The sequence below is a fragment of the Lytechinus pictus genome, chromosome 2 (assembly GCF_037042905.1).
Source record: "Lytechinus pictus isolate F3 Inbred chromosome 2, Lp3.0, whole genome shotgun sequence".
Classification (NCBI taxonomy): Eukaryota; Metazoa; Echinodermata; class Echinoidea; order Temnopleuroida; family Toxopneustidae; genus Lytechinus; species Lytechinus pictus.
This window is the reverse complement of record NC_087246.1, coordinates 7022747-7094835: the sequence shown is the minus strand read 5'-3', so window position 1 is coordinate 7094835 and position 72089 is coordinate 7022747. Positions and strand designations below refer to the sequence as shown.

Sequence of the window (72089 nt, the reverse complement as noted above, 5' to 3'; positions counted from 1 at the left end):
CTATTTCTGTCAATTGTTTGTTCATTTAAGTGTAACAACACTCTCAGTTCTTAGAAATTGCGGGAATGATTTTTAACCTAAAAAATTTCAAATTTCAATAACAAACTTGAGAAGTAAAAGAAATGCTGCACTTTATTCAAAACCCATGTCATTTACACCAAACTTTGCAAATTTGTAGAGGAAGGTATAACTAAGAGGTGCAAACATTAAAAATTATGGGTTCATGTGCTTGTTTTCAAACTATCAGCACTCTATTACATGTATGAGAGCAAAGTGTTAGTACGTCCAAAGTTGGAGTACTGTGCTTCTGTGTGTGACCCATACACGAAAGACCAGATCAGTAGATTAGAAGCAGTTCAACGAAGAGCCGCTAGATTCGTCTGTAAAGATCACAGGAGAACCAGTAGTGTTTCCCAGATGCTGAAGTCACTTGAATGGAAATCTCTCGAAGATACAAGAGCTATCTCAAGACTTACACTTTTATATAAATCTGTAAATCACAGTGCTTCAATCAACGTAGGTCGATACTTAACAACTCCCTCTCAAAATTCTGTCAGGACACGGAAATCATCGTCAATCTCTTTCTCCCGACCAACAACAAAAAAAGATTGCTTCAAGTACTCCTTCCTTCCAAGGACTATGACAGAATGGAATCTGCTACCAGTAGACATACGTGAAGCTAAATCGGTCGATGGTTTTAAGACAAGGCTAAACAAAATTCAAATGTCTACTTTCATCCGGGGAGCACACCATTAATTCAAATTCATCACTAGCCACACACGCCTGCAGCAATTATATCCCGATTGAGGAGTTTGCCTGCAGTAACAGGAAGAAGAAGAAGAAATTTGCTTTTCTTAAAACACCCGAAAACGCGCCAAAAGCAGTATCTATGTGAGGAAAAATTCCGAACCACTTTTCCATTTATTCAAACTCGGGGTCATATTCATCATACTTTGCAGCACTACAGAGAAACTATTTTGAAATTGTAGAGGAATAAAAAAAAATGGTCCATGGAATAATTCTAGTTTATTAGCTTCATAAAATAACATCAGATCTACAGTTAGTGCAGATAAGGAGAAAAATCAGCTCACATTACCTACAACTGATTAAATCACCAGTTCATTGTAAAATGTGCGCAGATCATGATGCGCACAAACATGGCGGGCCGATGGTGCCATTATACAGCCTTCGAGAAGATGTATAGTTGTACAGTTTTGACCAATCAAAACAAAGGAAACTTTACAACTATATATGCAACTGAACAACTTTACAGCCATGCCTGTATTAGTTGCCACGTTTGCGGGCCAAATTGTCATAAAATGACATCTAAACAACTTTGCAGCTGTGGATGACAGCTGCGTAGTTAGTTAACCAATTAGAACGCGAGAAACCATACAGCCATGGCCGTTAACAGATTTCGCCATAGCAGTATAGTTGTACGGTTGCATAGTTGTATAGTTGTATAGTTTTAACCAAGCTGTTCAGTCCACGTTAGAAGTTTTAACCAATCATACTGTAAGAAACTTTCTCTACGCTACAGCTACAGCTATGAACTCCATGGAGTTCATAGTGCTTCTCTTTTGTTTGCTTTTGGTTATTACAGAGATATATATATAGATATAATTATTACAGAGATCGACGTTCAAAATGTTACAATTTCAATTTCATTCACTGAGAAGTTGCTGGCCTTCTCGTGCATGGAAGTAGCTCAAGTCAAGTTCTTCCATTGAATTTATTTTATTACCGTAATAGACTATTTGGCTTGCCATTTTTGCCAAATGATTCGTTTGTGTGTGCTCTAAGTTAGCACTAGCACTGTGTTACCGGCCATTACCCAGATGAGCTGCCTTCCGCCGCCTTTCGACGGCGGATGGCAGAAGGCAGCTCATCTGGGTAATGGCCGGTAACACAGTGCTAGTGCTAACTTAGAGCACACACAAACGAAGGCTTCGGCGGCGTCAAGACACATCACAGCGAGATACACCGGCCCAGAGAAGCCGACTTGACGCCGCCGAAGCTGGATCCGCCCATGTCTTGTGATTGCTTTTGGTAAATATATTACATAGAGATCGACGGATCGACGTTCAAATGTTACAATTTCATTAGGGGGCCGGGGACGATTTTTTTTTCACCCACATTTTCCCCAATCGGCCGCTCAAAGTTGATTTCTGTTTTTTTTTAAGGGGTAGTCCTGATTGTCATTGTTAATTTATTCTTATAAAACAACATCAAACTTTTGGAAATTTCATGTATTTTGTCCTGAAAATTGAACATCTGGGCAATGTTTGTGATCCTGAACATGATTAGTATGTAACTAGATAATATTACTGCGATTTGCTTAGTTTTGGCATGATCTTAAAAGGGACTTAAGGACTGTTAACAGCTAGCCATGAAGACGATACATCTTCAACAATTAAATGATGCGAGCGCGAAGCGCGAGCCGAACATTTCAAAGTTTTACATTCCGACCTAAAAAAATTAAATTTCTAATTCTAAGCACTTTTTTTAATCATGAACGGGATAGGTATATAACTGGTTTACTGACGGTTAGTCTAACATCACTTGGTCTAATCATCAGATGGGCTAACAACATTCGAACTAAACCCACTTAGTCCAATTCTCTTTTGGTCTAATGACCACTTGGTCTCATAGCCAATTTGTCTAATGGCCACTTGGTCTAATGGCCAATTGGTCTAATGACCACTTGGTCTAATAGCCAATTGGTCTAATGACCACTTGATCTAATAGCCAATTGGTCTAATACCCAGTTCGGCTAATCCTCACTTGGTCCATTACTCAGTTCGTCTAGTGTGCAGTTTGTCTAATTTCCATTTCGGCTAATTTCCACTTGGTCTAACTTCCAGATAGTCTAACATTCATTTCGTCTACATGCCACTTGGTCTAATTTTTTAAGTTTGGTGATTTATTTTCAAAATTCTGGTCAAAATTTGTTAAGTTTGAAGCCGCGCGCCGGCTTCAAATCTTCACACGCACGCCCCTTGATATTGGAGTAGAGTTAGAGTGACGTACGGTATACTTCCATCCTCAAATTTTGAAAATTTAAAGATGTTCAAAAGCCTTTGGGGAAGAAAAAAAACATATTTGGGGATTAAACAAATTTTTGGGATATTTTTTCTATTTAAGGGGACTTTTGAAGGTTTTTGTGAAAAACAAAATTTGCTATTTTCTGTAAAATAACGCTGATAAACGATCATAGAGGTGAAAAAAGTAAGAATTTTATTTATCCACATCTATGTAGGCCTATACGATATACTGTAGATAGTTAATGGCTTGCATAACCCCATCAGGGTTCCCAGTTTTTCAACAAAACAAAAATCCCTGATTTTTCTCTGATGAAGTTTAAAAATTCCCTGATTATTATTTATAGTAGACCGGCCAAAACGATTTTTTATACTTTGGACGGCAAAATTTGTTAATGCTTGCTAATGCTTGGCATCCCAGCTAATTGTCTTGCAAAAATACCCAGGAATAGCGTACGGCCGGATGCCAAGCGCAATTTTGCGTGAAAGTGTCATTTTTAGCGTAAAATCTGAAAGAATGTAAAAAATCACGCATTTTAATATTTTGACGGATTATCATCATATTTTTGATTATCTTTGATATAGTATCATTTTTATTCAGAGTTTCAAGTTATAAGTCTCATAATATGCTTTTCAAATTTGAATATTACACACACACATATTGCACAATGAAACATAAAACCGCGATTTCCTCAAAATAAAAGTTTGTGAAAACTATCAATAGTTTGAAGTTTTTTTACGCAACTTAAATTCTTCGATTAAAATGCGTTTATCCATCGAATGTATAGTAAATGTCCCAATGCCACAAATATTAAAAGAATTTTCAAGTAAGATGGAAGATATCTCATTTTATGTTATCCGAAAGGAGACAATGTGCATTTTACCAGGTGCGCATTTTGAAAGAAAAATTGAAAATACCGTACATTATGTACATAATTACATGTATAAGTACATACTAAAGCGAGTTTTTAATTACATGTATAAGTACATACTAAAGCGAGTTTTTAATTACATGTATAAGTACATACTAAAGCGAGTTTTTAATTGGATAGCACAGTTTGTCAATTCTTTGCATCCCAGCTAAAAGTCTTGCGGAAATACTAAGGAATAACTTACGGGCGGATGCCAAGTGCACTTTTGCGTGAAAGTATCATTTTTAGCGTAAAATCTGAAAGACTGTCGAAAATCACGCATTTTGATATTTTGACGGATCATCATCATATTTTTTATTATCTTTGATATGGAATTATTTTTATTCAGAGTTTCAAAATATAAATCTACTAAATAAGCATTTCAATTTGGAATATTACACACACATATATGGCAATATGACATTAAAATTCGTGATTCACTCAAAATAAAAGTTTGTGAAAACTATCAATAGTTCTAAGTTTTTTTACAACTTAAATTCTTCGATTTTAATTGGTTCATATATTGAATATCGATCGTTTCTAATGTCACAAATATTAAAAGAATTTTCAAGTAAGATGGAATATGTATTTTCCGAAAGGGGACATGCACAATTTATCGGGGGGGGGGGCATTTTGAATGTAAAATTGAAGATACCGTACATTATAAACATAATTCAATGAATAAGTACATACTTAAAACGAGTTACAAAATGTCTGGCCGCAACTGTCTCTGCCCCCCCCCCCTCCCCCCGCTGCCTAAGGTCATGTGTAGTGTCCGAAAGGATAACATAGAGCTGAAAAGTATCCCATTTTCAAGATAATATACCCGAAGTATTCTGCTCGCGATTCGAGTGTATATTTTATTTTGGTTAAGCGAGACAGGCACCCTATACGGGATTACAAAAAGATGACAATTAAATTTTCGACTTGAGCTTCGTGCTGGCATTAATAGATGAGATAAACAACTTGCTATCTGTTTAAAAAAAACATGCTTGAAGTGTCAACTTCTTAGAAAATTGAAAAAATTTAGCTAGCCGTTCGCGCTCACGTTGTTTAGTTAAATACACATCCAGTCAATTATAAAATTATGTCAAATTTTTAGCTCTTAGTCTCTCCCAATTTTAACTCGCGTTTTTGCGCTAACGTTTTTATTTAGTAAGATATTCATCTTTTTCTACATTAAAAACATGTTTAAAATCATTCGTTTAATTCGAAATTTTCAGCTCACGCTTCGCGCTCGCATTGTTCATGAATGCTTCTAAGCAAGCAACCAGAGGACCGATGGCTTAAGGTACTCTCCGAGGGACCTATAATGAGGATTAAAATGCCTTACTTCCATTACTAGTAAGGCATTAAAATGCCTTACTTGGCACTAGCGCACCAAGTGGGAATCGAACCCAGGCCACCGGAATCCGAATCCCCCTCACTACCGATTGAGCTATCGCGCCTTAGAATGTTTCGTTTCTAATTAAAAAAAAGCCAGCTCGGCTTGTACTGGCTTTTTTTTTACAGATACATAACATTCTTTATTTCAAAACGTCATCAAAATGTCCAGTTTACGGATTGGAATATAAAAATCAGATGCGTTTCGCGCTCGCATTAATAGCCTATATATTATTTAAAAAAAATATGTATTAAATGCTCCGTTTTCCTGTCAGAATATAAAAAAATTCTGAAATTTTCACATTACAATTAGATACGAATCATGTTCATGATTACACTTACGAATTGTGTAACTTTCTAACTCTCAGCTCTAAATTTCATGGCATATACAAAAACTGCTTGCGCTTCGCGCTCGCATTATTCAAATATATTTGGCCTTGACGGATACTTAATCGTGCTTGTTAGAATAAAGCTAATATGTACTTAATAATAAATACTTGATAAATGAATCTATTTTGGTACCCCCTGCAAAATACCAAGCCCCGCCCCCGTGCTCCTCTGCTGACAAAATCCTAGCTATAAGCTGCTGGTCAGTGAGCTGACTGACCAAGTCTTTTTAACAAAAGCCTTAATTTAGGGAAGAATTTGTGTTTATTACGAAAAAAAATTTAAAATTACAATATTTACATTCAATTGAGGTCATTATAAATAAATAGATATATAATTATGTATAAACATATGAATAAATAAAAGAATAAATACATAAATGACCCCCTCCCCAACGAGCTTTCCATTATTTTGCTTCTGTTGTTTTATGCTTTTTCTTGATTTTTTTTTTTTTTTTTGGGGGGGGGGCAAATTTCCCCCTCCCTTCACTTCCATGCATCTTCCATCAAAAGGCTTACGTCAGTGTCCGTAGCTCATATTCCCAATTTTAGAATGTAGAAGGCATTGTTTCATGCAACTACGTTATCTTTAATCAGTTAATTGAACAGTTCATTAGACCAGAAATTAAAAAAGATCGGTCAAAAACCATTTGCATGAGCTAAGAGTTTTCATCTGCGGAGAATGATGTTTGAAATACCAAAAGAGTAGGTTCTTCCAAAAGCTCATTTCATCACATGTATTGCCATGTTGGGAAATGCAGTCGTACGACCATTATGACAAACAAATCTAAAGGCTAATGACTAGCGTCCAGCGCAGATATTGTAATATAGATGGTCGTACAACTGCATTTCCCCAAATGGCATTGGCAATACAGTCATTGTATGTCCAGAGCTGCCCAGGGTCGGGCTGTTCGGCCCCCGTCTTAGACTACGATATATAACAGCATGGACCTATGATAATGAAGTAAAATAAACTGAATAAAAATTGTAACTGGCAATGCAAAAGACCAAATAACATTTATTATTCCTATTTTCACATAATAATTATAGCAGCAGAACATTGGAAACAACTGAAACTAATAATTATTCACAAAAGCGCCATTCATGTGATAATAAAATAATAAGCTCATCGAACCTAAATGACGTATGACCTTGATCATGTGACCTGAAATTTGTGCAAAATGATCGATGATACCTTAATACCCTTATGTTCAAGTTTAATCATGAACTGGATCAATAAAATTTAAAAGTTATGATGACATTTCAAAAAATACCCCCATATGGCCAAAGTTCAGTGACTCTATTAAATGACCTTTGACCTTAATCATGTGATCTAAAACTTGTGCAAGACGATCAGTAATACCTGAATACTCTTATAAGTGTCATTAATTTTTTATTTTTTTTCAAAAAACGTAACCTTGGTTAGATTTCATGGTTGATATGACGCTGTTATATCGAAACTACTGTCGCCTCCGCCGGAAAAGTAGCCCCTTTAGTCCTGCTCTGCTATGCAGGCGAGACAAACATTAGGCATTGACGTGGCAACGGCCATATTTTTTTTAGACTTTGATAATCCAATAACTGAAGTAAAATGTAGATTGAAAGAGTAGTTTAAAAAATGCTAATTCAATCGTTTTTTATTCATACATGTATATTTTCTATGTTTTGGGATATAGATATTCCTATAACATTAATGTTACCATGGTAACGGCAAATTAGATATCAGACCTATTTATGAATATCGCCACAGGTAGATTTACGTTCAGCACCAATTCATTCGCGGAAATAGCAAGAGGATCGAACTCTACAAAAGTAAACATAATCCTAATATGACGAGTATCGCACTGATTAATATTAGTATATCATTTATGTGCAATATAGATGTAACATTGTGCGCTGTTTTTTTTTTATCAGAAATGCGCATCCGATAAAATTTACATTGTTATCTTTCGCATATAACATTAAATGATATATTTTGTGTTTTATTTCAATTTTTTCACTATATGTGACATGGCAACAATTATTATGTATTTATTCGGTTAGCGCTAAAATTGACGAAATTGAGATGCGGAGCACAAACATTATACCATTGATAGTTTTCACAAACTTTTATTTTAAATAAATCACGATTTTATATTTCATAGTGCCATATATGTGTGTGTAATATTCCAAATTGAAATGCTTATTTAGTAGACTTATATTTTGAAACTCTGAATAAAAATAATTCCATATCAAAGATAATAAAAAATATGATGATAATCCGTCAAAATATCAAAATGCGTGATTTTCGACAGTCTTTCAGATTTTACGCTAAAAATGATACTTTTACGCAAAAGTGCACTTGGCATCCGCCCGTAAGTTATTCCTTAGTATTTCCGCAAGACTTTTAGCTGGGATGCAAAGAATTGACAAATTGTGCTATCCAATTAAAACTCGCTTTAGTATGTACTTATACATGTAATTAAAAACTCGCTTTAGAATGTATATATACATGTAATTATGTACATAATGTACGGTATTTTCAATTTTTCTTTCAAAATGCACACCTGGTAAAATGCACATTGTCTCCTTTCGGATAACATAACATTAGATATCTTCCATCTTACTTGAAAATTCTTTTAATATTCGTGGCATTGGGATATTTACTATACATTCGATGGATAAACGCATTTTAATCGAAGAATTTAAGTTGCGTAAAAAAACTTCAAACTATTGATAGTTTTCACAAACTTTTATTTTGAGGAAATCGCGGTTTTATGTTTCATTGTGCAATATGTGTGTGTGTAATATTCAAATTTGAAAAGCATATTATGAGACTTATAACTTGAAACTCTGAATAAAAATGATACTATATCAAAGATAATCAAAAATATGATGATAATCCGTCAAAATATAAAAATGCGTGATTTTTGACATTCTTTAAGATTTTACGCTAAAAATGACACTTTCACGCAAAATTGCGCTTGGCATCCGGCCGTACGCTATTCCTGGGTATTTTTGCAAGACTTTTAGCTGGGATGCCAAGCATTAACAAATTTTGCCGTCGAATCCTTATCTAGAGCACTTTTTGACGTTTGGCCGGTCTACTATTAAACCCATTCCCAGTTTGTCATTTTTCTAAGTTGTTGCAGTGAATTACTTGTATTATTTTTTATATACTGTACATGTATGCCTATTATTATTTTTAATTATGTACCAGTAGGCATAGTAAAATAGGCTACACTAAAATACACACCATTAATTAAGGCATTTTCCTCTGATTTGAGGTAATTCCCTGATTTTTCCCTGATGGGCTGGGAACCCTGCCAATCCATTTTAAGGAAGAGGCGAAGAAGTAGAACAAAAAACTGTGGTGATAACTGATAGAGGTCTGCAAGCGTAGATATACTATGTTATTACACGTCAGAATGAGTTATGGCTGCTACTAAGATGGTCGACGTGATGTTGTCGCAGCTAACTCAATAAAGCTGTATAGTGTTATTAAACTGTATCTAACTGGTCTGTTATTTGCCTCCAAACTTACTATTGAAATAACTTAACAAAATATTCATAAAAAATTGATGGGATCTAATGGCTTTGTAACCTTTGGAATCCCCCAAACTGCATAACTATTACTTATTTTCCATCAAGTTCAAGTATTGTCCGTAATGGTGCATAACAATGATTTAAAAGATGCATAAACATGTTTACCAGATAATTACGTATCCACACAATTATAGTTTCGTTCCTGTCTTCATAATGTTATTCTGATGAAACCATGCCATTCGACCATTACAAGCTACAAGGTCCCAACTTATTGTTCTGTAAATGTGATGTAATGATGAGTATGATATAGTTTTCATCATCATCTATATTATCGATAATCATATAGGTCTAATAATAAGAATTATATTTGATTAGAATAATTCATTTGATGAGCAACTATCTCGTCATCGATAGTCCTTCACGGTGAGGTTTTGCGCCCAGCAGCCCTACCCCTCCGGATTCTGGCGACATGTATTAACTGATGCATGATATTATCCATTACGTACCATATTTTGTTAATTCTAGATCAAATAAATAATAATGAATTATGAGAATAAATGGACATTAGACCAAGTGTGAATTAGACCAAATGAAAATTATACCAAATGACGATTCGCCCAACTGGGCATTAGACCAATTGGCGATTGATTTTATTTTATTTTATTTTATTTGTCAGGTAACTATGAACAAGTACAAGAAAATATGAACAGAAGTGTATACCTTGACAGGATTGCCCATGAAAGCCGAGATGGCTTATTTCCAATGTGGTCCTTACATCAGTAATTGAAGACAATGTACATCTATGAAAAAAACACCTATAGAAATCTACAAACTACATCAATTAAGTGTAGACCACTAAATTAACACGATGAATTGTAAAATTTGATATATAAAAAGACAAAAACAAATAATTTTGCCATGAAAAACATTTACGCAGTCGACAAAATATGATTAAAATAAAATTAATGTAAAACATGTTGAGTAAACGATCATTACTTCTAAGTTACATATGAGAATTATAATAATCAGTTTTTAAGTAGCGCTAAATGCATCGTAACTAATACTAATACAAACCTAAGATATGAAAAAGTACAAATAAGTTTGACATCAAACTTTCACGCAAACAACAAAAGATGATGAAACAATGTCAAACAAGTTGATTAAATAAATCATAACTAAATAGTTATATATAAGACTACACGATACACATGAAATTAGAAAGAATATTTAACATTACAGAGTGGGGACATTTTTAAGTGTTGTTTCAATACTCTTTTAGATTGTGTAAAAGTCTTAACCGATTTAACATGATTAGGGAGGGAATTCCAAAAATGTATACCTTTATAATAAAATGTGTTGCCAATTTTACCTTTTCTCGTTTTTACCTATTTTTTGTTTCATGCCCGTGAATATTAGATGACCGTGTAAAATTGTTTGATATTATGTAATAATATTCGTTTGAATAGAAAACTTTATGAACATGGTGAAGTATATAAGATTATACCAAGTGGTCATTAGACCATTTGACTATTAGACCAAGTGGTCATTAGACCAAAGTGGTATTAGACCAAGTGGTCATTAGACCAGCATTTTGCTATTAGACCAAGTGGTCATTAGACGAATTGGATATTAGACCAAGTGGGAATTAGACGAATTGGATATTAGACCAAGTGAGAATTAGCACAACTGGTTATTAGCCCAAATGGAAATTAGACGAATTTGATATTAGACCAAGTGGAAATTAGACAAATTGGATATTAGCCGAACTGGTTGTAGACGAAATGAGTTTAGACTATGTGAAGTTGGACGAAGTGATAAGTAGACCAAGTGGTATTAAACCATATAACTAAACAATATTTGATGCGAGCGTGAAGCGCGAGCGGAAAAGGAGATTTGAAACCTAATAACGGGACACTCTATTCTTGTTATGTGATTTATAAAAAGGATGGGTAATTGGGCATCTTCCTACATGTACATTAATAATGCGAGTGCGAAGCGCGAGCAGAAATCTTGATATTCTAATCTGAAACTGTAAACATGTTTAAGCAAGTTTTAAATAAAGAACAAGGTGCGTATCTCAATAATAATTGCGTGCACGTGTGTTTGATTTAGACCTAGAATCTTGGCATTTTGAATACATTCTTTCATATCATGAAAATTAATAATGCGAGCGGGAGCTGAAAATATTTGATATTCTAATCTAAAAAGGGTCAATTTAAGCATTTTTTTCAAGCACTGTAGGAAAATTGTGAAGTGGCTGTGGATCGCAGTTAATAAAGGATGCGAGCGCGAAGCACGAGCTGATAATTATTTAATCATTATTTTGACCCAGGACCAGGACATTCTTTAGACATTGTGCTATCATATTAGAATAATGATTATCTTCCTATTCCTCTTTCTAAGCGCGAGATGAAACTTGTCCATAATCCATTCTGAAAAAGGGGACAATTCAGTTATAGCATGGTTATAGGAATTCATTAAAATATTATCTTATTTATGAATCTAATGAGCCTGATGAGAGCGCGAAATATATTAAGGCCTGAAAACTTGAAATTTTAAGCACTTTTGTAATTATGAATAGGATGCATATGGGGTAATGAATTTTGAACAATTATTAATGGGAGCGCAAATCGCGAGCTGAAATTTTTGATAAACTGCCATGAAATGGGAATTTTAAGTAGTTTGTTATATATTTATATAGAGGTATACATAACTTACAAAATGCGAGCACGCAGCGCTACACGTTTTGACAATCAGACCTGTAAAGGGATATTTTTGAAACGTTATGGAATACACAAAGACAATACTTGACAATTCAAATGATGCGAGCTATAACTGTTGATTATTCAGACCATAAAACGGACATTTTACAGAGCAGCTTTTTAAAATCAATTTGCAAACAAACAAAATTATGAGAGCTCGATGTCCAAGCTGATAAATGTTTTGTATATTGACTTAAAAACTTGATAATTTAAGCTCCATATCAGCCTACTGAGCAAGATATGTAGCCTATATCCCATCGAACAGGCAATGCGAGGGTGAAGCGCGAGCGAAAGTGTCATAGTGACATTAAAGATTTTGTTTTCTTTTCAGTCTTCCCCTCAACCTTATTTTATTCGCTCGTTTTCCTCTTCTCCCCTTCTTTTTTTCTTTCCCCCTTTTTTTGCTTCGCCAATAGGGGAGGGGGCCTCGCCCCCACTGAACTAGAAATACGTATTTCTAGTTCAGTGCTCGCCCCCCCCCCCCTGGATCTGTCTATGAAAGGGAAGCGCATCATGAACTCCACGGAGACCGCCATAGCTGTAGTGTATAAAGAAAGTTTCTCACAATCTGATTGGTTAAAACTTCTAATGTGCATGGACTGAATATCCATAGCCAGAGGCGTCGATCCTGGGGGGCAGGGGGGCGATCGCCCCACCAATGAATTCCGCATGTGCAAAAAATAAAATAAAATTGTTAAGTTACACAGAAATCAGCAAGCGAGATTGAGATACACAACTCGTTCTTTATCTAAAATCGTGCTCAAAATGTCCGCTTTTCAGATTGGAATATAAATTTTTTTTAGCTCGCGCTCGCATCATTTCTGTAGCAGAAACCCATACTTTTTATGATTAAATAGGTGAATAGAATGTCCCGTTTTCAGTTCTAGACCTCAAAAGAACTCCCACTTCGATTTGCAATAATCTTTTGTTGGATATATATCTTGTTCTTTATTAAAAACGTCCATTAAACTAAATTTTTCGGATCGAAATATCAAAATTTTCAGCTCGCGCTTCGCGCTCGCATCTATTGTTTTTAGATACCCATCTTAATCAGTAGTACCAAAAATGCTAAGAATATTAAGCTTTCAGGTCAGAATATAAAGAAATTTCAGCTCGCGCTTGCATTAATTTGTTGGTGAGATGTGTCTCTATCTCATGAGTCATATAGGCATAATTATGTGTGTGTGAGTTTGTTTGTTCAAGTTGTTTTGTGTGATCGAGTGCCTTTGGAAAGTTGATTCATGATTTTGCCCCCCCGGCCCCATCTGAAAAATGGATCGACGCCCCTGTCCATAGCTGTATGGTTTCTCGCATTCTGCAACTATGCAACCGTACAACTGCGCAACTACTATATGGCAAAATCTGTTCGACGGCCATGGCTGCGTGGTTTCTCGCGTAATGATTGGTTAAAATAATACAACTGCATGTGCCATTATGCAACCGTAGGCCTACAACTATATAACCATAAACTGCTATGGCGAAATCTGTTCGACTGCCATGGCTGTATTTTCTCGCGTTGCCGTTCTGATTGGTTAAAACTATACAACACACTGTGCAACTATATACAGCTATGATCCACAGCTGCAACGTTGTATAGATGTCATTTTGGCCCGCAAACATGGCAACTATACAGGCATGGCTGTAAAGTTGTTTAGTTGTATAGTTGCGTGGTTGTAAAGTTTCCTTTGTTTTGATTGGTCAAAACTGTACAATTACGCAACTATACATCTACTTGAAGGTTGAATAGTAATGTACAATGCACCATCGGCCCGCCATAGACGGCCGACGCGACAACCCGATGCTATGACACATTAATAAAAAAAGAAGGCCAAAAGAAAGAAAATGAAATGAAAAGGTGTTTTCTGAATATCATTTCAAAACCTATCACAAAGTTGGATTTTTCATGAAAGGGCAAATAGTTTGCTTGCTCGCTTCGCTCCCTCTGGACTTTAATTAAGAAACTTTTGCTGTGCCCCCTCATTTTTGACTCCTCATGCTATTGCCAAATATAGTTTCGCGCTAAATGCTCGCGTACCATCATTGAAGGTCAAGTCCACCTCAGAAAAATGTCGATTTGAATAAATAGAGAAAAATCAAACTTGCATATAACGCTGAAATTTCATCCGATAATCGGATGTAGAATAAGAAAACTTGACATTTTAAAGCTTTGCTTAATTTTCACAAAACAGTGACATGCAAATGAGACAGTCGGTGATGTCCCTCACTATTTTCTTTTGTTTTTTGTTATTGATTGAATTATGCAACATTTCACTTTTTACAGATTTGACAACTGGACCAACTTGACTGAACCATAGTATTAAACAATGCTAACAGGGAGGATTAATTTTTGTTTCACTTGACAATGAGGAGAAAATTAGGAATATTTCATTTAACAAAATACAAAAGAAATAGTGAGTGGATGACGTCATCTGTCTCCTCATTTACATGCCGACCAGAATAACTGTTTTTGTGAAATTAAAATGTCATAACTTTCTTATTTTACATCCGATTTTGACGAAATTTCCATTGTTACGCTTGTTGGATTTAAAAAAAAATTCAAATCAACTTTTTGTTGGGCGGACTTGTCCTTTAAAAATCCTTTTCATATGATTTGACCGGGAAACTTTGGCTCTTGCCCCTCCCCCACCCCCTGTTACGCCCCTGGGAACACGACCCCCCCCCCCCCCCCATCTCCGAAAAGTGGGGGATAAATATATCGGGTCCCCCAAGGTTTTACACGTGTTTTGGCTGTCCGCTATCTATCGAACCATTCTCCAGTCTTTAGTCTGCATTGTGGAACAATTAGCCCCCGACATTTAATTAGTCGGACATATGATATTTCAAATTGATAAGTTCAAGTTCTTGTTCTAAAAACTATCATTATTTTATTTAAACTCTGGAAACTTATGTCTCAATTTTGTTATATAGATTTAATTTCGGGAGTAAAATTAGGTATATCCCATTATTCCTATAGAAATACATTACATCTCTATGGTATATATGTACATCCAAATATGTCGGTTTGGATTTCAGACTATTATCGATCTTCCATATCGAGCTCATATGAGGTGATTTCCGAAGAGGTCAAACGGTTGCGAGTGCTGGTGCTAGCCTTTTCCCTGGTATTTATTTTTTTGTGAAAAAAGCTAGCGACTTGTTGAAAGTATTTTTAACAGTCCTTAACTTTGCCTTTTTATATCAATACTCAGACTTTATATTTTTGAACTACTGACGTAAAAAAAAGTGACTTAATTGTGTAGGTTGTTCAAATTGTTCATTTATTGATTGGTGAATGTTTGTGACTTCTTGAAAAAGAATACGTAGAATAACCCTAGAAATGGCGCATGCGCCCTTATTCAAGTCTTCCCGTCCGGGAATTGAGAGGGTAAGCAGTGTCCTACGTCGATCCGTCTTTAAATGTCATATTTTCCTTTTCATTGGCATTTTTATAAACACGAATAGGTACCTAAAGGAAAAGCAATAGTCATGGAATACATGTGGTATATTCTTTTTATCATTAGTTTGTGATTTTCCACGAAAATTGCATGAAAAGTTACCTCTTCAGTGACAGTCTCCGACTCCGTCCGAACCCGGCTCCTCGTGTAAAAAAGTAGGCGCGGTCGCTAGGCTTCAAATATACCGGTGTGTGTGGAAGTGGAACCTGACTTGGAAATTGAATTGAACTAAGGCGAAGGGGAGAAAAGGACTTTTTCAAGATGGAAGTTCTTGTTCTTCTCGGACATATTCCGGCATTCCTGAGCATATTCCTGACTGTACAGACATGGTATTTCATCTATGTTAATTTTCTACCTTTCGTTGGACAGTTACCATACCTAAAACGGGTGAATCCATACAAAGCTTGTCTACGAATCGGATACATTTTGTTGCCATGGTGTGAATTTTTGGACGTTAAGATTCGAGTCCCGGAGTCGGCAGAAGATGAAGATATTGATTTGGGAGACAGTGAGGAGTCACAAAAATCTTCAAGTTTCAATAATGAGGCCAAGGATAATTTAATAGACAGTGACTTTGATTATGCAGAGGAGCAATTTACGGCTTACAGGAATTTCTTTGTGAGTGATTTTGTTAGATTTTAAAATCTATGTTGTTGTTGTTGTTAAAATCTAGACCCCGATTCTAAATCTAAGAAGAGAATTTAAAATATTTATGAAAGGGGAAGGTCACCCTGATTAGAAGATGGTTTAAATCTAAATAATAGCAGAAAATAGAGAAAATTATATGCCCAAGGTGAAACTGAAATGAAGGTTTGATGAAATTGTAGCAAAAAATTAGACCAAAAGCTTCAGTCTCTGTATGTTAGTTGTTCCGCTAAACTACGTTGGCTCCACTCACCAAATGCAGAGACCAAAGTTCTAACTCGATCTGTACAGGGGACTCATTGGCCATATGTTTATGTATTTATTAAGTTTGGATAAAACAGGGAAGTGAAGTTGCACGACAGCCGAAATAAGTCACTGTTTTTTTCCCCTTTTAAGTTTATTTTTCCCTGTTATGGTGCATTTCAGGCCAAAACGGAATAATAATCTTTATTTTGGTACTGTTCTTTAACTTCTTTTTATATATTTTTATGAAATACAGACAAAAATCGACGAGCCCCGTCGGGGGGATTTTGCATTGTTAACCCCCTAATGGTGGCTGCATGATAGCGAGCCGTCTGTGTACGAGGAGAAATTAAAAAACATTAAAAATGTTGAAAAACTCGAAACAGACGGCTGCCAACTGTCTACCAAAGAATATGCTTACGTTAAGAGGTCTAATACAGAATAAAAATTGACAGTGACTTTATTTGTATGTATCATCAGACGCATATACATGTATCATCAGATGCATCATAAGAAGAATACTTCATTGGAATGTAGATCTACATGCACATGTAGGTCTAGATCTAAATAGGGGGGGGGGCTGCTTTGCACATGATGTCACAAATTAAGTTAAAAATTCATAGCTACTTGTATCTTATTCTTTGATGGATTTTCATCAAACCACCACCAATTCCCCTTTGGGCCTATTAAATTGTAAGTTATTCAAACTAAAGTAGGACATAGAGATAAAATAAACGTCTTTTCTTGAATTTTTCCCCATTAAAGTTAGCCAATGTTGTTCAGCGGAACAGCCGATTGTATGGTAAGGGTCCTAAAGCTATATGCACCACTCATTGCCGATAAATTTCAGTGGCAAAATGTACACTTGATGTACATGTATGGAGCTGTGACTGCAGTGTGACAAAGAATTCCTGTTCAGATTTCTGCATACATTGTACATGTAGGCTGTTATCACAAAATGCAGAAATTAAAATTAAAGTTTTGGAGTTTAATTTTCCTACAAAAAATTTATCTATCAACATATTTTAGAGATTGAGGCACAGGAAATGTACAATTTCTTTGCATAATTTTAGGACCCCCTTCCGGTTCTGGTGGGGAAATCAGTAGGTGTTTGGAAAACACTAACAGAATTTTCATTTTTAGTGTGTATTGTGATATCTTTCTTCTTGGTAATTTTTAGAATATTTACCACAAATCTGTTCCAAATATTCAAATTGTTATAGTTTTTATCATTTGTGAAAGCTTTATTTTACTTTAAAAAATAGTGTATCTTGTCAATCATCTACATTGTATGCAACCCAACCAAAAAATTACTTTTTTTCTTTCCAGGGCTCTTTTTGGAGAAACTTAAAAATTTTCCAGGGCTACTTTTTCATTTTCCAGGGCTCTTTTTCCACTTTCCAGGGCTACAATTTCTGGAGCTATTTCGCGGCTTTTTTGCGTGTGTGTGTGTGAGGGTGTGTGTGTGTGTGCCACATTGAAGGGATGCTGGTCAGCAGTGCAGGGCAGGCTCTGCTTTAACAAGATGTACTGTACATGCGGTGCGTTCAACGCTAGCGGGCGTGTATATTTTGCTTATTACATGACGTCATCCAGCCACTGCCGAGAGCCAATTAATGAATGAAAATATAGTAAGCATGCGCAGTGCAAGCCTTCCATAGCCCCACACAGTATTCCACCAAAACAAGTGTGCAATACTCTATCACCTCGTACCAAAATCGACCTAGAATTTCACTTTCCTATAATTTATATGAATTATGAAAGGTATTCTCGGAGGATCTATTTTCTCACCGATACCGAACAGGTAAGCGAATTTCGATTACTTCTTGATTTTCGGTCAAAATCTTACGAATTAGCGTTGATATAGCATCGTGTTCGTTGGAGTTTGTAGAGTCTATCGCAACGTGTACAAAGTCAATTGATTTCCGGGTTTCGGAGCGTCGCGTGAATATGCATGAAATTGCCGAGTCTCGATAATTTTCGATCGATACTGAAGCGATCCGATCACGAACCAAGACCATTTCCCGCGTTGACAATGTGACCGGATATTGTTATCGCTATCGATACTTTCGCACGCAGTCCGAAGGAATTATTTTGGCGACCACGTAGTCATGACGTGATCTGCGCGATTGGCCAATCAGCGGTCTCCGATTCGCTGAGCCGAGACGGTCTATTCGTTGTACACAGTCTATGGACAATTTGCCACTGTGAAATATACAGTGTTGACGGGGGCGATTATGAGTTTTGCAGTCGCCCTCGTGTGAATGTTTTTAGCCCTTTTCCGGGGCTCTTTTTGGACTTTCCGGGGCGAATTCGCCCGCCGCCCCCGTGTAATTTTTTGGTTGATTGTATGTGTAGTCTGCTCTTTTCTCCATCATACTTGAGTATTAGTCTTGAGAATTACAGTGTTCATTATAAATTATGTCAGCTGAAACTTCAATTGACCTAATGAGTGAAGTGCAAATGTGCAATACACTGGGTGAACAACACCCTACTGGCTGCTCTTTTTAAATAGTGTAGATCTGTTTGTTTTACTGCATGAATTTACATATGTTTACAACCCTGTGTCGATATCTGAAAGTTTAACTACCCAATGCTAATTGATGCCCTTCCCTGTGTATGAAATTGAGCATTTCAAAATATTGCCAAAGTGTCCATTGTTCCCTTTGTGTTTTTGCTAGATCTATGTCATTTACTTAAGGAAGAAGTAAGCAATTTTAGACTCTGCAATGGGTGATTCCAAATATTTTACATCAGTGCAGCACCAAAAAAAAAAGATTTGTCTTGGGATTGGACAGTCTTACTTGGAGTTAAGGTCAATGTTCTGCCTGCTCAATCTATGTAAGGCAATCAAGATTGTGCTTCAATACTAACACCTGCACCAAACACCAATATACTAATTTGTATTGTGTCACTTTTCTTTAGACTAAATTTACCTTTCTATATAACTGTTGATTTGTTGTAGACAATTCAATGAAAATGATTTTCTTTTTTTAAACTCCTCTCCATCTCTAGGTCAATTTGTACCGCATCGTACCATTCCGATCATTATCCAGGTTATGGGGTCAAGTAAATAGTGTTGAGGTACCGCTCTTTCTTCGCGCTCCCATGTACGGTCTCTATGCACGACTTTTCAACTGTAACCTAAGTGAGGCACTTGTAGAAGATTTCAAGCAGTACAAGAATCTCCAAGAGTTTTTTATGCGAGAACTCAAGCCGGATGTAAGGCCAGTAGATGCACATCACACATTGGTGAGTACAGTAACTTTTAAAAGCCTAAGAAGCAGACAGCAGTGCATCTACATGTACACATGTTCATGTATGTTTTGTTGTTGTTTTTTATTCTTCTTAGTGTTAAATGATTCTGATATTCCGATCAGATTTGATATCCTGCATTCCCTGTAAGTAATTGGCCTACTAATTAAAGTTGATTACATTTGCTGAATGTGTTATACATGTAGTAGGGTCTATGTTCGTGGTCTATGAAGCTTACTTGTTCCACTTGCATATTAAGAGTTAGCCCCACTCAACTTTACTTGCTGAACTCGTTATTACATGTTTAATTATATGCAAGGAGCCCAACTTTAATATTAATATGATAATATCTCAATGACAAATTAATCATTTTGTGAAGAAATTGAGGAAACCTCTCCACAAGGCAGACAAAAAGGCGAAATAAAAATAACCATGATTCTTGTCACCCCCCTGTATCATTTAGGTCTCATCAAATATTTTTTAAATTAGGCCTACAGAAAATTATTCTTAAAAAGTATTGAAAATTATAATCCAATAGGGAACATAAATACTACTTGAGCTCTACATAAATTGAATTTTATTTGCTGCCAATATTACTGATGTACATGTTAAGTACTACATGTATTATAAAAAGTAGTAATCTAAATAGATGTGTGTATTCTGGGCATGTGTAACTCGAGTCTTAATAATATACCAACATAAAGGTCTACGTGAATATAAATGTTGGCCAATGTTTACCCCCTTCTTATGTTTTATATGTAGATGGAATGAAACATTGGATTGATAAAAGTCTCATATGATGGCCCTCAAAAAAAATTAGAAATGATTCAAATATCCCTCTTCAGGAAATGCATTTTTGTCTCGCCCACCAGAGGTGAAGGCGAGACTTAGGGATCCAAATGTCGTCTGTCGTCCGTCCGTCACAACCCTAATGACACATAACTCCACAACCGTAAGTCGCTTTTCAACTAAACTTGGATGGTAGATGGACTTGGGGGACCTGCATGTTATGCTGCAGTCGGAGGTCACATGGTAAGGTCAAAGGTCATTTTCAGGTCAACGTTAAAGTTTACATGCAAGACTCTCTTATGACACCTAACTCCGCAACCGTAAGTCACTTTTCAACCAAACTTGGATGGTAGATGGACTAAGGGGACTTGTATCTTCTGCTGCAGTCAGAGGTCACATGGTAAGGTCAAAGGTCATTTTCAGGTCAACATTAAAGTTTACATGCAAGACTCTCTTTTAATATGACACCTAACTCCGCAACGTAAGTCACTTTTCAACCAAACTTGGATGGTAGATGGACTTGGGGGACCTGCATGTTAGGCTGCAGTTGGAGGTCACATGGTAAGGTCAAAGGTCATTTTCAGGTCAACGTTAAAGTTTACATGCAAGACTCTTATGACACCTAACTCCGCAACAGTAAGTCACTTTTCAACCAAACTTGGGTGGTAGATGGACTTGTGGGACGTGCATCTTTTGCTGCAATCGGAGGTCACATGGTAAGGTCAAAGGTCATTTTCAGGTAAACGTTAAAGTTTACATGCAAGACTTTCTTATGACACCTAACTCCGCAACCGTATGTCACTTTTCAACCAAACTTGGATGGTAGATGTACTTAGGCAACCTGCTTGTTAGGCTGCAGTCGGAGGTCACATGGTAAGGTCAAAGGTCATTTTCAGGTCAACTTTAAAGTTTACGTGCAAAGCTTTTATGACAAGTGTTATTCCATCCCAGTCATTTCACAATGAAGTTTCGATACAAGTCTGTTGCGTGCCCTCGCAAATCACGATATTTCTGGTTATTTTCATAAGTGGGCGAGACACAAAATCACTTTTGCCTTGTTTTTAATTGACATGATAAATGATTTGTAACTAGTTTGATATCCTATTATAATTGAATGACATTGTGCACTCTAAAGTTTGTGCAAGTGTCACTTACATTTGTGCATGTTTGTCAACTCGCTAGAGATCAAAACTTGGAGAAAGCCTTCTTCCCTTTTTGAAAGCATCCTTGCATGTAGCTTATGTGTATCAGTAATTGTGTATTTTGCAAATTTCTAGCAAGGCTTTATGAACCACCATAAATTTATAACTTCCATGTAAAAAATCATGTAATAAATTTGATTCAATCTCAATTTGAGTTGTGTAATTGCAAACTCATCGCTCGTGTGACTTCATAAAGTATAATGTAAATGTGGACTTTGATGTTGATTTGAAAGTTGAAACCCTCTTTTAAATATTATTTACATAATTATATAAAAATTAACCTACAGGTGACATTCACATTCAGTGCTTGATCAATGCACCCCAAGGTTCGTCATGCCTTGTTTGAGTAAGGTCATGTGTTTTTTTTCTTCTTTTTTTTGCCTCCTTCAATTATGAATGAATACTACTTGACACAGAATCACATAGGATCTAGTGAAGAATGTTTGAAGGACTAATTTGTTATCATTTTGCAAGTGTACATTTACCACTGTTTTTTTTTAACTCTTTGTTTTAAGCCACAACCAACCCAGACCTAGCAGCTAATCAGGAGCAATGATAACAGATCATGGTTTAATAAGATTAGGTTTTTAATAGAAAATGCCTTTTCCCCTGTTTAACAATTATAGTATGCGAATACCTGAACATGAAAACACAAATCTGCATCTACAGGAGAAAGACAGAAATTTCATGACTAAATACAAGACTAGTAAAGCATGGATGAAATATTACTTTCTGTAGAATGGGTGTTGACTTGTATCACAGTCAACTCAATTCAGAGGATGCCATTTATTCGTACTATTTGCTTCGTTGTTCATTTGTAGTTGGGATTTCAATGCTTCCTTTAATTGACCCCGCATCTCCAATAAAAAACGGACAGGCATACATGTACATTGTACATACATGTATATATGCATACAATGTTACATGTAGATACTCTGCTTGTATGGCAAAGCCTTTCAAGATGAGCATATTTCACCTGGATATATTTATCCTGCCACTTTGATTTTTTTGCACTTCAGGTTATTATTTTTTTTCATAGAAGTTAGGATTCTTATGACACAGACTAAGAAATTATCACTGGTTCTGCATATAGATACTATTAGCCAGTCTTGAGTTTACACATTTCTATTTTTGCAGGCTTGTTAAATTTCTGCATTTCCGTTACACATGTTAGAATGTTCTGCCTCTTGCAATATTTCTTTGTTTAGCACCACTGTGGAATACAATAAGCCTCATTTCCATGTTTTATTGTGTCAATATTGATTGATTCTTCTAGAAAGTGACTGGTCAAAAACAAAATCGCATCAGCTGATTTATTTACATTTTGCAGAGCATTTCAGATTATGTTTTCTCTATATGATGTAATTTTGAGAGGATGCAAACAGCTTTCGATACTTTGAATAATTACTGCCAGCATTTATATGTAATTGTGGGGACAGCGGAAACTAGAAAAATCTGAAAACAACAACGGACAACCGTTACCCACTTCCTAAAAATGTTTGTCACATGTGAACAGAAGTTTGGAAAAATTTCTCCTTGATTTTTGAAGACCCCACTTATTTGTATGTTTTTTTTTTCATTACCCCATTCAGGTGAGCCCTTGTGATGGTAGGGTCCTCCACTTTGGTAAAGTAGAGAAGAGCAAGCTAGAGCAAGTCAAAGGAGTCACCTACTCTCTCAAAGAATTCTTAGGACCAAGGTCTACAATCACAGATGCTGTAGATGGCAAGTATGAGGTATAAATGAAAGCATTTCCTTCTTTGGTGATCAGTACCATGCTTGACTAGAATAACAATTTAGAGTGCAGGTGATGCATTTAGTAAGGTTAGATTGGAAGTATGTCCAGGGTGATTTTGTCTTGATGAAGATATTGACTAGTCCTTTGCAAGAACATTTTAAAAAGCAATTGTCATGTCTAAAATTCAATTTATATTATATTGCATTTTTATTGGAAAGTGAGAAAATATAAATAACGAAGAATCACATAGCAAAGCACACAATCTATACAAGTAGAGATGTATACAAATAGAAATAAATACCAGGATATTACAAGTTCATGTTGTAGTTTCAGTTTTCTAGTATTTGTATAAAATACCCTTTAGTTCCTCTTTCTTGTTATGGAACCCATATGCTACAGTGATAGTAAATCCTTGTTTTTTCCTCTACTTTGTTAGGTATCTGATGAGGACTATCATTCTTCTCTATGTCAGAAAGAGGGCACTAGTCTTTATCATTGTGTGATTTACCTAGCACCAGGTGACTACCATAGGTTCCATTCACCAACCAACTGGACTGCACATCATAGAAGACACTTTCCAGGTATATTACTATCAAGAAGGCCTCTCTCTAATTCTCCCTAACCACTATGTTAGAATTACTGTCAGTAATATCGCACAATAAGTCAGCTGGGTTCAACCCTTGGCAATATATGCATGTATATCTTTTCCACTGCATGTGCTGTATATGTATGTACGCACATGAAATACATGTACACTCAAGTAGTAGTGGAATTGTCCTGGAATTGATGTAGCTTGAACTCGCCATCTTTTTTGGCATTTGGTTTTCAACATTACCCCTAAGACAAATTAGGATTCGTTTGAGTCTGTTCTTGTGCCAATTTTGGTGAGTTAACTGCTTTAGTACCCTTTACAATGACTCCTGACTGAAACTCCCTTACTTTCAGTTCGTTGTCCAAATGTCATTGCATGAAAGCTGAAGTGCAGGTTACATTGTATGTTGCCTAAAGTATTGGGATCAATAGGTGTAAAGTGTGTAGCTTGAACTGTATGGATTTGGATGATGTTTACATCTACAGCTTGAGTTCATTGATCCAGTGGACATACTATATCCTTTTCTTGTTGTACTGCTTGAGTAAGCACCTTGATGTGATTATACCAAAATAGTTAATGACTGTCCTCATATTCCTAGAGTTAATTGTACTGTCAGGAGTACTAACTGATGTAATGTTGTGTCTTTTTGCAGGTGAACTGTTGTCTGTTAATCCTGGTATTGCTAGATGGGTAAGAGGTCTATTCAACTACAATGAGAGGGTGTGTATCACCGGAGAGTGGCAATATGGCTTTTTCTCCCTGACTGCCGTTGGCGCCACCAATGTAGGATCAATTGCATTTTACTGTGATCAGGTATGACTTCATTTAAACCAAGGCTCTGAATCCCTACCTTAATGATTATTTTAGTATGAACCAGGGTGGTGCTTCAAAAAGCTGTTCAATGACTTTACATGTGACTAGTGACCCTTTCTTGTGCTAAATGATATATCCCTATGTAACTGACTTTGCACCTAAGAACATGTTCCAGTCATGCATACAGTCTTGCATTTACTTTATGAAACACCCACCAGATATTCTAGTCAATCACATTCTTAATCATTTTCATTCCCAAGAGCTACATTTAAAAGATTTTGTAGGTTTGAAATGAGTGTTAAAATCATCTTAATGCAAACTTTAATACCTGTCAAAATTAGATTAAGGTTTGTCTGAAATTCACTCCCATGATATAAATTGGAAAAAAATGGGCTCTGGCTGAACAGAACAAGTCACCAGTCTTGCATCATGTGTAACTTACAAATAATTTTATGAAATGCTGATGAAATTGAAACGTTCAGTCGATCACTTCACTTTTGTGAAAAATGGAGTGTTGGATGATATATACCAATTTAATACACATAGGTAGAGAAATCACATACTTCAGAATATGTCTCGTCCAAACTTCTAAAGAGTGTATGCTGTGTAACATACAAATTATCATCTACTTTTGTCCATCCTCAGGAGTTGTGCACGAACCTCACAGGGAAGTACAAACCTGGGATCTACTTTGACAAGAGTTTGACGTCATGTCATAAAGAGAGCATTGGTCAAGACGGTGTGGTAATGACCAAAGGAACTGGTATAGGTACCTTCAACCTAGGTTCAACTATTGTGCTTGTCTTTGAGGCACCAAAAGACTTTGAGTTTGTATTCAATAGCGGAGATAAGATCAGGTTAGGAGAGAGACTAGGATCACTCTGAGGGCAATCTAACCTTTCTTCAAGGAAAGGTCTAAACAGAACAGTGCTCTTATACTCCATCATCACAGCGGATCCTGCACTTGACCTGATGACCACTGAATTCTGTAATCCCCATATGTTTTGTATAAGGACTTGCTGGTTCCAGTATGCAACAGGCTAAAGTCTTCAGCTTGAATCTTTAGAAGAAAGGTTCACAAAGGAACTGCTGCCAAATGGGTTAGCTGGTAGATTTCTATTTCTTTATGATATGTATATAGGAGATGCTATTTGAAGGATTGGTGAAAAGAGATCAATGCGAGGAAATGTAAAGATTATTTTTTATCAGAAATGGAATTTACTGGGCAATTCCATAAAATAATCAAACTTTTTGTACATCCTACCCCCATTTTTCTCAAGTTTTACTTCACTTCATAAACTGACCAGTTCATGATCATTTGAGAGCATTACAGACTGTCCAAAGAACTAGAAATCAGAGACAGAAAATTACATGATGGTCCCACAAACATGGGGTCGGACGTACATATTTTATGAAATTGCCCTACCGTATGTTGTAAGTGATTCTATGTGATTTCTTATTTGTGAAATTGTTAAAGAGAAATGCTAAATAAATGTTTGTTCTGTCTGGATTCCTTTTGTTTTATCTGGGCTTCTAAGGTATTCCAAACTGCAGTATTATCCTATTCAGGACAAAAATCCTTTTTTTGTTTGTTAATGCTTGGCACAAAGACTTATGATAAAAAGCCCTACCAAGTACTCTACATCACACAAATGATCTTAAATTCTAAACATGATATGGACATTTTGAATGCGTGAGTATCATGTTAGATGGAGATAAGCACTGAAATCCCTTAATTGGTAATAGACTGGAAATGAACAATTAGCTTTGCATATCCTTGAGGAGAGGTGATAAAGTCTGCCAGTTTTTAATGTCAGTTGATAAAGTCCTGAACTGGGCGTTTTGGCATGTGTAATCCAAGCCACGTGGGGAAGTTACAAATTGATGCAGACGTTTGTGGTTCAAGCCCTGGTCACGTCTATCAGATGGTGATATAAATAATCATCTGATTTGTGCACTTCTGAAGAAAAAGAAAAGCTATTCCACATAATATATTTGTAGTTTGGAATAGCCATTTTCCTTGCCAAATCTCATGGTTGTACATATTAATGTAAAGAAAAATTACTATCACCTCTTTAAATAAAGATTACCAAAAGAGGTAGCAATGCTGTGAAAGCCATATCATTTGGTTCCTGACTAGTTTACATTGGTTGGTGGATTGAAAATATAGAATACTTCATTATGACAAGCTCTCTCTGCTTTGTCATTTTAATTCCAGTGAATTTACCATCTACGCTGATTCTTCATTATGTAATGCCCATTGTTCCTTTTTCCAGCAGTATCTAAACAGTTAATTGCTGACATATTTTGTTGTTTGACCTTAAATTTTTTTACATGATATGCACTTCATCAAATGTCTGAGCTGCATCTTTTGGAATTCCCGAAGTGTCTTTTCAGCATGATGACACTCCATTATAGACTTAAAATGGGGCTACAAGGAAGATGTTGAGACTTTTTACAGGAATCCAGTTATGAAGTCATTTCAGCTCCATTGTCTTCTCTATCAAGAATAACGATGAAAAAAAAATGTTCTGGGATTTTTTTTTCTCAAAGTAGACCAGGGGTTCTCAATTAGTTTTGTTGAAGATAAGTGCCATATTTGGAAGTCTTTACTGCGCTACTATCCATCAAGTATAGCGAGCAAAGCATTACATTGTATAGTGGCTTCAGCAGAACCCCACCCAAAATTTGTCAATATGATACCTGTTAATTGTCCCAAAATTGCTACTTTTAACATAAGTAATATTGATACAAATTTATGTATGAATAAATATGAAATATATTTATTTTTCATAGCGGTATCCATGTGTCATTTTGCAAGGCCTGATACGCCATCAGTGGTCCGGTAATCGCGAAGTGAAAATTTCTGAATTAGACCAAATCGTTAAGAAACCAAGACGTAGTGGCAATTATTCCGTAAGGTATTTGACCACCTTAGCTGGTATTGAAACAATTAATCCTTAGTTGAAAGTAATTTGCATTAGTATGTGAGACAACCTGGCAATTGAACAAACTGGTATTACACCAAATTATATTAGACTAAATAACTATAATTTCCCTGCATCATTAATAAAGGGTGACTGGGATGTACAGAAACAAAATAGATCAAATAGTTAGCATTCGTCTGATCTGTTTGACTTTATTTGATCAAATCAACTCTGCTTATGTATGTACATTCAATGGTAAGACTGTATATGGCAAGTAAAAAACATTGATTGTGAAGAGTTGAAAGTATTATTTACTCACATTGAAAAAAAGATGCTTGTTCTCTTGCATTTAAAAGGGTCTTTATTGCTGAATATATTTTATATTTAATAATTCATGTGTCAGATGCTAAAGCATCACCATTCTTATTAAGTTTGACTGTTAATTGAATGCAAATGTTCTTCTGCTCTCTATTATATCATTAAACAATTGAGATTGACCAAGTCATATATTGAATATTATAGCAAACAAACTGAATTGATATAAAATATACTGTCTTCAATATGTTTGGCTTTTTTTCGGAAATGTTTGTTAATAAAATTCTAGAAATAAGAACGAAATTACATGTATAGAAAAAGGTGAACAATCTCTGTACTATTTTGTCAGTACTGGGGCCCGTTGCAGAAAGAGTTGCGATCAAACGCAACTCAAATCTTGTGCAACTAGATTTTCTGCCAATGAAGCACTCGTATTTGGGACTTGCGCTTGATATTTTGACTTGCGTTTAAACGCAACTTTTTCTGCAATGATCCTTGTACTTAGCAAGAGATCAATGTCCAGAAGTGAATATCTTGGGTTTCTTCCACAAAGAGTCGAGTGCAATTTAGTCATGCAAAGCACCAATGTGGTGATATATTGATGGTTAACTGTACCCAACTGGGAATTATAATGCGACTTGACTCTTTATGACTTCCTTCTACCCCTATAGATCATTGTAGACTAGACAGAATAATTCAGGCGTTAATTAATCAAGGAAATGATCTTAGTACCACATCCTGCAAATATCTATAGCAATCATGGTATAGTCACTATAATTAACCTTTGTTGTGGTCTAGTGGTTGATTGTTGTCTTTCAATCGAGGGACGTAGGTTCAATTCTAAGCCATGGCATGTTTTCTGTCTGCAAGAAATTTAGTCACATTGTGCTGTACTCAACCCAGTTGAGGTGAATGGGTACCTGGTAGGAAATTTATAACTTGGCATGCAGTGCGGGTAACAGCTGCTTTGCCAAAGCCAGGGTAATTCTGGATTCGTGATAGTGCTTAGAGACTTCTGATAAAGAAAGCACTATACAGTGCGTCCCACAAAAAACGAAACCGAGATTTATCGATGATTTATCATAACTTAATCACAAATACAATAGACAAATGACCTACCATTGTAAAGCTTAGAATCTCTTCTTTCATCTGGAATTACTTAGATTATTTCTCATTCACGCATGAGTAATAAAAATTAAGAGGTTCTACAGGCTAGCGTTCAAACTCACTTGACAATCCGTTTTGTTGACGATCAGCCATGCATAAAGTCTTTTGTTAACCATGCGATAGCTTCTGTGGGAAACCGGTGAAAACAGTTTATTTAATGAAATTATGGAAATGCAAGCATTGTTTCAAGGGAACATAACTTTTTTACTTCTTGACCATTTTTTGTGATTGAGGTATCAAATAAAAGCAGATATTGAACTTTTTAGGCATGTGATTTTCTTTTTGAAATTCAGATACCCCCCGCCAAATGAGTTTTTGGTATCCTTTCTTCAAATTGTTTTGCTCACTCATGCGTGAATGAGGAATAATCTAAGTAATATCAGATGAAAGAGGAGATTCTAAGCTTTACATTGGTAGGTCATTTGTCTATTGTATTTGTGATTAAGTTATGATAAATCATCGCTTAATCTCGGTTTCGTTTTTTGTAGGACGCACTGTATAAGCAATTATTATTATTTATTTGGCGTTGGGGGTGTATTCATCATAATGTTTAACATCTGTAGATGTTGGTAGAGGTTGTATACTCTGCAATGCTTAACCTATGCTTAAAGCAAGTCAAATTTATTACCAACCCTGAATGTGGATTCCTGTCTGTTTCACACATTTGTTTGCTTTACTGAACGCTGTATTGAATGGGCAATTGTGATTATCTGTCCTTTTATTTCCTTTCTAGTTTTTGAATGAATTATTCCAATGTTGTATAAAGCCCAGTCCGTGGTCATAAAGAACTGTGATTTGCCATACAATGGAGCTAAATCAAATAAAGGAAAATGAAATAAAATTAATATCCTTTTTTTTCTTATGTTGTGAGTCTGTACCCTAGGTCTGTCTACCCTAATAGAGCAGGGTTATGTGGCACCATCACAGATTATCAAACATTTTAGAATTTCTTTGAGATCTAAAGCTAAATCATGCTGGTACCAAACCTAAAATTATAATCTCATACTTTACATGTATTTCTAAGATCACAAAAGTGAGTGTGTGGGATCAGTTCACTAATTCATACTGTACGTGTTACTTGTTGGGCGAATTATCATTAAATAAAAGGATGGCAGATGAGTTGTAGTTTCACTCAATGCACCTTCATGATTGGGTGGACTCTATTAATTGTGAAAGCAAAGAATGCTTGAACAGGTCTATCTTCCACATCCAATTCATCAACATTGTCCTCTGAAATTTTGTCAGTCCTGACAACTTTTGTTTTGAGTGGCTGAGAATTGCACTCAAATGTATATTATCCATGCATAGCCTACTGTATATACCACTGGCATCACGGAGGCTACAACGTCAATTTCGTTTTTTGGAGTTGCACGGGCCTAATTACAACTGGCAGGCAAAAGATCTTCAAGCCAACCCATTCTCAATTTTTAAATTTGATATTGCTGATTGACAAAAATCAATGAATATGACTGACAATCTAAGACTGATTCTAGGGAGGGAACCTCCTGAACTTCCTTTTTCCAAATTGGAAAGATATATCACCACTATGGAAAAATTATTTTTACTGGCTGAAGAATTAGGGCCATTTTACTCTCTCAAGTGATGAATATGATCCCGTCAGGTGTAGTCTTCATAAATGCCGATTTATCTTTTAAATGAGCAGGTCGAGGTACCCTTTTCTGGTCAGATATGGAATGTCAGACATAATATATCCTATCCACTGGTAGTAAACATTCAACCCTCGAATTTCCTCCTCATTTTTTATGAATTTTTTTTAAGTGCCACTTTAACACACGAGTCTATGGGAAATGAATTAGGCCTGTGATACCTTGGTCATGTTTACAAAGCGACAAGAGATGGCGCTAAACCTATTTCACGCATGGGTCGGAAGGGTTGACACGACCCTACTCTACTCAAACTTTTATTATTTCTTTCTAAAAGAACGACACGATATCAACTTTGAAGACATCATAAGCCTAAAATCATAAACAGAGTCATGAAAATTAATACATTTTGGATGTAGTTTTGAATTAAAGTCATCCTGTTCCACATTTTCCTGATATAAAAAAAATGTATAAAATCCCATGACTCTGTTTACGATTTTAGGCTGATGATGAGGTGTGAACCTTGAAATATGTTCCGTTAATTAAAATGTTAAGTTCTCTTAATTTTTGTTTGTCTTCAATGTTATTTCTTTTCCCCACATCCCCTTTATCTCTTTTTGATCAAGACGATCAATATTTTATCCGTGATTTTTCTGCCATCCTCATATCTAGGCCTGTGTAATGATAATGGTGGTGTTTTAAAAGTGCAAACTTTAATGATTTTTATTTATGATTCTACCCTTCCAGCAATGTATAATACGATAGTTACAAGGAGAAATCAACCTTCAACATGATGTTTGCATTATTTGAAATAAAAAACAATGGGGGAAACACCCGGAAAAAAAGACTACCTTGGTTGTCGATGTGTACGCGTGGTTGGTAATTATCAGTGCCTGTTATTGGAGAGCTGACAAAGCAACTAATAGGCAAAATTAGAATTGAAAGTCGCTTTCAATAAAACAATTTGGCCAAAATCTGTCCACAAAGTAATTGAGCTTTTCACATTTTAATTTTTGACGTCATACATGCACGCGGGAACACTTTAAGTTTTGAGGGGGTAAAAATATTTTCATCCACAATTTCCCGAATTGGCCGCTTAAAACTGATATTTTTTGTGGCCTTGACTGAGGGGCAGACCTGTGATGTTTTTAATACATCTTAGACTTATAATTCATACAAGCAAGATGAGGTTTCTTATAATGCCTAAATAAATAATGTGAGCTCAAATTCTTCATGTCTTTTCACCTAAAAAAATTTAGCATTTTTTTGTGCTTATGAACAAGATGCAAAACATTTCATGCGAGCGCAAAGCGCGAGCTGAATATTTGTAAATATTGGCATTAAAAGTGAATTTTTAAAGAACTGTTTGCAGTTATTCATGGAGAGGATACATATCTCCCCAATCAAATAATGCGAGCTTTTTTTTGGGTCATGAACAGGGTGCGTATTTCTTATAATACAGGGGGGGGGTACATTTGTCTTCCGTCACATACAGGTAAAGTGATTCGGTATAATTCAGGGATGTTCGGGGGAGTCCCTCTTAAAGGTTAGGTTCACCCCAGAAAAATGTTGATTTGAATCAATAGAGAAAAATCAAACAAGGGTAATGCTGAAAATTTCAACAAAATCGGACGAAAAATAAGAAAGTTATCATGACATTGTAAAGTTTCTCTTATTTTTCACGAAACAGTTATATATGCACAACTCGGTTACATGCAAATGAAAGCAGTGGCGGCACCAGGATTTTTAAACTAGGGGGGGGGGCAAAAGAAACTTTTAGGTTTTTTTTTTACCCGTTTCACAAAATCGAGCGAGAAGCGCGAGTTAAAATTTGTAATCTAGGCCCTACTGACTTGAAAACGGAACTGTTAAAGATTGTTTGCAGTGACTCGTGAAGATGATATCTCACCAAATAAATAATGCGAGCGAGAAGCGTGACCTGAACATTTTTAATATCCTGAGATGACAAATGGACGTTCTAAACACTTTTTTAAAACCATGAACAAGATTTTTTCAATTTCAGCACTTTTGGAAATACTAACATGCATTATTATTCATATCAACTTTTGTTAGGGTGGACCACTACACATACTTATTCTTATATGAATAGTGCAGTGGGTTCTTAATGTGCAAAGAAGGTGACTTTCCTCCAAACGGGGGCCTCCATTTTACGTCCTATCTGAGGGATGAAATGTTTTCCGCTGTAGCATAGCCTGCATCTATGGAACAGGGGAGGGACACGTTTACATACAATACAGGCTTCAGTCATCTGCCCGGGGAAGACTCGAACCCACGACCTAGTCGGTTCGACAGGCAGACGCTTTACCGACTGAGCCAACAAGCTCCCACACTGAGCCAATCTAAGTGAATATTACGGAAAAGTTTTATGCCATGCTTCAGTTATCAAAGTCAGAATAAAAAATGTCACTTTTTAAAAGTCACAAGCCAAATATCACGCCTTTGATCCCATTTTACCGGAACGATGTCCAGATTTTCAACATGACGCATATTCATAAGGCTTGTAAAAGGTGCTTCCTAACATGAGAAACAACTCTTTTTTTTTTAGCTAGATGCATTAAAAAAAAATTGGTAACAAGTGGAACGCCTCTGGCAGTCTCGCCTGCATAACGTGATTCGATACAGCAGCAGTGCTGACTTTGAAAAAAGTTTTTGAATAATTATTCACAAAAGAAAACATTCATATGATAATAAAAATGTCCATTGACCCAAATTGACCATGATCATGTGATCTAAGATGTGTGCAAAACAATCATTTATACTTGAGTATCCTTATGTCTATGCTTCATGAACTAGATCCATAAACTTTCAAAGTTACGATGATAATTGAACAGATACCCCCAACATGGCAAAAGTTCATTGACCAAAAATGACCTTTGACCTTGGTCATTTGACCTGAAACTATCACAGGATGTTCAGTGAAACTTGATTACTCTCATGTCCAAGTTTTATGAACTAGCTCCATAAAAATTTAAAGTTACGATTGAAATTCAACAAATACCCCATAATATGCCCAAAGTTCATTGACCCTAAATGACCTTTGACCTTGGTCATGTGACTTGAAACTCAGGCAGGATGTTAAGTAATAATTGATTACCCTTATGCCCAAGTTTCATGAACTAGGTCCATATACTTTCTAAGTTATGATGTCATTTCAAAAACTTAACCTTGGTTAAGATTTGATGTTGACGCCGCCGCAGCGCCTATAGTCTCGCTCTGCTACATGTATGTTTTTGGGAGTGTATCTTAAACAAAACTAATAATGTGACGGTTCAGTGAACACTTTTGATACCAACAATTTCCAAAGTTCATAAGTCTAAAAGTAATCTTTAGTCCAGTCACTATAGGGATTGACCCACCACTAATTGCAACACGGAATTTTCCACTGCAGTGCTTTCCAGGAAGGTCCCCTTAACAACGTACTAGTCCCAAGAAATCCAAGCAGTGGAAATTTATGAAATTTGCATATTATGCAAATTAGCCATAAAAAGTAAAAAAAAATACGGAAAATAGCCCAAAGATTGCAATTGAGTGTCCAAACAATTTAATTTGAGCGAAAATTCATGATGAATAACTGTATTCAATGTTTTTTGTCAAAAGTGCAAACAAATCTACCTCATTTGCATAATATGCAAATAAGCATCCTTATATGGAAAAATGTCAAGGTATTGTGATTTTTCTCTCATTGACTGCTTGAAAATTTCATTAATGTTGAAATTTACATGCTGCTTTCACTAAGGACGTTGAATACATTTGTATTCAGCTTAGTGCCTGTAGTGTAATTTGCATATTATGCAAATGAAAGTATCTAACATGTTATAAATATTCAAGAAAACACACTTGTGATACATCCCTCAAATATTGCAGGTAGATTATCTATTAAAATTGGAATATGGCAATACCTTATAGGAAGGTTTCCTAAACACCATAGGAAAATCACAAAATGTCCATTTTATGCAAATTAACCATAACAAATTACAAATAAGGAAAACAATCAAAATATTGGAAATCAACTGCAGAAAACAATATGAATTGAACTGAAGCCCGTTATAAGTTTTACAAATTTATTTATTTTTAAATAAAAAATCGTAAATAAATCTACCCATTTGCATATATATGAGCATCCTTATATGGAAAAAAATCCAGAAATTTTGATTTTTCTCACAAAAACAGTTATGAAAATATTTCAGTCTAGATCAATATGATGTGATAACTAAAAATGGCCAATACATTAATAATCAGCTTAATATCTGAAGTGTATTTTACATATTATGCAAATAAGCATCCGACATGTTATAAATATTCAAGTAACACATACGTGATACTTTCCTCTAAAATTCCATGTAGATTATGTGCATTAACCATGATGACCTTCCCGAAACTTGGTTGATGTTGACTTTTTTCCTGAGCAGTTACCCCACTCATATTGTACAATGATGAGTCCGTTCTACATGGATCCCACTGCTTGAATTCTTCATTATTTCCATCCAAGTCTTGCTCTCTTCTTGACTTTGTAAAGACTTTGCGTTTCTTGCGAGTATAGTCCACGCTAGCAAGCTCCTGGATCGCCAAGTGGTCAGCACAAGATGTCACACCCAGTACAAATAAAAACCCATTAGCTTCGAATATTTGGTCCTTGTAGCGCACCACCTGTCTTGGTGGTGAATATTAGTACTTGCTTGGATCACAAGATCTCTGGGCATGGTTAATAAGAGTAACATTGGGCATTTGCTTATACGAGCGACATGAAAGCCATTCATAAATTCATGATGAAGGCTTAAAGTGCATTATAGACATCTTTCTCAGGTACAGGAATCGTGATTAGATATTCTTGCTGAATCCAGTTGCTGCTTCAGGATGAAGCATCCATTTTCTGTTCTTTCCTCTTTGATTAATCTCCTAAGGATGGCAACCATCTCCAAATATTATAGCTATAGTTTCTAAGCAAATCGTATGCAAATAATAATATTAATTTCCTGATATTTATGGCAAACAGAAACTCCTCAGTGAGACAATGAACAAACCACATGGAGGACTAAGCCAAATTATTGCCTTTCCAACAAGAGTACACAACATAATGAAACACCCTTAACATCACCATCAAATACCATCCAACATTGATTAGACAGTGCATGTGTACCACATGTGTACTCATGGGTATACTGTGAGGGTATACAGAGGAATAAACTTTTTAGTAATTATGGTACGACTAAGGATGTTCTTCTGGAGGAATGCTGACTTTAATAGTGCCACGCAGATGTACTTTGGACAATCATACAACTCTCTGTACTGAAATCCGACAAGTGGAGCATAGGAGATTGAATGCCAATCAAGAGGACTTTAACAAGAACACACGGTTACCCATGTCTTCTTCCGACACAAGTTGCCTCAATGAGACAATGGAAATAAGTTGTGTCGGAAGATGTCAAGAGTTTTAGAAAAATGCTAGGAAGGCTTGCGCATGTTAGAGCTCCAAAAGCATCAGTAAGGTAAAGCTCAGAACTGCTACAATGCGTTAAAGAGGACCATAAGAGGGTTTGTAGACAAGCCTATAATACATAATTTGTTGACCAGATTGACAATGATCCAGGCTGTAACAATTAACATGTTGTGAGCCCTTAATATCAATTGCTATGACTACAAGCAAGGCAAAGATTGTTAGTCTGATAGTATTCAACACTGATCATGATGATGATGACGCTGATCTACAAGTCCTGGGACCCAGTCCTGACCCAGATATAGCCAGATAACATATTGTTTAGTCAAGCAGGTGTAGCCAGACTACTGAAGAAATTGTTAATGAAAACAACCTGCATGAAGCTACTAGGCCAGACGGAATCTCTGCTAGACTTCTTAATGAGACTACTCATCAGATCTTACCTGGCCTCCCTTTATACGGTGAATTTTCAAGAAAGTCTAAGTCGTTCCCATTCATATTAAAACCCCATTCCACAGAGAACAAGACCGCTGAAAGACCTTTGAAAGACCATGAATTCTGGTTGATCTTTCAGAGGTCTCTCAATGAACCTACAATGGTCTTTGAGGTCTTACACGAGTCCTGACCAATCTTTCAGTGGTCTTCGTGGTCTTCATGGGCTCCAAAACTTTTTGAAACGGTTCAAAACAGTCTTACAACGGTCTTACAGGAAAAAAGGTCTTTCAATGGTCTTTCAGCAGTCTTTCAGCGATCTTTCGATGAACTGTCTAGGGTCTTAATAGTCTTTCAATGATCTTTCGGCAGTCTCTCAAGATTTTTGCGGAGATCACTGTAAGACTCATGAGAGATCATTGAAAGATTATTCAAAGATCATTGAAAGACCAGGCAAAGTCCATGGAAAGAATTCTGAAAGATCACTTGTTGCATAAAAGATCTCTGAAAGACCATTGAAAATCTCTATAGGACTACTCTAAGACCAGTAAGACAATAAATATCCATCAGTCTTTCAGAGTTCTTTGAGGGGTCTTTCTGAGCCATTCCACAGAGATGACAAATTCAGTGATCTTGAAGACCGCTGTAAGACCTCATCAATGTTAAGTCTTTCAGTGGTCTTTCAATGGTCTCCGTTCTGTGGAATGGGGGCCTTAGGCCCCCATTCCACAGAACGAAAGGGTTGTCAGCTCTAACAAACTACAGACCAATTCAAATACTGTGCTTTGTTCTTGCCAATCCCATCATCTTGTCAGACCAACAACGCGGCTTAGGAAGCGGAGAACATATTTCCAGTATTTTTCCTTGAATATAAATTATATTAGGATAGATTTGAATGCTTAGTGATAGCAGCATATTAATTAAAAAAACTGAAATGTTTTCACTGCAGTCAATGTGAGAAAAATAAAAATTTCTTGAAATTTTCCATATAAGGATACTTATTTGCATAATATACAAATGAGGCAGATTTGCTAGCTTTTTAAAATAAAGTAATTGAATTTATTTATTCATCATGAACTTTTGTTCAATTTACTTGCTGTGGACATTTAATTTGTAATCTTTGGATCATTTTTTTTAATGGCTAATTTGCATAATATGCAAATTAATTTTCAAGCATTGGGATGAATTCTCATGCCTAGTAGCATATTAATGTCAACATTAATGAAATGTTTTCAAGCAGTGTATATGAGAAAAATCATAATATCTTGACATTTTTCCATATAAGGATGCTTATTTGCATAATATGCAAATGAGGTAGATTTTTTTGCACTTTTGATTAAAAACACTGAATTTAGTTATTTATCATTAATTTCCATTCAAATTAAATTGTTTTGGACATTTAATTTGTAATCTTTGGATTATTTTCCTTCTTTTCCTAATTTTTCATGGCTAATTTGCATAACATGCAAATTTCATAAATTTCCACTGCTTGGATTTCTTGGGACTTTTAGTATGTTGTTTAGGGGACCTTCCTCAAAAGCATTTCAGTGGAATATCTCGTGTTGCAATTAGTGGTGGGTTACCCCCCTATTCTGGCTAGATTGACTGGACTACTTTCATTTTGCCCACTAAACCGTTTTTCGTTGTGTGAGAAATTAACATGTTTCAATTATTGTTTCGCGTTTGATTAAACATTCATGCTTCGATGAACATGTGAAATGTAAGAAGATCTTTTTTATGTTTTTTTCACTAAAATTCAATTGCTTACTTTGGAAATATGTCTCATAACTTCATGCATATAGTGCATTTGATCTGTGATTTATTACAATCCAAAAGTTTTATGCTTAGGTGAACACAATATGTTTGAAAATTATGCTAATGAAAAGAAAGTTAAAGGCCTTGCCATTTTGGCATGCGTTTTTGTTTGAATTCAAAACCATGATATATTACAGAACAAGTTATGTGATTGTAAGGCCAAGTGATTTAATGTTTTTTTTAATATACTGACCTGAAAATTGAATATTCCCCGCTATATTCTATCTCTCTTCATTCTCCTCCTCTTTCTCAAATTCAATATCCATCATTTCTCTGCATTCAATTATTGGCTTTCCTTTTCTCATCTTCTATCTCTCACCATTCTTCTCCCTCTCTTCCCTCTTTCTTAAATCAAATATTCATCATTTCTTTCCAATCATTGGCTTTTCTTCTCTTCTCTCTCTCACCATTCTTCTACCTCTCCTTTTCACTCTCAAATTCAATATCCAACCTCTTTCCCCATTCAATAATTGGCTTTGCTTCTCTCACTATTTTCCTCATTTTTTATTTTTTTTAATTTTTTATTTATAAACTCTTCACCTTATTAATCTTCTCTTTCTCTTTTATTCCTGTTCCCTCCATGTCCAACTATATGCCATTGGAAATACAAAATAACGTGTATTAAGATGTTCTAACTTTTCTCAGTCATAATTTAATACTGTAGCAAATAACAAGTACTTATTTAAGGTTCTACCATTATTTTTTTTTTGAGTTGACACAAAATTCATTTTTAAAATCTGTATATCAATCCAGCATTGTATCACAATTTATGAACAAGATTTCCTTTCGGAAAAAAATATTTACAGTTCGTTTCATTATTTGACTTTGTAAATTCTTCACATACACAATCCACCACCAAAACAAATCTCAAGCATTACATGGTGGAAAAATAAGACAATAACAAAAGAAGTTATTAACATCATTACAGAGCCATTGTGTAAATTTCAACTATTTATATATTCATATCTGTGACTCACATGGCATATTGCTGTGTTGGCCTACAATAAATTTTAATAGTGAATTTGACATAAAATCAAATTAATTTCAAGATTGTTGGTTTAACTGAATCAGCTTTGATATCTACACATTACTCTGAGAACTAATCATATATTACCTGATTAAGAGATAAATCAAATAGTTTGGTTTAGCTATTTACAGGGAGGCTATTGAGGCATTGTATTATCACTAACAGCCAATAACTTCCTTGCAAACATATCATGAATTTGAACTTATTCATTTAGAAATAGAGACATTTTGAATTTCATGTTGAAATTGTCATCATCATCTATATTCCTTTAAAAACATGAAAACTATCTACAAAAGTCACTTCATTTCCTTCACACAATCCCCCACATTGCACTTTCAATAGGGATAACATTCTCAATAAATTGAATATGAAGTTTCCTTTTCCTTATACGGATAAACTGAATATTTATGAACAAGTGCTTTATTAAAAGATGTAGGTGAAAGGTCATCTTACCACCACCCACAGATCATAGGTAAACCTTGAATTATGATTTTCAAGTTTGAAAATAAAATGAAAGATTGAATTGAAAGGAAAACAGAGAACATGAAAATGACAAAAGAAAGCCCTATGACGTTCAAACAAGTAAGATGTGAAATAGAATTCATTAATTCATCTCTCCTTCTTATTCCAAGAAGAGATAAAAAGCAAATTATTAGAAATATGTGACTTGTTAAAGACATCAAGAGAATGTGAAAATATAACTTCAATCAAGATGAGACATGTCAATTTCAATTTACTTGAAAACCCTAAACCAACAAATGCATTAGATTGGTTATACAGATTTTTAGTGCATATTTTACCTTGGGGCCTAACGCATAGTGAATGGACATTAGATTGTATGATTAATTGCACATAGCGATGAATGTAATCAACGCATAGAAATCATCCCTATCATCAAACACTAAACCTTGCTTTCCAGGTAGAGATATTATAACTGTTGTTATAAGAACTGATCGTTGGATATCGTTTTTAAACATCTCCTAATATCCTTAGTGATTTAAAATACTTTCCATAGCTAATAAAATAATAATAACATTCTGCTATTATAGTGCTAACCACATTAGATCGTTGTCTGAAAAATGATTATCCCAGTTACTGGATACGGGCTTGCCTGTATAAGATGTATCATAATTTCAGATATTTACATCAGTCTTTCCAACCATACCTAATATGATTACATCCTTTAATCATTGTTTTACACAAATATCAACAAGGAAATTAAAACTTGCTATTCGAAGATTGGCACTTAATTATTTTTTTTCAAACAACAACCTTTATGATACTAATTTTAAGTATAAAAATTGGTTTGTTGAAAATATCTTTACGTTAAATTCAATGAATGTGATTAAGTACAAGTTAAATATTAAAAACTGCACATGACTCACAATATTCTCATTCACAATTAAAGTAAATAATAAATGAAGCATTACATTACAGTATAGAATCATGGCTTTCATATTCCCATTACTGATTCCATTTGATCTCCCATCAAACATTAAATAATCCTAGTTTAAGGTCAGTGAAAACAGGCACTTCTTCCCGTTGATTTTTTTTTTTTCAAATTAAGCTAGCCATAAACCCAATTGTGATTCCATTTTAAAAATTGTATAACTATTGCTTTCATTCATTCATTTATTCATTATATTTTGGGGGGATGAGGTATGATAATGGATTGCTATTTCATTTAGTCGGATGCTATAAATAACTTTATTGGATTTTAAATTCCCTTATTATGATCCAATACTATTCTTGGTGGATGTATAGATACAATTTTAAGGTTCAATTAAATGTCAATAACAGAAAGCTGAAAGAATGTTGGTGAAATTCACTGGAAGAGAGCCCTCACAAAGTTCTTTCTTTGTTACTCAAATCCCTGATGCACTAGTCGTCATTGGTAATGTAAAAGAATGCCTCCATGAAAACACAATGAATTCGCTTGTTTTGATTTTGCAAGCCTCTGTGAAACGAGTCACAGTCCATACTCAATTTCCGGGCTGATCCATCAAACATCTTTAACTCTGAAATAATAACCCACATCAGGAATAGCCAGCTTGATTATCTTCCAAATTGAACTTGACAGGGTTAATAACACACCTATTAAAAACAGATGAAGAATTTCTATATAAATCAGACCTGAAACTATGGTTGAGTTATGATTATCTGATAAGAATCAATAACACTGCTCATATAATTGGAATAAATTACTCTTTGGGGGTGACAGGCAAGCCCTGAGGGAGGGCTAAAGGGGGTCTGAAATAGGGGTGAATCATCATCCTCAAGAGGGGTATCTCTTCTTTCTTTCTCTTTAACTAAAACTAGGTCTTATTGACAACAGGATATTTGATGAGCACACCGGCCAGCCGGCGTAGGAAATCAAGCTCATCTTCTCTAAACTTTTTATCTCCTTTTCCTATTTTTCTTGCCCCCCTCATCCTTATCATGATTCTTATCTCCTCCACCCTCATTTTATCTGAAAAAGCAGACAATGTGAGGGAAAAGTAACAAGTTTAAAGAAAATAGGTTGGTGACATTTGAAGGATGTTCAGCAGCATAAGTGATTGGTAATACAGATGATACTCATTTAAAGGGCATGAAGTCAGAGAGTGGTTACACAATGAAATATGTGTCACCCATCCATACATACAATACACATTAAGAATTAAAAACATTTTTATATTAACAATTTCATGACAAGTACACAGCATTGATTATTGAGTTTTAAGAATTGATTCTTGTATATTAATTTACATTATATATGTTTTAATTACATATAATCCAATTTCAAACTGATGTGTGAAGTATTCCCTTTAGTTCCCCACAGATTTCAGTATTGCCTAAAAAATCTTAGTTTTGAAATCTTATACTTTGAATTTTGTGGACCTGATAGGATCAGAAAATTGAAATATATGTACAGAGCTAAGAGCAACCAATAATTTCTAAAAAGTTAGTTTTAAGTAATTTAACAATACCACTCCAAATTTATCTCACATGAAAGTATTCCACCAAGTTGTTTGATTATTAGATACTCTTAAAAAATACTAAAAGTTCAAGTCCACCAAGAATGATTGTGGTTTTAATAAAAGAGGAAAAAATCAAACAAGCCTAACACTGACAACTTCAACAAATTGAATGTGAACCCCCCCCCCAAAAAAAAAAAGTTTAAAAATTTGGAGAGTTTTGCTTAATTTCATAAAACAAAGATGCATAATATGTGTTATACTTTAAAAGGTGAGATAACAATGTCAGACACACATTTCTTTTGTATTTTTATTTTCCATTTCAGTAGGTTTGATAAGAAGTTCATGATTGAATCATGGTAGATTACAAATATAGTGATTCAACATATTCACTGTAGAGTCAAACCTTGCTTTACATCATTAAAAAAACCATACATATTTCATATAAAAACAAAATAGTAAGAGTGTGATGTCATCAGTTCTCTCATTTGCATACCAACTATCTTCAGCAAAAAATGTTTTGTGAAAATGAGCAAAACTTTAAATGCTATTACTCTCTCATTTCCCTGAAAAATCAAATCAATCTATTACTGGGGTGGACTTATCCTTTAAAATATAATTCAATGTCTTGTTTTGCTGACATGAAACTTAATTTATTTTAGATAATCAATCTTCTTTTTTGGATAGTTTTCCTTTAACCATCACAGTCACATTCCACCTTCTTTTCTGACTCACATTATATGAGTTTAGATTTAAGTTTGAAGTTTAGAGTTTTGTTTGGAATCATACCAAAAGAAACAGGAAAATGAGATTTATTTCAATAAAGATTTCAGTTGTTACGTATCAGATTTGAAATACAGAACATGTGATACCAATCACAGTTTAAACCCTTGGTGTAGGTGTTAATTAAAAATGCTTACTGGAGTCATTAAATGCCATGTAATCCCTTATTCTAAACACTAACTTACACCAGAGAAATTCATTATCAGACAAACAGTGAACAGGTAACAAAATGACAGTTGGATTTTACAGAATTGTACAACCAAATATAATTGAAGACTATTTCAATTGAAAATCAAATGTCCCTCTTTCTCTTTGGAATGTTAATTTACATGATCTCTCTTTACATTAAGAAAAAAACTATTTGGCACATAGAAAACAATTTCACACAAACAAGAGAATAAATTTTCTTACAATTATTTCAATCATCTATTAAAAAAAAATATTAGGGGACTATCTATGAAAGGATGATGATTTACATTATCTTAGAAGTAACTCTTCATCACCATTATATTTAGGCAAATCCAACGGATTAAGAAATACATCCATGTTAGGGGTACATTGCACAAGGAATTGATTTTTATTAACTCACCAACAATGACAGCTAATGGAAAGCAGACAAAAATATTGAAAATGGGAAATATTTTGTCAAATTCATTTAACTTTCAAACTATAATCCATGGCCATGCAGAAGTACCAAATGGTTGAACTTTAAAACTGTGCTATGCACAATAAAATTTAAAGCTAACACTGCAATTAATTTTGCAAGTGAATGGCAAGTCTGAAATACTCCCCGGGATACAGGGATATATTGTATTATCTTGTTGTATTCTGGGAGAATGGCAACATAATAGCACCCTCTACATTAAGATAGGAGTCATAGACTTTTGAAAATCAGAGTACAAATAGCAACTTCACAGTAGAACATTTCCAAGGAAGAACATTTCCAAGGAAAACATGAAGGGGGGGGGGGGGGACATGACAGCTGTGACAGAGAGAGAGAGAAGAAAGATGAAATGTTGGGAGGCTACATGGTAACCGTATCCTATCTTGAATGAGCATCTTTATCCGGAGTTGTTTTTCCTTTAGATGGATTAGAGTCCGCAGGTGAACTATTCCTGGTGGCTGATAAATGAGGAGATGCTGAATGACTGTGAGGTCCAAGGAGACCAAGCCCCAGGGAAGGACCATTACTTGTTGCAGCCGAGGAAACCAAGGGTGGAGGAGGGGCAGATAGGGTCGACGGAGGTGAACTGTTCTTGTGCAAAGAGTTTGAGAAGATAGAACTAGTCCTTGAGTATGGGGGAATTGCCCCAATAGTGGGTCTGTTCAGAGGGTTGAGTGGGTCCTGGGAGGTCCCGTGAATGATTCCTCTCCGTTCCGCATCCTCACGTAGGGCTAGTGCACGGTCGCGTTCCTCGAGGTATCTGTGCATGCGCTCCTGTTCTAGGTGCCTAATGGTGGATTCCATGGCAAGAGGATTATCTCGCGAGAAGTCGTGGTGTTCTCGATCCCGGAGCCTATCTGGATGATCGATGATAGGCCCCATTGGTTGGTGAAGAGCAGATCGCATCAGGCGATCTCTCTCATATTCACGCTCAAGTCTAATCTGCTGCTCACGATGTATCGCCTCCAGGTTACCCCTAAAAGGATCCCAAGGTCCTGGGATGCCCGGGTTAGGATGCCTCTCCATATGATGAAGCGGTGAAAAGGGCATACCTGGCAAGCGACGGTCTAGCAATGACATCATAGGATTCATAGCGTTCATGGTATTGAGGACGGATGCCTGATGCAACGCCATGACTTCCGGAGGGAATCTTTCCGGAAGCCTTTCAGGTAGCCTCTCGGGTATCCTCTCTGGTAATATTTCCGGTATCCTTTCCGGAATCCGTTCCGGTAAACGCTGCTCCGGCAATCTCTCTGATGGTTTTTCCTTTTCTGGTTCCCGTCTCTCCTCTTTGGTGGTCAGCGCATTGGGATGTAACACATTGTTGAATGCGCTATCAAATCGTCCATCATGACCTCGAGATGTTGAATGTCTTACTCCATCATTAACATGGCGACTGGGAGGGGTCACACGTTTCATATCACTAGAGCGGCTCTCTGAACTACGCTCCTCTTTTCTCCTTTCATGATCACGATCATTGTCCAGTAAGCGAACGTGATTAAGTGTTCTTGATTCACTTTCTGCTGGTCTGCTCTCCCTCTCACGATCATTGGACCATCCTTCTGAAGGTCCATGATTTGATGACCTCTCTCCATCCTTCCGTTCCCTGAGATATTTAAAAACAGAACAAATAAAGACTTGATTAAACAATGATTATTAACACTTTTCAAAATGAGACAGAAAATCATTATAGCTATTCTTATCAATCTATGTTAATCACTATATATTTATTCCACACAATATTGTTCCATCTTGAGATATTTGAAGTTGAAACAGTTTGTGATATTACAGTATGAACTAGATGAAACTCCATGAAACTAATAAATAATTAAACATGATAATAATTAAAAAAAACAGTCTCTAAATTCAATTCTTTGCATTATACTATGTAAAGCATGTGTAATTCATTTTTTTACTGTGATGCATGTCTATTGAATAAACCATTAAATGAATTAATGAAAACTGTAAATGAATTTAGTACTTATTTTCTATGAAAGAATCCATAGTTATAAAAATAGGGAAGGGTCTTATAGGTCATTGAGATAAAAATCTGTAGGTAACCTGAATGATAACCAGGCCATAGACAGTGAAAACATGATAGAAAGATGGCTAGAATGACTAACCGCCCACAAACTAAAGTGGAGAAGAGGGGAAAAATGTGTGGCTCGTATCAATTACTGCTGACAAATTGAACATTTGGGAGATGGGCATCCTTCCTGTACATCATGGAAAGATTAACGTCCAAGACACAGGATGAATCAGCAAAGGATGGTCCACTGCAACTTTACTTTAAATCTTCTACAACCTGGCACACTAAGAAAACAGGTCATAGCCAACTAATAATGGGATGAACTTAGCCAGAATCTTTTCCAGCGAAGTCTGTAAAATATCTAGCAACACTTCACTCAAAATTAATTTGAAGAAATTTCAGAAAGTATGGAATAAGTGGGTCTTTAATAGATGAAGAAGGAAAGTGGAAGAGAACTCCTTTTAGAGGTTACATCCCATACAGCTGCCCTTTTTCCGGTGCTCAATGAAAAGTCAGAACCTACTAATGGGAGACATCATCTGTGCAAAAGGAGATTTCCTAAACAGCAATTCATCTTTTCCCCTTTTGTTCAACCACAAAATAATTGATGGCAGCTGAGGGTTTTTTCCCCAGTTAATTTTTCCTTCAGAGTTCCTTTTAAATTTCTGAGTCACCAAACTCATTTTTTTCTTCACTTCAAACTCCAAACCCTGACCCTCTTATAATTGTTCATGCATACTTCTGGTTTTCCTATCACACCCCTAATGTCAACAAGCACCAATCAGTTTCATCAACAGTAAAACATTAAACCTCTTGCCCAATCAAAGGAAAAGGAATTACCAACAACAAATGGGTAGATAGTTGCTTACCAAAGTTTTCACTTCAAGTAATTCAATCCTCTTGCTTCTCAAAGATATTAATGTCACTGCCAATGACTAAATTATCATAATCATCTTACTTCATGCAATACAACAAACTCAATCTTAATATGGGCATGACCATGGTCTATGCCAAGCTGCTAGATGAGACTAGTTCTTGAACGTTGTCCAGTAAGTGGACATGACAACTTAAATCCTTGCCATCTTCCCTGAGGGCTATCAGCAGTCACAGCTCATGACACGCTTCAGGATCCCATGTTTCAATCGCTCTGTATCCTATTACTCTTGAGGATTACAGAGTTACGAAGGAGGGCTTGATATGCAATATGAATTGACGATTAAAAATGAACGACGGCAAGACGGTACCAAGGCTATGACTTGCATATTACAATGCATTGACCATCTATGTCTTCTGAGTTCCTGGTATCTGTTACAAATAAGTTATTAAAGGACCAGTCCACAAGAATTCACAGTAGCTAAACTGCACAAGCAAAATTTAAGATTCTCATGAATTCTTGTTTTGAAGATAATTACAAGTGTTTTTAAATCTTGAAATACATATATTTCCATAGCCATAGACCTTGTAGATCCATTCCTAGTTTCATGCACAGTAGTTGGGGATATCAGTGAAGTTGCTTTGTAGGTGTTCCAGCTTTTCCTGGCACCTTACACTAGCAATAGCATGAGCTCAGTGTTGTTTAACATACACGCAAGAAAAGTCCATGAAGCGGGTAAAATGTTTACGGTTCACGTACATGAACCATTAATAACACTTTGATGACGTTCAGGGAGAGGACTTAATTTCCGAACAAATATGTGATACTTCTTGAGGGAAATGCATCATCCAGAGAAGTAATTTGGGAACAATTGATGAAATCCATAAAGCTAACAATAGTAGACAGATATAGAGATAAGCTTGACAATATCACTAGGATGCTTATTATTTCTTAGTCCAATCTTGTGTTATCAAGTTCACATCATGACAATTACCTCTGGATAATATGACTATCATCTGGGTGGTAACTAGGAGTACGTGTTATTCTATTTAATTGTCTCCTATTTGGGATGATCTTGTCTTTATGCAGCACTTGGTAGTATTACTTAGAGATATAAATCTCTCGTGCAAACCGCAATTGGACAAGATCAGATAGCCCTAAGACTTCCAAATTGGCCTTCTTTGGTTTTCCTCAAAGGGGAGATAATAAAAAAAAACTCTCTTAAAAATAACCTCCTGGTGAACTTAAGAGGTTTTTGTTCAATGGATGAACAGGAATACTGTGGTCTTGGTATAAACACAATGTGATTGCAGATGCTAGTTTGGTTACTATATCATCTATATAGACAATCAGTAAGCTGAGGGATACATAACAAATGTTGAGTTTTGAATAGTGACAATTTAGATTTTTGTTTTCTTTTATGATTGATCTCTGTAAATACTATCTACAAACTCTGTCTTTCACGTCTTCTTCCAATGCTAAATACAAATGAGGAAAGAAAGAGAAGCCCACATAAATGGCAAATTAAAGCCTGGGGCCTTACAAAGTTTAAGATGAATTTGTGCTGTCATGATGGTGACAATGACACACACTCCTTGGTTTTGTTTTCCTGTTCTTAAATCATTACAATATGCATTCCCCTGATACCCTTATATATGAGACTAGAGAAGAAGTTCTTTAATCATGACCATATCTGCAAGGGAAGGAGGAGGTGGGTGATCGCTATTGTTGTTTTTTGAACCCATCACCTGTTTTGAATGGCCTGTTTCATCTCATTTCCCCTACGCCCATCCCAACCCCCTTTTCCTCCTCCCATTTCTCTGCACCCCATCTAGGAAAACTCCTTGGGCTTTGCGCCTCGGCACAACTGGACCTAATTTAGTTATCAGCTGGCATTGTCACGATAGGTGCTCGGCTCGACGCCTGCCATTGTCGGGAAGCATGTCTCGATCCCTGATTCTTCTTCTCATCTATTCTTGTCACCGGACGAACAATGTCTTTGAACTGTCAGCTTTAATCATGTGTTTCATAAAGAGAAGTCTGACATTTCATGTGGCCCCAGGGGGGTCTTTCATTCTCTTTTTGTTCTGGAAGGAGGTACATGTTCTGAAGGATCTATCATGAATTTTGCTGGTGCGCATGCTTTGGTATCACCAGAAGGTAGGGACATCCCTCACAATAACTGGCTCTTGAAATGGTCAAGAGCTCGGCTATATTATCCCATCATCTTTCAACCCCTGCAGACCTCTACCACTATAATTTATTTGACTATCAGTAAAAGGTCTTTGTATTCCCTGGAAACTCTCAAAAAATTTAATACCATATCAGATAACTATCCACTTTGACAATATAAGCATTAACCCTTACTGTTGCTAAGCATGTTCATGACATGTACTACTCCCTGGCTGAAAAAGGGAAGTCAATCTTCATTCCTCCATATTTTTACTCTCTCCTGTATTGTTCTGCAATAGTTCCTATCTCTTTGTTTGATCCTTGGCAAGCATACAAACAGGGATTTTAACTCAAAACCCCAAACTCCTCCCATAATTCGATTATCTTTCTGCCTACAGTAAACAAAGATAATGACCTTGAATCAATTATTCAGTTAACCTTCATCATCCTTTTACATTAAACCAGACAGACAATGTCTTCAAATCCTGATAATACAGCTTTTCCTGTTACTGTTAACTGAACTCATCCCCTTCACTATGCATTTCTGGATAAGGCATAAGCTGGTCATAAACTTTCTGTTTCAAATAAGATGTAAATTACAGGGCCTTCCAATGCTCCTCCCTGTCATCCTCTCCTCTATTACAAGACAAAGAAACCAACAAAACTTATTCTGATAATAATTATTACATTCATCAATCATGGAAATGAGATGTATGTGATGTTTGTACACTATCCTGAAAAGTTGGCACCAATGGTCAAATTTTGATTGATACAACATTCCTTCTCTAAACTTGATAATCATGCAAACCCACTCTTGGCAAATCCTTCTAACTAATCTAATACAATGTCACAATATCCTGACCCTCTAGTATCCTCCCCTCTCCGTTGTTGTCAAAGAAACAATAGGAAGCCCAAGACACCTGTTTAAATTTGCCGGTAATTTGCTAACGATGGATTTGGCCTGGGGACATAATCTAATTGCACGCCACTATTAGCTGACTAATCGTTCGGTACCGCTACCCACGCCATACCTTGTTATAAATGACAAAAACAAATCCATGTCTTGATGACAAATTTTGTAACTTCCGTTGCATCAAGGAAAAAGTGTACCTTGATGCCTATCACATTTAACATTTGATCAAAACTTACATGATTTTGACAAGGACAGAATTCTTGTGAATTATCTTTCCTGCATCATCTGCTCAAAATACTTCTTTGACAAAGACAAGATTAGCAAGCTTTGTTCCTTGACTTTTGAGTTAAACATGTTCTCCCAAATTCATGAGATCCTTTATTGAGCAACTATGTGCAGATTGACACCAGTTGATGTGTTTGTGAATGTGACACCCATTATATGATTTCAACATGAGTTTGTACATAATCCAATCAAATGACCACCAATGTCTATAAAAAAAAAAAGTGGCAAACCTGCAAATAGCTGTATGGAGAAAGTGAAGTGTGCAATCAAACATTAGATTGTCAATATCTGTAAAAGAAATATAATATACCAACCTTTCTCTTTCTTTGTCTTTTTCCCTTTCCCGCTCTCTTTCCAGTTTTTCGCGTTCGCGTTCACGTTCCCTCTCCCGCTCCCTTTCCCTCTCCTCGTCCTTGAGTCTTTCTCGTTCCCGTTCTCTCTCCCTGTCAAGGCTGAAATGGAACCCTTCTTTTGCCCTCTCTGCTTCTGGTTTAGCCCAGGAACCTGGTGGCATTCCTGGGAACCCTGGTGGAGTCCTGTGAAGTCTACCCCATTGACCTTGATGTGGGCTGCTCAGACCAGGTAAACCAATCGACTCTCGACCGTTGAACATACTGGAATTCAAACTGCCACCTGATAATGACATTTTGGGAGTGAAAAGCAGATGAGATATGTCATGAATACTTCCATCATCATAATCAATAGCAAATTATGTGTATACATATGAGGAAATTTCATGTTTTTTTTATATAATTGAACTTATGGTTCAAGCATGGAGCCGCATTAAAAAGTATCTTACTGTACATAGTCAGGTTCAATTAGAAATAAATAGAGTATACAACCACTTAAGCTAAAAAAAAAAAAAAACTAGTTGTATCCATTTAGAAAAAGGTTTAATTATAGAAAAGAGATACAAAATGAGCGGGGAGAAAATTATAACAAACAACCGATCAGAGAGCGTGAGAGCGAGTAAGAGGGGGGGGGGGCAGATAAGAGATACACAATGATTGATAAAGACATATTGAAAAAAGGGAACTTTTAAAATACCTTTCATACCTGGTCCTGTTAAAGGAAAGCCCAGGTTACCTGGCCCATAACTAGCTGGTCTGGGCATTGGAGGTAGACCAAATGTAGGTCCAGCCGCTGTCAAGAAGCTGGGATGATGTGGACCACTTTGGAGGTTTAATGGACCCCCTGGTGCACCTGTTCAATGGTAAGAGAGGTGTAGAAAACCAATACATGATGTCTTTAGAGATTAATGGCCCATGATATTAATTATAACACAGTATACTTGCTACAAATATCTAATGATGTTTTTGTCCTCCAATTGGAAAAATAACAAGTTCACATCAGACTACGATACTATACATATATAAATAGAGTTAAAGAGTTAAGAGAAAGGAAGTAAAACAACTATTGTAAGCTTTCTGATTGTTTCATCTCATTGGGAATAATATCTTATCAACAATGTTTATAATATCATCCCAAACCCCAAACACAGGGGGGGGGGGGGGGAGGGAAAGCATACAAGCTTTAAAAGCTTTGGAAAAACATTTTTGTGTAATCCCCTACACAATTTTCTGTATTTATAGAATGTGATCCCAGCCGGATTCTTATGCTGATGATACCAACAAAATTTACAGTATAGGACTACACCAACGAATTTGACATTTTTCAAACAATTAACTTCCAAGGTCCACAGGATATACAGGAGAATAGATCTAAACAGACCTAATAAGTTAGGTATTGGGCACCTATATTACATCCTGACTAGCTGAAGGACCATTTTATATGATTACATAACTCACTGGTTGAATCAATTTCTTTGAAATACTTTGCATCAAATATGCAAACAATTTGGGTTTGATTATACAGAATATTAGCAATTTTTATGACGATGGAGTGATGAAGTTTGGAGCCAGGACTGGAGGAAAGAACCTACCATGAGGAAAAAGATTAGACTGGAGGTGAAGATCAGGAGGCCTTGGAGGAGAAAATATATGAGGTCCACCGGGTTTACCAAGGAAGGCATCTTGCTTCAAGCTATCCTTCTGAGCATCTACCTTGGCCTATGATGGTCAGGAAGAGAATATAAAACATAATCAATGAATTGTATATATACATAAGTTTCAGTTCTAATAGATCATGATTACATTCATTCATATGTTTGGGCAATTCCATAAGTATGTACATCCGGCCCGCTAAACGTGGGACCTCCCTGAAATAATTTGTCTCCGCTTTATGCTCGATATGATAATTTCAATGACTAGCAATCTGGTGAAATATATTGCTTTTGCATTCTTCAAGTTGCTTTTATACTACATGTTCTTGATCTAAATCTTTACTTTAGAAAGCAAATAAAAAACAAAAACTCTAAAACAAAGCCTGCAAAAATTGAATCAGTTTTGCAAATTTCATTCTTAGTCAAATGTTCAACAAAAAAGAAAAATACACATGAGTAAGCAAGTTTATACCTTTTGTTGGTGATGATATATTAACCATGCAACATTTACATGGGCTGCGCACCATTCTCCACGCTTCTGAAACAAAACAGGGAGTAAAAAAAAAGAGAAAAGCTTGAGTAAAAATATATAATAGACAAAATAGGGGTTATACAGTATCACAGCTTTTAGCAAGAGCTTTAAAAGGCTTTAAAGGCATAAATAGGACTATTTTTTTATTATAATTTTTATATCATTGCTTTTTTCTAAGATGAGCTGGGTGACAATGGAATAAAATTATGAAACTCGGATAGCAAGCTGTGTTCTAGAACTATGACAGCAAAAAAAAAGATAGTTTACAGATAAAGCAAGAATATGTTACTTTATGAACAATGACTACTATTAACAAATGAAACAATGATAGATTACCAACAATATGAGGGTGTGTCCTATCACACAGACATGCAATAAAGGCACAAAAACAGATGATGCAATACAAAATGATAATGGGCAATGCAATTATATTGGTAGATGAAAACCCTCTAATTATAAATGGGTAGTCATGAGGCATGTAACATGGAAACAATATTACATGCTACCTAATCATTTGTACTTTCACCTTAATAACATCTATATATACTTGCTTAACATAGATAATTATTTTTTTCTCTCAAGAATAATGTGATGAATCCTTTCCCATAGCTTTATTAAAAGCTTTAAACAATAAAGGGTTAATTTCACCAGGTACACACATAAGTATATGCAATTTCTATATGTAGTTCAATGGGCAATGTCTGGAGTTTGCATCTATTCCAATCCCTTAACACTGTAGAGACATCATTGTAACCATGCTTGTTAATTAGAAGCTGGGACATCAAACTTTTCATTTTAATTTGATCAAATTGATTCAGGAAGAGGAAAGGTGGTTTCCCTTGGAGGGATTCTGTGTTTAAATTTAATAGTAATTCAGCCTTGAATTATCTCTCTCTACGGTCTACTTAAAACATAAATCATTTTCAGAGAGAATGGATTTACCGTAATGGCTTCTATTATGATAGAAGAGGAAAGGGGTTTTATAAATGGAATGGCCTTATGGTAATTAAGTCCAATTATCGGCATTCAATAGAGGATATAATTAGTCAGTTTTAATGAATATAAAGTCCTTTTCACCAAGACTCTTTCACAGATCTAACTATGAAGTGTGAATTTATTCTAAAGATTACTAAAGAAATGGCATGATTGTCAAGCTGCTTGGTACCTTCCCTGGAGATATTGGAAAAACCTCAAAATGGTGTTGTTTTTAATTGAAGTGAAAAAGCAAACAATGTTGATCGCTGTTTCAATCTCTTTTGGGGAGGCAGAGTGTTTGGACAAAAACTGATTCCGGTACCATTTGATGATTAATTGTTAGTTTAAGGTCCCACTGTCCATCATGTAGGAGTCCAACCCATTAAAGAGTTTCCCTAAGGAACATAAGGGGTGCAAGCAAGTGGTATACTCAGGGAGGCCATATCACCAGGAGGAGAGCAAGAGAGCATTGAGGAGTGCTCTTAATCATTCGTAGGAAACAAGAACAGAATTAAAACATAGCCAATACATAATATAGGTTTTTAAAATTCTCATTCCAAACAAAGGTAATATTTTTTTTGTCTGCAATGCTAGCAGTGTAGGAATATATGACTCATAAGAAAAGGTATGAATAGGGGGGGGGGGGATGTTTGGTGGAAAATATGTTCATACTTCTTTATTTCTACACATTTAAAAAACATTTCTTGGTCATTTTCTGCTATAACAGGACATGGGGGGAACTATCCATATTTTTTTCAAAATATGACAACATATATAACTGCTTGACTATATTCATGCACTTAGGTTTTAGTGACAGTGGTCAAATAGAGATAGGAACATGACTGAACAGACTGAACGTCTACTGTAAAGGTCATCTGAAATCTAGACAAGTGATTGATTCTGGGGCTACACCATCTTCAGTCTCGGTCCAAATACACATTTCTCAGATACCCTTACCAAATGCATCTATCAATGCAACAAAGTAGAACCAATGCACATGGCGATTACAGATGGCACCCTAAAGTGCGCCAATTGATGAATGTGCACTTTCTGAAGAGGACGGTTTCCCCGTCTATTCTTTCTCTATGACCCATAGGATGGTGGATAATGCGGTAAGGGATGGTTGGATTGGATTGAATCGACAGCTACCTAAATTTTTGATTTCCCAAACAAACAAATCATGGAGAATGGATGATGACTGGATGTGTCAAATCGTGAGACAGACCATTGCTGGACTTGACTTATAACAAGCTAAATGGAAGGTTTTTTTAATATTAAGAAATAACATCAAACTTTGCAGACAGTAAGGAGTCGGTTAATGAATGCATGGGAAGCTTACATGAAAGGGGGTGAAAATTATTTTCAAATATTCTCACAAAACAGCACTAACACAAAATGTAATATCAAGAAAATAAATAAGCTGCATTAAGCAATTAAAAAAGCACAAACACACACAAAATTTCTCTAACAAATTCATTGAGCTTATAAATATAAGATACAAACAAACTAAGATGAATACTAATTAGCCCAAAATCTTCCCACAAAGAATTCTAATTAACACAATGCACAATAAGTGTTAAGCATGCACATACCAAGACCAAGAATTCTTCAAATTGTTAATTTCAGCTGCCTAATTGGGATTTGTTTCGAATTTATCATATATGCAGCAGACTATATTTGCTATTATGCATGCTTTATATTGAAGTTGGTTCATTAAAAAAAATATATCCTCTTAAACTGAAAAACATAAAACAGCTACTAGCTATGGTAATCTAAGCAAGTAGTATTAACGGGGAACTCTTTACTTCCTATTTTAATGCCAAATATATTCCCTTCCTTTCCCCTCTCATGGGCATAAATGTTTTTGAATAAGATAATTTCTAAAATATAAACTCTTTGCAAGCAGCATGCAAAGTACACAGACCCATGCTTCGTAACAAACTGTATATTCAGTCTCTGTCTTTCATGCCTCATCGCCAAAAATTGCAGTACTGCAAAGGGTAAGCTAGTGGCTAACTGCACACTCATCTAGTACCTATTCAACTATTACAACCAAATTTAAAAAGGATTTGGAAGATGGTGGGTATCTATTTTGTATTATCTTTGTAATCTTGTAACATACATTTGAATAATATATTGTCAATTGCTTTGAACTTCTCGCCCCATTACATATTACAGTAACTTTACCATCCAAAGACCACTTCCATGAAATCCATGATTTTGATTGGCCATTGAGTAACGTTACTCTGGTGGTTACCATTGGATGGTGAAGTTACCATGATAGGAACTGCAGAAGGACCCTGGTCGTAGATGGTTTGGACGTGACTGTGTAATGTGATGGGAGCTAATCTCATAGACCCTCTGATCATAAATTGTTAATGTTCATGCTATTATAAATGAAGATAAGTGGGGCACCTTCATGAGTGGTTTGCTGACACGATTATCCAACCTGGGGAGCTGCAAACCACCCTCTGGCCAACTCTACATGGAGAAAGATAAAGAGAATATAGATAGATGAAACAAGAGAGGAGGGGGCAAAGAAGAGGGGAAGGGAAGAGGAAGAAGAAAGAGTGAGAAAAGAGAATGTTATGAAGAGAAAATGTAAAAAAAATTATGTAAACATATAGATTTTACACATGGAAAAACGGCAATAATTAAAACAAATAAACATTAAAAAAATATGATTAAAATTTTATATATTTGTTGATAACCATCATTGATTGCTTAAAATATGCTGGCAAGAAATTTGTAAAATTAACCTTTAATGTTAAGGAACCTGTTAGGTTTCATTTCTGCTTGTAATACAGATGAAAATGTTTTTTTTATATTTTTACAAATGATTATTTTAACACATCACAACTCGAGCATATGACTAATGAATATGAAACATCCACTTTAACAAGCAATCTACACCATTATTAGATGTTATGAAAGATTAAACCATACACCGCCATTAGCTGGAATAATTTTTTTGATAGCCAAATTGTCATTCTTAGTATCCTGACACAAACATTTTTACCAAAATGGTTTAGATATTAATATACTTGTCAAATGGTATAACAATGTGTAGAGAAGCACTGTAACATGAAACTAGAGTCAGATAATTATTTCCAACTTAATAACAAATCACCTCTTTGTTGTATATCTGAACATGGTACAACTGCGTAAGGCTTATTTCACACTCTTCACACTATGCAATGAAATTGTATTTGTTTCTTTTTGTTATTTTTCGGGATAAATGTTTGGTGTCTGAATATCAGTAATGACAGATTGAAAAATGGACAAGAAAGCTTAGCTTCAAATAAAAAATGGACAAAAAAATAGACCCCTGAACACATTGTGACACAAAACTATACGTATAGGACTATATACTTTAAATAATGAGTTCATGGGAACATGAGATTATGCCTTTTGCATGATGAATTTCAAAAAGGATATAGGATACATATATTGTTATATCCATTAAAGCCTTAGAGTGTGCTGGTATTAGGAAAAACAATTTTTATGTTTTACACAAAGGCAATGAATAAAACCATGAAGGGGGGGGGGGGGATAACGTGCATGAAGAAAAGTCATTTTTCTTTGATGATATGATTCTGCTGCTTGATTGAGAATATGACAACACCAAATGCAAAGGGATTTTATAAAATGAAAGCTCGGGACAAATAAAAAAAATGGCAGGATGATTAAAATTGAAAACCATTTTGATAAATGTATAGGATGCAACCAGAGACTATATAAAATGGGGGATGACTTAGTTTCAGGGAAATTTATAACATGTAAAAGCTAGGATATAAATTGAAATGCACTTATGATCATTCAGGAGTTGGTATAGCCCTTCAAAGCATTTAGAAACTGCAATTATTTAGCTTGAAATGGCACAAGTTTAGATCATAGAACAAATGAAGTCATTTCGAAACAGATACTATACTTGAAAGGGGATGAAGTTAGAATCAGACTAAAATCTTGAAGAGTCATAAGGTGTAATTTCCTTGGAAAATTATTTTACATACACATTCATTTACATGATTAGATGCTTTAATTAAAAAATGCTTTTATGAAATGAGTATAAATTTCTGCTATCAAGGACCATTAGAAATTGTAATATTAGCAATTCAAATTCCATTACATAAGAGGGAGCTGCTAACATGTAACCTAACAAAATCTAAACTTAACCATTAACTATTCTTGGATGGATTTTTTACAAAATCTTACTACCATACTTCTTGGCTTTTCAGCTATAATAAAAACCAAATTCATATCAGGGTGGACTTCCCCTTTGTAAGACATCCACTTTCCTGTGCAAAGTCTATGAGAATGACAAACTTTAGCAGTGATTGAGTTAATATTGATTACCTTTGGTTGGAAAGCACCATGGGCTCCTGAGCCAAAGCCACTGGGTAAGCTGGTTGGAGGAAACATTGGATTAATAGATGGTGGAACACCCATTCCTAGCTGTAAATATACAAAGAATAAGAGAGAGAAAGACAAAGACAAAGAGAATAATTATTTAGTTTTAACATGAGATGATGTAAGGTCTCCTCCTTCGCAAAAAGTACTTAAACTATTACAGCATATATGAAAAATATTTCCATGGCCATGCACATAGGCCTATACCATATATTTCATAACGTGCAATTTGCTTCAAGACTTCGAATGATATTTAAAAAAATGTATTGGTCTTCTCTTGCTCACATCAATGCAGAAGAAAAAAAAACAGGGAGGGGTTTTTGCTATGCAACCTCCAAGTCAGTATTCAAAAGTCTTCCTATCTCTATTTTCCCTCACTACTAGGCTAGATATGTTCGACACCCAAATTTGATTGAGTAAAAAATATAAATCATAATTATATATAACATACGTACGCATATTTTTATTTAAGTCTGTCATGTATAAGGTAGTGCCTATGAAAAATTTAATCCACTCTAGAAAATTTTGAAATTAATTAAAGAAGGTTAGGATTAGTCACATTAAGTGCAATGTTTCACAGAAAGGTGAAAAACTAGGATAATTATTACTCCAACAGTCATAGGTTTAAAAAAAAGTGGTATCTAGGTCATCACTAGGAATAAATCAGAGAGAAAGTAAGAGAGAGAGAGGTAGGATAAAGTCATCAACGATAGATCAGAAACCAAATTCCACGTCATCAATATCCTCCCGATCATCCCTCTAAATCTCACACACATTGGGCTCCGGAATCCCTTAATCTGACCCGGATAAATCCCGAGATTAACCGCGCTCTGGAGCTAAGAAACCCCCGGTTCAGTGTCACTACCAATAATCCCCCCAAACCGGTCAATTTAGATCTCTCTCTTTTCCCCTTTTGTCATGGAAGTTGATAACGTTTCTTTTGTGTCTGGCGTCTGAAAGTGGCCCCACGACTGCACACTGAATCATTCGATCAATTTTTAGGACGAAACTCGGCTCGGTTGGATGAAGTTGGATTTGCGCATTACAGTAGATGTATCTGCAACTTTGGTAACTTAATTCTAACAGCTTGAGGCAAAAGAGATGGAGGATATAGAGATGAATACTAGATGTTTATCTATTTTGGGAGGAGGGGATATTTTTTGGTAGATGTTTTCTGGTCTGTTCTTCAGGTAAGCTAGAGCTACAGTAGTTCAGTATTAAGAGAAGGAAAAATAAAAAAAAATTAAGAGAAGGAAAAATAAAAGAATCATTAATTTCCTATGGTCATTTATGGTACTGAATGCAGATATTACACATGCTACTAAATTCAATAGGTACATTATTTTCCAGAAGAAAAGCATTTTTCCATTTTCTACTCAATATATTTAGGTAAAAAAGTGGAAACAATATTGGAAGGAATATTTAATTTTTCAAAATTGAAGTAATTTTCTTCTCGTTTTATGACAGCATGGTATATGTAACTGCAAACTCCCACTAATTCAATTTCATACAAGTATAATTAATTTAAATAACTTGCTTGAGGAGGCAATGGATATAAATTTGGCAAAAAGTCAATGCCCCCTTTCTTTCTTTTCTACATCTGTCTGTCTTTATCTCTCTTTCTCTTTGAACATGTTGGGGAAAGAATAACCGGTTGGTTAGGGATGCATTACAATATCAAAGAATTGTGGCAGGAAATACCTGGGGGGAAAAATACAATACATTAATCTAGACAGACTTGATCATTAGAAAGAATAACAAGTAGCATATCTAGTTCGAGTAGTCAGACATCTGGCATTAATCCTTTGGAAATACTATACAGTGACATGGCACAATTAAATGATCCGTTAATCCATAGTGGTGAAGCTATGAAATAAAAATATTGACATAATCTAATCCAGAAGAACTATGAAATGATATGGCAGTATCTCTCAAAGATAAAAAACAAAGATGAATCAAATAAACTTTATATTCTCATCTTGAATATGATATACCTCGAGCCTTTCAAGTCAATTAGCAACAAGACACATACCTTCTCAACACAATATTCATATTGTTTAAGAGCTTTTCAAATCAATGAATATCATACCAACTTGAAGATATGATGATCAAACATTGAAAATTGAAGAAAAAAAAGGTTAAGGAGCAGTATCATATTCATGAGGGAAACAAAGTCTTTCTGAGTAATATTTTTTTCCTGGCTTAAAAAAAAGAATGATTCCAACAAAAAACTCACATAGACAAATGACAGCATAGTATCAGGTGGTACTGAGAAGCAGAAAGTCATTAAATATGGATGATGTTTGACAACGTCCTTTTAGTTCTCCTGTAAACAGAGCTTATCTGCATGATAGGATAAGCCCATGATCTACCCTAGATATTAACAGACAATAAATGGTGGAGTCCTGGCTGCAAGGGATGTACTGAACTAGTTTTATCAGCTGTTCCACAAGATGGGAGTGTCCCCTGTGGCATTTCTCAGTCATTTCGCTAATGCACAATACACAGAAAGCTCTGGAATAGACAGAATCACTGGGCATGCTTACCGAGTGGGAGTCAAAACTGTTGTTTTAGAGATATTACCTTTGTCAGGTTGCAAATAAATACATTACTAAACTCCAAGTATGACATCCTTTGTTTCAATCAAAAAAGTTTTCAACTGTACACTGTGATGCATACAAGAACAAAATAGCATCTCGTTCTACATTCAACAACCGCTTCTTAGTTAACGCATACCACAGTCACTAGTATTACCTATTATGATTCATATCCTGACATCATTTACTAAGAAGGGAAAATGGTTTTGAAAAGCAATTACCACTCTCCTTGGTCAGCCAACAATCTCAGTATCCGTACTCTGAAATTCAAGTACCTTTTGGCATGGTGCTGAACAATTTAAAGTCACTCAAATTTATCAAAAATAATGACACTTAACATGCCTAAAACAGCAGTAGTATCCTCTTGATTGTTATTAATTGTCATATTTAGATCCCCATTGAATTGGCCTGGTTTCCTATCATGCCAAAACTGATTGAGTTGTTGGAGAGCAATTATACTTTCAACATCAAAATATGAACTCATTAAGGAGAAGTATTAACTTTCATTTTCTACTCTTGAATACATGAACTTTATATTGAATAGTTATGAGTGATCAAGTGACACAGATTGAAGTGGTATATTTCATATCTCCTGCCCAAACACTAAAGTCACATGGAAATTACACATTAACAATAAGTTTGTCCTAAATAATTTCCCTTGTCAATTCTGGCATTGCAATGCAATTTGCTCTGTATTTTTATGAAACTTTTTTTTTTTTAATTCAGGAATTGGGTTGGTGCTGTATAAAAATCTTACAGTAATTTCCCAATGAGAATAAAATGTATCAGTATTAAAAAACATCCTTACACTCTTCGAGGAAGAACAAATGAAATTTAGTTTTTTTTTTGCTATATTTTCTCGATGAAATCGTACATGCAATTTTCACAACAAAATAAGTGTTTTCTGGAGACCACCATTTGTGAGCTTGAACTATGTTTCCAACTCGAAGTACCCCCTTTCTATTTATAGACATTGAGTTCCCTCTAAAATCCCTGGGGGGGGGGGGCAGTCAAATATATTGCTGTACACACGCATGACCAAGGAATTTCCAAACACCCCTAAACGAGTGTTTCTCTGTGTGCAAAATAATTCTCTAAACAAGTTTTTCGCGGGCTTTATCTGCACATTTTGGCCCCTAAACAAGTTGTCGCCAAAATATGACCTCGGGGAAAAAGCTTGGGAAAAAAAACCTATCCTAAACACGTTTGGCTAGTCGTAAAAAAAAAGACTTTTGGGAAAAAAACATACCCTAAATACGTTTGACCCCGCGATTGACCATTGACCAGTCATTCAAAACCACTTTTTTCTTGAAATGCGTTTTTTTGGTCACGCATGTGTACAGCAATATATTTGACTGCCCCCCCCCCCCCCGGGCTAAAATCTCACAGTATAATGTCCTAACTGTCCATTAATTACCATTTTCTCCATCTTATAATGCTGTTTATAGTTTATTCCCCTATATACATCACCCATCATCCATCTCTATTATGGGAGGGCGGGGGTTAAGTCAGGATGTACAACCTTGCCATGACTTGGCATGAATAGGGTTTTTTACATATACATATATATGTGCACCTGAACAAAAATTTGATTGTAATTTATTGGAGCATTGATCTTAACTGTGGATTATTGGTAATGACTCCTATGATCAGCTGGAAATTAAAGGCAGGTTAAATAAACAGGGAGAGGAGACTGAAAATACCATTAAAAAGTATGTGGACAATAAACTAGAGACATGACATACATTGTAGTATTAAGAGAAAAAATTGAATTATAATCATGGAAGGTTTTTATTCAATCATCACGAGTTGAGACAATGACATAGTAGGTTATGAAGAAACATTGACAATTTTGAAGATCCTGAACATTAATTTGTTTTCAATTCTAATATGATCATTTGAAATTTCATCAAGGCTTTAACCCTTTAAAAAAAATTAAAAAACCTTTAAGAAATTAAAAACACCCTTAAAAAAGGTTGATATCATCCCCAAAGACACCATGATTCCAATGATTTAATTGCATGATATAATTCACCAGTTCATGCATGCTCTATGACGGCATTGCCAAGGCACTCAGTGAAAATACAACAAAATAGAGGGGGCACTTTAAGGCAGGTATTATGACGAGGCAGTATATTATCTCTTGATGAAATTAAAGCATAATTACCAGCAGATATGCTCTAATATGAATTCCTGAACACAGGAAACGGGGTGCCGAAATATGTGTAATCCATCCCACGACACCAAACAACTTCAAGAGATCGTCTGAATTCGATACGATCAAAACTGGAATTATTTCTGGGTAGATGATACAAATGGCTGGCTGAATTAGGATCATTAATCCAATTTGCTGCATGAAATATGACCGTCAATCCAAATTTACTGTAAGAATCTCACAAATGTGTGTTCACTGGAACATCTCTGAGGAATGCTGAATAAACTTGACGGTATTTTTGTAACCTAATAAATAGACATTGCCTAAGACTGCCATCGCAATCTCTATCGGGCATCTTCCTCATAATTGAAGGAAGGAAATTTTGGAGATTAATCTTCGTGGGGGTATATTGGGGAAATTTATTAAGTCTTAATTGCGTGACTTTGAAGACGTAAAATTCGATAAGAGCCTTGTAAATGCCAGGATGGGTTAAAGCAAGAAAAGAGGGCAAGGGACAATTTTGTCTTGGCGATGGTTAAAAGTAAAATGAAGACATGACCATGTGTTTGTACTTTATCATGATGGTAGCATGAAGATGTAAGATTGTATGTTACTCCCTTAGAGGCCTTCTCACTTATCAATGCATGGTGGGAGAAGGGGTAGGAACATGAGGTCATTAGATGTGCTACATTAGGGTTCTCTAATCAGTAGACTCATCTGGTCTCAGAAGACACTACCTTAAACTTTACTTTTACAGTTACATCTATGAGTATTTTCTATGAAGGTATAGCCATACAGGTAAGATTCAATAAGCTCTTGATATGTTACACGTTACACTCATCAAATGATTACAAGTTGAAGCTATAAATAGAATGAAGAATGAATAATGTATTTTCATCTATCATACTCCTGAATTAAATCATATCTCTTATCTTTGTTTGCAAGGCCGAAATCATAAGTCATCTTCTAGGCTTTAAAGCTATAATGCTAAATTGTGATGACTAATATGATTTAACCATTCCTACTTGTAGAGCAGGATACTCCTTGAATACAATTAGAAGGGAATGCCATTTTATTATCTTGTTCTATCCATCTCAAAATTTACTTGAATGATGAAGGCCCAGTAGGGTCCAGGCAATATATCTGATCAGATCAACTTCAATCTCCCTGTATATATCAGCACAGATTGTCTGCTTAACATACCAGGTCAATCCTTTCTTACCAAAATAAACCCTGTTCCTAAAGAATGGATGCCCTCTCTTGGAGATTGAGGTGTATTCCTAAGGAATGTTTGCACCGCAAGGTGTGTGGGTGAAAATACTTTCTGATAGAAACAGCGCTCGGAGTGAATAAATGGCATGTGGGAATTGTAGGAGGTAATCTCATTAGTGAGGGCGGTATATGGCATAAACCTCATGAGAGTGCTGGAAGGTCTTGAGGGGTTTGTTTGGAGGAGATCGTTCCTAATCTTCCCAATATCCGCCTCCTAATCCTAGACTGCAGTCCCTGTGGCCTGCTTACCATCATCAACCATTCCCTTCCTACATTGAATTTACATTCATTTAGAATGTATTTTTTTAATGTAAAAAATAATGGATTTAACTGCTTTCTTGGTCTTTAGTGATATCATTTTAATTTTAAAAGGTGCCTGTCACCATCAGGTATCAGCCTGTCAAGGATCTTCCTCTCTTTACACCCAAAATACTTGTTGAAACAACTCTCTTGCTAATAATAAAACTGTTCATCATTCACCATCGAATGACTCATGATCTACTTTTATGTACATGTATCCCAATCTCTCTATTTTTTAATATGTTTAATGAGATTGGTAATGTTTTCAGGGAGAAACATGCATGCTCAGCCCCACACATATATCATGGTGTCTTGTAAAACCACATGGGATTAAGTTGTTGTGAAGAGTCTGTCACTACTGGGCCGATCCCATTAATGCCTTAGATTTAGTTCTTACATACACAACACCTGTTCTACTTTCTTTTCCTGTCACAACCGTTCACTCCCGAGACCGAAGCACCCCACTCTACGTGCCCAGCCTGGCTGGTACAACGACAAGGGAGTTACGCTAATGGGGATGGGGTTAAGGGTCTCTGATCATCATACGTAGGGGTTGGTAAATCCCGCCTGGCCTTCGGTGCTGATACGGTGTGAGATCCCGCTAATGCTACGACAAAGCCTGCTTGGAATCCACCTTAATGCAGATGCATAACAAACGGTGGAGAGTGAGAGAAGGCTATGGTGTAGACAGACGATTTTAGAACAGACAGTCATCATCTTTGAGGTGATCTTAACTTAGGATATGGGGAAGGTGAGAGGAAAGACGCAAGTGAGTAAGGAAAACAAACGTGCTTCAAAAGTACACCTTAACCCCAGTCAACCACCTTCTCTGTGCCTCTATTTCACTCTTCCTAACTCTATTTTGCTTCTCTTTTGCAGTGATGTTCTTTTTTTTCTTCCAACATTGTGAGGTTCTTTTTGCCTGTTATTTTCATGGATGGAACCAAAGACAGGAACCATCTTAAAGAGGGTGATGATAGACTCTATCCTACCACACTTCACAAGATGCATCACCAAGGGATTCCTCACGATATTGGATGAATAATTTTACCCCAAAATTGAGGATTAGGAGAAGGTTGTGGGGTAGCTTGATATATAAGCGCCCTTTCTTTCTTCCTTTCGGCCTCGCTCGGAAGCGGATTAACGCTGGGGTCGACTTACAAACTGAAACATTCTGTCGGCAGCTTGTGTTGTGGGGCTATCAATTGCCAGAGCGAATTACAGGAGCGCTACATCTCCATCTGCCGTGACACGAATAAACAAGACAACAAATAAATGTGAAAGTCCACTGAAAGCGGCGTATTGATTGATGGCTGGTAAAGTGCACTGCCAATACCACTCTCAACAATACTTTATTTAGATTGAGAAGACTTCTACGTCATACTTTACCTACACATAACCCATTTCAAATTCAATTCTCTTCTATCTCATGCAAATGACCTCGGTTGTGTTATTGCAGAATGTCAGAATGTGGTCATCAAGTGGACCGAACAAAGAACACACTGAGCATGAATATTACCTTAAAAAGCTCCCATTACATCCCATAAATTTTCTACATATATGCATGAGCCATCTCACAGCTATTTTTGTTTTTCGTCTTTACCATCAAGCTACTGATCTTATTTCCAAGCCCTGCTTAGCAATCACGTACACCTTGGATATTTAAAATAGTTTCCAGATAACGTTGGAATGAGAAAATTTGCTGCGTAATTTCATTTCACATGATACAAATTGTCTAGTTACACCACGTCATGTTCAATATTCAATTAAAGCTTAAAACTCAGTGTCGAGGGTGCATTTCTTTCTGTCCCACTGAGGATATCCACAGCTGTCTACCTTGTTTGTTTATGTTATCACCATGGTTGCATCAAATTAGCCCATGATGAGTAACCAAGTATGATAATTATTGACAAATGCAAGCCCCTATGGAAGTTCACACGCAACACTGATTCGAGATAAATCTCAATATACACACATAATCACGATAAATTAGGGAGTCAATCATTTCATAAACCCCTTCCCACCTCACTCATCAAATTAGCATGTAATGATAATTTTCCCCTTTCCTCTCAGAAAAAGCAATTAATTTATCCCTGGCTCCCTGCCACAAAAGTGTCTCTAACTTGTAGCATCTTACTTTTATTTCTTTATGAAAACTGTTGCACTTCATAATTCAATTTGGTAAGACAGCTGCTTAAGAGCTAATCACAGATAATTTGCCACAAAAATGGAACCACGTGATCAGATGGGCTCACGTATTTCCTCCTCTCAAATGTTAGGGAGAGTAACCGGGGCAGGGCCCACAGAGGCGACGTCAACAGGTGGCAAACATACCAAACCCCTCGTCTAAAGTGACTTGATAAAATGAATGTGATTTAGACCTGGCATTCATGTTTCTAACTAGACTTGATAAAAAGAATCATCACCTCTCTTTGATTTGCAGTGTCAATTTTTTACACTGAAAAATACATTCCTTGGGTTATATCATTTTATTCATCACTATGTATTGAAAGTTGACAGCCTGAAAAACAAAGGACCATGTTGGATCCAACAGATCTTGTAACATCTCTACACTTAAATAAGCTCTTTTGATATAATTTTCTCATTTCTATGAGTCACAAACCAGTGGAAGAGGTGATAACATAATCCATAGATGATCTGCATATCCTTATCGTTTGCTTCTAGAATATGAATATGGCTCTAAGTTACTCATCTGTCAATAACACACATGAATATAACTTTAGAATCTGAAAAGCTGGATCATGATTCATTATTTCTGTAGTGTGCAAAGAGAGTGCAAATTGCACATCTGGTAGAAGAGAATTACATAATGCTTCAGAAATAATACAATCCCTTTTCAGCCTTTCTTAAGTTTCTGTTGTCATTCCGTTTCTATAACTGATGTGCTTGCTGAGATGTGTACGTAAAAAAATAACCTCTGAAGCAAAAAAATATAATTTCTTGAATTATATTACAGATGCTGCAAGGAGAAAGAATGGCATCATGACTTCCCTCACTGCTGTTAGTAAGATGTCTAGTAATAAAAAGTTTATCATGTGTGTAGCTGAGAACTTCAGAAAAACCATGGATAAAGATCACACCAAATTTTGATATTCTAGAATTGGTAGAGTTTTCCATTTGTTGATTTGTTGTTAATATGATTGACATTAATTACTCCTGAAAAATGTACACTTATATTCATACTTTGTTTCTATTTAAATTGATTATATTGTACTTGTTTTATTCACGTTCTGTTTAAATTGTAAAGCGCTTAGAAACTGTTGTATTAAGCGCTATATAAAAGCTCTATATTATTATTATTATTAGAGTTACTATACAAAATAGAGAAAATACTGGTTTGTGGTGATAGTTATGGGTCCTTCTTACCAAGTGCCTGCCCCCTATCAATCTGCCTCTCATGTAGATATTTGAGAGGGAGGTTGTGGTGTAGCTATACTTATTCCATACCTTTCTATCACATTAATGATAGATGGTAGTGTTTAGTAGAACTGTAGGTCCACTATCCCACCGCTGCCACCAATAATTGATGTGGAATCCTGGTTGCAAGACATGGCATACCCTGTCAATGGATATTATAGTCTCTATCACACATCAATTTGACACTTGTTAAGCCCATTTCCTTCCCACTTCCTTAGCCTCAATCCAGTATAGTGCCACTCGTGCTCGCACGACTCTTCCCCCCTCCTCCTCTCGATCTCTCGCTTTCGCAAGGTCATGCGGGTGAGTGCGACTGTCTGTTTGCCTACGAGGTAGAAAGGTCAGGTGGAGGGATTGTGGGAACGAGTGATGTTTGTTTAGAAGACGAGGATGGGAGAGGAAGATAGGGGGAGGAGGGATCAGATGGGATTTAATGGCTCAACGATTGGATAGGAATCATCTCTAATGACTATTTTGGAATAGGGAAGAGGGAGGAGTGAGCAATCCTATCCCGCTGGTCTTCCAAAATAAGCCATTTTTACTCTCTTTTGACATTTGTAAATATACAACAACCATGGGTTGACAGGGTTACAAAGGGTAAACATGAAAGTTCAAATATCTAAAATTGGATATCTTGCATGCTCTAGAAGGAAAGTTCAAAATGGAAATCAACTTGCCACAGGATTATAGAATGAAGAAAATATCATTTTTTACCGATAACATATTCTTATTTCTTTAAGTTGCTGTTCATTTATTGCACTAATATTGTTTTCAAGATGTGGTAAGCTCATTTTTTGGACTGCCACAAGTGACAAAGTCAGCGGAATGAAAATGTTGATTAACTTAAAAGGTCATTAGAATTAATCCTCATAAAAACAATTAAAGCCACTAAAAATCCCCATAGCTAACCCTTGCTAGATGAGTCAACACTATTCTTTGAGTCACTACATGGCTAAAATCCTCAGATAGTTATAAATAACCAAGTAGGAGAAAAGGCGAAGATTATGTCTCCAAATCCTTATTAACCCTTCTCTAACCCAGCTTCCCTCGCTTTAAAAAACAGAAAAATCTGAAATAATACCCAGAAGTGACAAGTTGGCAGCTGATATAATTCCAAGGGATGAATGATGTGAATAGTGTGTCGCCTTTCAGCTCGATGTTCCCTAACAGCTTACATCAGTGACTTACCTCAAATACAAAACATTTTATTCATGAAAAGGGTTGGAAAAGCAATTCTGATTGAAGCAGTTTTTCCCAATATCAGAATTAGATACATGTAGATACCAGTTATAATCTGTCTCTTAGAAATTAATGACAATGACATTCTGTTTGTTACATACACATTTTTAGTGTTTCCATCACTTACAGCAAACTAAAGAAGGAACTATCTGCCTATCTGAATGACTAGCCTCCCATTTGGTATAACTCTTTGCTGACAGAACCTTTAACATGTTTGCCATTTTTAATTATGACTAAACCCAAATAACATTTCAGCAACTAATGGGAGAGTTAAGGGATCAAACAAGTAAAGCCTTCTGTCACCTGACAATATATTCTACCAAAACCGTCTGATTATTAGGAATTTATATCAAGTGATGTCATTGTATTGTACCCCTCAGTGAGTCAACCATGATCATAATGGAAAGATCTTCTGTGATTATAAGTCAACCTATTGTTACCCTCCTCTTTGATCCTCCTCAAAACTAAGGATTGCACAATCATAAAAGCAGACACAGAGTAATCATACGCAGACATATGGACTTCTATGATAAGATTTAAGTGAACGCACATCCTGTTCATGAATGCATCTATAATGAGTCTTACAAGATATCAGACCTTTCAAAGGAGATATATTGTACAATTTCAAAGTTTTTTTTTATCCTATACAGATCTAGTAAAAAGAGTGCCTTCAATTGTCATTTCTCAATCATCTATTGACTAGCTACACAGTTTATAAAAACCACACCATATGACGAAATTAGATACTTCCACACCACTTTTTTTCATGTCTAATGTAGTAATTAATGATAGAGATTGGGTTGCATGGAACACATGATGCTGTGTATTATCACAAACTGTTTGAAATCATGTAGGTGAATGAAAAATAGACAAAGACAGTCAATTAATATCTACTTATATTCAAATTATACACAATAGAAATTTAAAAAAATTGTTTTTGAAAGTGTCACATGTATGAACATATTTCTAAACAGTATATTCATATCAAATTAAGATAGCAAATCAGATATCTTCAGGCATCTCTCCAACTTTGATTTTATTCAAAAGTCTTTTACAAACATGATGAATGAAAAGAGGATTTTTGCTTCTATCCTGTAACTATGTTACCCCCAGAATAAGAGATGAGATGTCAGGACACTACTGAGCATGACAGATGGAGGTCAAAGGTGAAATTAAGTTCAGGTCATCCAGTAATGTTTTTAGACAACCTCCCAGATAGCTAGTAGATTTATCGCGTGCCTCTGTCTTTTTCAATTTTTACTTCATTCAATCATGACCCTCTTCAATGCACAATGACAGATAATGCTACAGAGTTGGAATACGAGAATGCAACATCTCTTTCGCTTTCAATCATGTGTTTCAATCTACATTGTGTTACATCCAATAAAACATTGATTTTGATTGAATATTCATTGACACTGTAATTGAAACTGACACCCCCTTGACATTGTGCAGTTTAAAGATTAAAGGAGAATGAAACCCTTGAAACCAGCTGAATCCATATCAAAGAGAAAAATCAAAGAAACATATTGTTGAAAGTTTGAGGAAGATTGAATGAATAATAAGAAAGTTATGAGCATTTGAATATTGAGATCACTAGTGCCATGTAGATCCTCCCATCGGCAATGCGACCAAGATCTGTGATATCACACACGTACAACTCCCTCATTACTTTAGTACTTATTTCACTTATATTCTCACTTTTATAGAGTCTATCACAAGGTGAGGTGTTCTCTTTATGAGATGACAAGTACAGAGGTTTCACAACATTATATCATTGATGAATCGTTTGTCATATGATTAGAATGAGCAAAAAGAAATATTTTGGGGTATATTTTCAGTGTCCAAATGGGAGAGTTGTACGTGTGTGACATCACAGATCTTGGTCGCATTGCCAATGGGAGGATCTCCATAGCATTAGTGATCTCGACATTCAAATGCTCATAACTCTTTTATTGCTAGTCCTATTTTACTCAAACTTTTGTTGATCTTATTTTTTTATTTTTCTGCTTTCACAAAAGCTAACTTGCTCCAAGAGTTTCATTCTCCTTTAATAATACAATAATATTGTGTTTAATTTACATTGCATAAGTTGACTCTGGAGTGAAATTGGAAAAGCTCATGAAGTAGAAAGAGGTATGTTTTGACATACCAGTGTATGAGAGCTTATTTTTCTTCACCAATTTGTCTGTTTTATCTACATCAGGTTGTAATCATAAGAGCATCTTGTATCTGGCGTCCTTGATTCTTTAACTCAAAGCAGCTACCTCCCACCATCTTTATCCCTTACCGGGTTACTTTGAAACAATATTGATTGGAATCATTGCTACTTACAGGTTGCCATTCTAAAGAGTTACATATCTCTGCAAATTACCCCAACTCCCTGATTTGATTTAGCCTGTCACTCCTAATCACACGTGGGATGATTCGAGGCAAATGTGAGAATTCACTACGGACGGCTAGTCGCTCCAATACTTCTCCCCATCGTCTCGTGAGACAGCACGGAATGTTGATTTCATGTGAAATATAGTTTCTTGCGATAGCATCGGGAAATTAGCACCAAATTGATCCAACAACATTATCAAGTCACTTCTACTTAAACTAAAAATCTGAATAAACATTCCCAAGTTTGTTTAATCATCACGTTGCAAAGGGCAACTCAACGTTTGCCACATTTTGATGGGGAACAGGGACCGATGTGAGGAAAGGGTGTACCCTGTGTGTCAGTCATCATTTTAGAGGTTCCCTGTATTTCTTTATGTTGTTCATTTGTACGTGATCTAACCACAGGGACTACGAGTCTGATGTAAGGCTTATGCTAAAATCACTGATGTCAAATGCATTATGATCAAATTTTTATCAGGAATTCAATTCTATCCTCAAGGTATTCTCCATATCTTGACACCACATGCAAAGATCTGTCATTGTAATATGAACCCTAAAGAAGAGAACAAGTAGCACATTGCTTTCCCTTGTGCCTGATTAATAACCCTCTTGATATTAGATAATT

The 72089-nt window shown here is 35.8% G+C and overlaps 2 protein-coding genes across 5 annotated transcripts; one reads left to right on the top strand and one right to left on the bottom strand.

Moving 5' to 3' along the window:
• The first annotated feature begins 15069 nt into the window (after window positions 1-15069).
• LOC129254922 (phosphatidylserine decarboxylase proenzyme, mitochondrial-like) lies at window positions 15070-29990 on the top strand. 2 transcript variants are annotated; one of them, XR_010295414.1, is made up of 7 exons: window positions 15070-16081; window positions 19367-19603; window positions 23190-23333; window positions 23772-23916; window positions 24580-24740; window positions 25386-29009; window positions 29638-29990. XR_010295414.1 is itself a non-coding variant. In XM_054893463.2 (6 exons), exons 1-6 carry the CDS (start codon window positions 15725-15727, stop codon window positions 25623-25625), a joined length of 1284 nt encoding a protein of 427 aa, XP_054749438.1. In that variant the 5' UTR covers window positions 15070-15724; the 3' UTR covers window positions 25626-29990. The 2 variants fall into 2 exon arrangements, 1 of the variants encoding a protein (XP_054749438.1); XM_054893463.2 differs by having other exon boundaries at window positions 25386-29990.
• Window positions 29991-39084: 9094 nt separating this feature from the next.
• On the bottom strand, window positions 39085-58118 carry LOC129254923 (autism susceptibility gene 2 protein-like). 3 transcript variants are annotated; one of them, XM_054893464.2, is made up of 7 exons: window positions 58025-58118; window positions 56084-56149; window positions 52634-52699; window positions 52102-52228; window positions 51207-51362; window positions 50474-50792; window positions 39085-45492 (listed from the first exon to the last, which is right to left on the bottom strand). In XM_054893464.2, the coding sequence occupies exons 1-7, from the start codon at window positions 58115-58117 to the stop codon at window positions 44265-44267; spliced, it is 2055 nt and encodes a 684-aa protein (XP_054749439.2). In that variant the 5' UTR covers window position 58118; the 3' UTR covers window positions 39085-44264. The 3 variants fall into 3 exon arrangements, with proteins under 3 accessions (XP_054749439.2, XP_054749440.2, XP_063964298.1); XM_054893465.2 differs by having other exon boundaries at window positions 51216-51362; XM_064108228.1 differs by lacking the exon at window positions 56084-56149.
• Between the last annotated feature and the right edge of the window lie 13971 nt (window positions 58119-72089).

What these genes read in the sequence shown, in the direction of transcription:
- LOC129254922 (XM_054893463.2), top strand. Translation starts at nt 15,725, where the DNA reads ATGGAAGTTCTTGTTCTTCTCGGACATATTCCGGCATTCCTGAGCATA. An exon ending in CGGCTTACAGGAATTTCTTT is followed by an intron (nt 16,082 to 19,366) that starts GTGAGTGATTTT and finishes CTCCATCTCTAG; the next exon opens with GTCAATTTGTACCGCATCGT. An exon ending in TAGATGCACATCACACATTG is followed by an intron (nt 19,604 to 23,189) that starts GTGAGTACAGTA and finishes TACCCCATTCAG; the next exon opens with GTGAGCCCTTGTGATGGTAG.
- LOC129254923 (XM_054893464.2), bottom strand. Translation starts at nt 58,117, where the DNA reads ATGGGTGTTCCACCATCTATTAATCCAATGTTTCCTCCAACCAGCTTA. An exon ending in ATGGTGCTTTCCAACCAAAG is followed by an intron (nt 56,150 to 58,024) that starts GTAATCAATATT and finishes TTCTCCATGTAG; the next exon opens with AGTTGGCCAGAGGGTGGTTT. An exon ending in GTCTAATCTTTTTCCTCATG is followed by an intron (nt 51,363 to 52,101) that starts GTAGGTTCTTTC and finishes ACCATTGAACAG; the next exon opens with GTGCACCAGGGGGTCCATTA.